The sequence below is a fragment of the Lissotriton helveticus genome, chromosome 6 (genome assembly GCF_964261635.1).
Source record: "Lissotriton helveticus chromosome 6, aLisHel1.1, whole genome shotgun sequence".
Lineage (NCBI taxonomy): Eukaryota > Metazoa > Chordata > Amphibia > Caudata > Salamandridae > Lissotriton > Lissotriton helveticus.
This window is the reverse complement of record NC_136067.1, coordinates 1,512,578,391-1,512,650,479: the sequence shown is the minus strand read 5'-3', so window position 1 is coordinate 1,512,650,479 and position 72,089 is coordinate 1,512,578,391.

Below are 72,089 nucleotides of genomic sequence, written 5' to 3'. Positions count from 1 at the left end.
CAGACGGGCTAGGCTTAGGCGTGGCTTCGGCGCGCATTCGGCGCGCCCGCTGCGCCAGCCCGCTGCGCCGTCTGGCCGGTCTACACATGATGTAGGGAGAAAAGGGGGCGGGAGTATGGCGCGACTAGAGCGCTCTCCCTGCCTCCCTCAAGATGGCGCCCACCGTCGTCGAAAATCGGTAAGGCGGCAGTGCCGACAATGGGCTTTTAAAATGTGTCAGCGGTGTCAGAGTGCCTAGTAAATATTTCCCCTTAACTCTGGTGAGCCCCCCAAGTATAACACAGACAATAAAAACAATTTGCGTAAAAAACGTTCAGGTGCAATTTAAAAGGAGAGAATGCGCTATTTCAGGTTCACAAGTTACAGGAATTCACAGCACAGCTCGCAGCCCCAGTTGCCTCACCGGGGAGAGCTACTGTAGGGCACCGAGCGCGAGGAAAAGCCGGATTAAGTATTCCAAGGGGGCGGGAGTATGGCGCGACTAGAGCGCTCTCCCTGCCTCCCTCAAGATGGCGCCCACCGTCGTCGAAAATCGGCTGGGGGTGGATATGTTCATGTTCCATGCACAAGACAAGACATTCTGCTTTTTACAAATGATTTTCCTCGACTGAGAGAAAAGCCAGTGGAATGGTATCGACAGGTAGACAGATTCATCAAAGTTTCAAAAGTTCTGTGGATTGATCTAGATGGATTCTTTGACATCGTTGTCCCATCAGATCTTTGGACAGAATGTAAAATTGCTGTGAGTTGGCCCTAGTCAGAGCCAGATCGAATCAAGGAGACAGGTGCTCCAGCACCAGTAGTCATGGATCTATATGACAAAGTGATTTATTGGTTAAAAGAGAAAATTCCACCAAAAGACGTTGATTGGGTAAAAATAGACAGAACAAATCAGGAACCAAAGGAATCAGTACATTCATTCTATGAAAGATTACTGTTGGTTTTCAAGCAGTACAGTGGTTATGAGAAATTAAATGAAAAGGACATGAGCCACCTTATTTACAGATTTGTTTATGGTCTTAGACCTGAAATTGGAGAAATGATCAGGAATAATATTGTCGGATGGCAATCAAATTCAGTTGATGATATTTTGAGAAAGGCAAAATACTGCAGTGATGAGCTGGAAGCAAAGCAAAAGAAATTAAAAGAGAAGGCAATGTGGGCACAGGTGAAGGTAGCTGAACATCAAATTGCAAGTCTTGAGAATAAAAATGTAAACTTTGTTCAGAATCAGAATCAGAATCAGGGCCAGGGAAAGTTTAAAAATAATTTCAACAAGCCAAAATTTAAGGTTAACATTGAGGAGTTAAAACAAAAATTACCTTGCTTTAATTGAGGGGAAATTGGACACTGGAAGCGCGAGTGTAAGAACCCGCCCAGAAATTTTAAAAATACATCATTAAATCCACAGATACAGAATGATGTGGATCTGCAGCAACAGCTACAACGACAATTGAATGAATTGAGTCCTCAGCAACAGCTACAGCGACAGTTAGTGCACCAGCAGAGTCAGATTCCACAACCTCCTCTTCCAAATTGTGGGGGTGGTCAGAAATTTAATTCAAACACTGGATTCAGCGGAGGTGATCAGGTAACAAGAGCCCAAAGACCAAATGTGCAAAATGCATCAGGACAATTTTTGATAACAGGAAACCAAGGAAGCGATTCTGACGATTGCTTCTGACGGTGCCCGAGAGAGGAGGAAGAGTGTGTAATTGGAGCCACTCTTGAGGTTGACCAGTCTGGTCCATATGTAAATGGTAAAGTGAATGATGTAGAAATCACTTTTCTTGTGGACACTGGTGCTACCCGTTCTACTGTTAGATCAGTGGAAATTGAAAACCTACCTCTCTCTGGGGATTCCATCCAAGTAGTCGGTGTAAGTAATCAGCAAATTAAAACAGATCTGACAGAACCTGTGAAGGTGGAAATTGGCAATTTTAAAGACAAACACAGGTTTGTAGTTTGCAATAGCAGTCCTGTAAACTTATTGGGGAGGGATATATTGTGCAAGATGAATTGCAGAATATATTGCTCACCAGAAGGAATTGAGTTGCAAACCATGGAAGAAGATGGGCTGTACAGGTTAACAATGTTAATGGTTGAAGCAGAAGAAGCAGAACTATTTCCTGTATTTGTTAAGGAAAATTTGCCTGAAGAATTAAAAGAAACAGTTAAGGCTGAAATTTGGGATTTAACTGGGAATGAGATGGGTCTGATGAAACATGTTGATCCAGTCAAAATTACAGTGAAACAGGGAATAGAATTTCCAAACATTCCTCAGTATAAAATGAAAGCTGAAACAATTGAGGGTGTCATTCCTGTGATTGAACAATTCATTAAGCAAGGCGTTTTAAAAGAAATTGAGAGCAGTCCTTGTAATTCACCGATTATGGGGATCAAAAAGCCAAACGGAACGTTTAGGCTTGTTCAGGATTTAAGAAAAATTAACCAAATAGTTGTTCCTTGTTGTCCAGTTGTACCAAATCCAGCACTCATTCTTTACCAAATTCCGCATGATGCAGAATGATATACTGTCATTGATCTTTGCAATGCGTTCTTTACTGTTCCATTGCATCCAGAAAGCCAGGAAATCTTTGCGTTCAGGTCCAGAGTAGGACCCTAGCATGGTGTAGAATTCCTCAAGGGTATACAGAGAGTCCTTCTATCTTTAATGAGCTGTTAAAGAAATCTTTGGAAGATCTAGATTTACCAGGTCGATCAACTTTGGTTCAATATATTGACGACCTTTTAGTGGCAGCAAAAACAAGAGAAAACTGTGTTACTGATACAATTACTCTTTTGAATCATTTGGCAGATGAGGGACATAAAGTGTCTCCTGCAAAATTGCAGTTTTGTAAACAAGAAGTAAAATATCTTGGTCATAGAATTGCAAAAGGAATCAGACAGGTGACAGTTGAGAGAATTAAAATAATTCAAGGAATGCAACCTCCAAAAACGCAAAGACAGGTCAGAATGTTTCTAGGAATGATTGGTTATTGTCGTTAATGGATTAGTGGATTTTCAGTAATTGCGAAACCACTGCAGCGATTGACAAAATCAGACATAAAAGATCCAATTGTCCTTACTGAAACTGAATTAGAGGCCTTTAAAAAGTTAAAAAGAAGTTTGTGTGAAGCTCCAGCTCTGGGCATGCCAGACTATGAGAAACATTTTGAGCTGTATTGCAGTGAAAGAGAGGGATGTGCATTGTCTGTGTTTATTCAGAGACATGGAAATTTAAGAAAACCTATTGCATATTTCTCAGCAGTCCTTGAGCCAGTTGCAAAAGCATTACCAGGTTGCTTAAAAGCAGTTGCAGCAACTAGTGTGAGTCTTGAACAAAGTGAGGGAATTATAATGGGATTTCCTATGAAAGTCTATGTTCCCCATTCAGTTGAGATTCTCCTTACAAGGAGCAAAACGCAACATTTAACAAGTAATAGACTCACGAAATATGAGAAAATTATTCTGGGATCAGATAATGTTTCAATACTAAGATGTGTGAATTTAAATCCATCCACGTTGTTACCTGATGGTACTGTAACTGAAATTGGAGATGAAAATTATGCGGATCATGAATGTTTGGATGTCTTGGAATACTGTACCAAGCCAAGGCAGGACATTAAAGATGTACCTTTGCCTATCTCAGATCATGTCTATTTTGTAGATGGTTCCTGTCTGAGATCGGAAGGAAGTGTTTTAAGAGCAGCTTTCTCAGTCTGCACAGTTGCAGATGTTGTGGAAGCATCATGTCTTGAAGGAATTCGTTCAGCACAAGTAGCTGAATTGATTGCTTTAATTCGTGCATGTGAAATAGCAAAAGGCTTGAGAATAACGATAATAACTGATAGCCAATATGGGTATGGAGTTGTGCATGATTATGGACAGCTCTGGTCTCAGAGAGGCTATATGACATCAGCAGGTTCACCAATCAGAAATGCAAAATTTATCAAAAGATTGATTGATGGCATACAGTTGCCAGAGGAAAGTGCAGTAGTAAAATGTGCTGCTCATCAGAAAGGTGAAGATTTTATCACCAAAGGAAATGCCTATGCAGATGAAATTGCAAAATATTGTGCAAGAAACAATTTTGCACTTAATCGGGAAAAGGTCAATGAACATGCTTCAATTCCATTAATGCTAACATCAGAGTTGAGACATGGCAGGAAGTCAAAGATTTACAAGATGAAGCTGATGATGAGGAGAAAGACACATGGTTGAAAGCAGAATGTAGGCAGCGAGATGAGGATGGAATTTGGACTTACAAAGATGGCAGAGTAGTTTTACCAAATTGCATGATTGCTGACATGGCCAGAATGTATCATGGCCCAGGACATATTGGAAGAGATTCAATGATTAGGCTTTTTAAAGAAACTTGGTTTAATACCAAATTCAGAACAATTGCAGAATCTTTTTGTCAAAGGTGTTTGATCTGTCAACAAATAACCCCAAACAGAAAGACGGTTGTGGGAACGGGAACCATAGGACGGGAGGGTGGTCCTTTCACCGGGTTGCAGATGGATTTCATTGATATGCCCAAACACAACAAGCTCCAATATGTTTTGGTAATTATCTGTTTGTTTTCAAGATGGGTAGAAGCATTCCCCACACGTCACAGTGATGCAATTACTGTAGCAAAGTTGCTTTTAGGAGAGATTATACCAAGATACGGTTTCCCTGTGACTTTGGAGAGTGATAAAGGAGGACATTTTGACAACAGACTGTTGAAATTAATTTGTGAAGCACTACACATTGAGCAGAAGTTGCATTGTGCATACAGACCAGAGGCATCTGGAGTTGTAGAGCAAATAAATGGAACGATTAAGAGCAGAATAGGGAAAATGTGTTTAGCTACAGGGATAAAGTGGACAGATGCTCTTCCACTTGTTTTGATGACCTTAAGAAGTACACCAGATAAAAAGACAGGTTTAAGTCCACATGATATCCCTATGGGCAGAGTCGTGAGACAAGCATTTGTACCAGTAGGAAAACTGTTGAGTATAAATGACAGTGCAATTTTGGAATATTGCAAGAAGCTGTCTGATGTCGTGAATTCTGTGTCTAATCAGGTGGGAACTGAAGTACAGTCAAAAGAGAAAATACAAACACATGATCTGTCGCCTGGAGATTGGGTGAGGACAAAAGTTCATCGAAGAAAGAACTGTCTGGTGACGAGGTGGCAGAAGCCAAGAAAGGTGATACTTGTGACGACAAATGCAATAAAGTGCAGAGGTATAAAACGGTGGATACATCCAAGTCATACTATCCCTATACCTACACCTGAAAATTCTGATGAAGAGAGTGATACAACTGCTGATTCAGATTCTGAAGACGAAGCTGAAGTAAATCCAGATTCTGAAGATCGACAGGAAGGTCGACATCTGGATAATTCATCTGAGAATGGAGATCAAAATGAAAAGGATTTGAACATCATTGTGATAGACTCTGAAAATGATGAAGATCTGCGAGAAAAAGAAGCAGAAGCTGCAGAAGAGTGTGATCAGGTTCAGAAACAAAATCAGGAGAGTATCGAAAGGCAGAAAAGAAGCTCTGACAGCAGGAACAGCTGGGAAGTTAAAGGTAATTGAAGAAGAAGACGAATTGCCGAGTACCAGTGGTGGAAATAATGTTCCTAACGGAGTGAAGCTGCCGAGTAAAAAAATACCTGAGTCTAGAATTGAAGTTTCTGACAGTGATTCTGGAGAAAGTGATGAAGATTTTCAAATAGGCAGATTGAGAAAGAGATCTTGGAGAACAGAATCGAATGTGACTGAGCCGAAGAAGAAAATATTTAGAAAAGTTGATATTTGGCCAAGTGAAAATGGAGGGCTGAAATACAGGTTGATAAAAAGATCAAAGGAACAATTGAATGAGATAACTAGTCAGAAAGATCCTGAAAAGAAAGCTGCGACAGGGAGGAAGATAGAAGTTATCACTAGAAAGACAAAGAGAATTTTAAAGCCAAATCAAAAATATAAGTCTCCTGAATGGGCTTACATTAATATTCCACCTGTAGTTGAAATAAATAGTAGCAGTCAGGAGGAAGTTGAGGACAATAGTGACAATGATTGAAGTACTGATTTGTTAGAATATAGTTTCTGTTTTTGGCAAAAGGCTGAAGAAATTGTGTTAGGTGACACAAGGTCGAAGAAATTGTGTTTAGCTGGAAAATAACTTGTGACGCAAGGTTGAAGAAAAGTTGTTAGAGGGTTAAAAAAAAATTAAAAAAAATTAAAAAGGGGGGTGTTTAAAATTTTAGGATTTACATTTAGACATATTTTACATTTTTGTTTTCCTTTTCTGTGATAAGGCTAGTGAAAATGCCTTTTGTTCTGAAACGTAGTTCTTTGAAATGTTCCATTTTTAAAAATTGTTGTAAGATGACTCTGATATGTATGCTCATATTAATTCTGCTCTGGTTAGTTTTAGCTGTCATTTTTCCTTTCGGGATCGATAAGGAGATGTACAAGGTCAATATGACAAGCAAAGCTTCAGTTAGACAAGACAAACATAGTGCAACAGGCAAAGCTAACAAGGTTATTGATCACAAACCAGAGGCTCATCAAGACAAATCTGTTGGTGATTTTTCTAGTAATACTTTTTCAAGACTTTTGGGTGAATATGTTAAGATTATGGGTGTCAAAGATTGTTACATTTGTGTAAAGTTGCCTGCTTCTGTTTCACAGGGACTGACATACAATATGCTTCCTCTCACTTATGGCATGACCTGCAGTGTGATAGCTAGTTTATTTTATCAAACTGGTCGTTTAGAGTATTATTATTCTAACTATGACGAGATTTTTGCTAATCTGAAAATTGAAAAAGCTTTAAAAAAACACAAGCAAGCTAAACAGATGAGGGAATTCTTTTTAGTGACTAATGAACTCACCTATGAATATGCTTACAGAAATAATCTAACTTGCAAATTGAGAGCTGAGGAAAAGTCTTTCCTGAATCTTGTTGAGGAGAGAAGGGCAATTTATAAAAGAAATGAGATGGTCAAACAGACCAAATCCAAATTCTGGCAGAAGGAAGATGAAAAATTAAATGGCAAAAATGTTGATAATATTGCAATTCACATAGACAAACCAGTTAGTGGCAAGCTTTGCATTAGAAGAGATAACACACTTTTTGATAATTATTTTATGGGAGCTAGCAATTGTGAAGACACATATGAGATTATGGGGGGTTGGGGATTTAAAGGTGGTAAAGACCCAATTTTTCCTGGAATTTATTTTGTCTGTGGGGACAAAGCCTATTATAACCTCCCGGACCATTGGTATGGGACGTGTTTTGTTGGTCTTGTGTTTCCAAAGATTTTTCACGTTGACAGAAATGCGGAAGGCTCATTTGAAATCAGTAATCATGTAAACAGGTACAAAAGAGAAAGTTTCTCAGAGATTTTGGGAGACATTTTTGAGGCAGTGATACCTTTAGTAGGTATAACCCTGAATGCAGGAAGAATCAGAAAACTGTCTACAATTGTTGATAGATTGTCAACTGATACAGCTGGTGGTTTCCAACTAGTGGATACCGAGGTTATTGCAATCAGATCGATGGTGATGCAGAATCGCCTTGCCTTGGACATACTCCTAGCAAAAGAGGGAGGAGTCTGTGGCATTTTACATGTTCAGCATTGCTGTACATATATCCCAGATGAAAGCAGAAATATTGAAATGTACATTAAGAACATTACAGAGATGCATTCAGAAATAGTCCCATTAGAAGAAGATGATTTTTCAGAACGTCTTTCCAAAAGATTTCAGGCTATCAAAACGTGGTTTCAAGAGATTGGTGGTTCAGTTCTTGGCAAGATCCTAACACCTTTATTTGTAATAATTTTTGTGATAATTTTGATTAAGATCAGTTGCATGTTAGACAAAAGAAAGAAGTACATGAAAGAAAAGAGAAGAATTTACAAAATCAGAAAGGAACAGGAGAGAGAAATAGAACTGGAGGAGTTTCGTAAAGCTCAATATGATAGTTGCAAACAAACAGCTGAGACAAGTCTTAAAGAAATACTAACACAGTGGAATTGAATCATGTTCATATTAGATAAAATGTACTTAATTTTGGGTGTGGTGTGGTGATTTTAAAATCACCAGATGAGGAAGTTGATGGAGCAGATAATTGAACAAAATTTAGTTCAGTCTTGTGAAATTAAACTTCCATAATGTTTAATAAAACTAATATGTTTTGCATGTATGTTATTAAATCAACCTAGAATAAAATTGCATTCACGAACATATGGGTTTAACATATTGTGCTCTATGTTGCAGCAAGTACGTTTTAAAAATAATTAGCTAACCTTGTCTGTTTGTCTATCGTCTTATTAATTGCGGCTGTTTAATTTATGGCATGTGCTTATTTTATGTATGTTTTGTCTATGTGGTGTCTTTTATTTTATACAGGTATGCAGAGAATCCTGTTGGACTAAATGAAGAATGGTAGATATAAATGCTGCTTTATTTGTTCGCTTTTGCTAGATAATATAGACTAATGGGTTAATTATTAGCAATGGTGGGTGGGTAACAGAACGAATTTCATTTCTTATATTAATTATTCTTTTATGTTTGTTTATACACTAGTTAACGTAAAGGCGTATTGAGGCCTAGTGTTTTCGCGGTTGGCAAAAAGTTCTGCTCGGAGAAAAGCAAGAGTCCTGTGAGGAAAAAATGATTTCTCTGCCAAAAACTATTCGTGTGGAATGAAATAAATAAACGTGATGAGCTGACTGTTCTTTAGTCAGCGGGGCCAAGGCCAGGAACTGGCAGAGGAGTATGACAAGCTGAGGAAGTTATGAACCTCGTTATTAAAATGTTGCAAACTGGAGGAAGCCTCACAATTCGAAAGCGAAGGACAATGGACTCTAAGAAAGAGACGGAACTAAAGTTTTGAGAATGCAATGACATTATGGCCTGTCACTTGACAGCCAATGAAATCCCAGACCGAGCAGAAAGAATACAATTTTTCTTAGATTAGTTTAGTTAGAAAAGGTATATAAACTCTTCCTCTAGGGAAGAGCTGCGGCTGCTTGCTGACCATTAGATGGGTGTGTCGTGCTGACGGACTTCTTTGGAGCACGTAAGAACCTTGGGCTTAAAGACTTTTATCCTTTAATTTTTATAGAGCAAGTGTAGCTAGGGACTTAGAATTTAGATAATGCCAAACTGCTATTTTCCATTTGAAATTAATGCTTTGAATTTTACTTGAAACTGATATTACCTATTGCAAATACTTTAATAAATAATGCTTTAATAAAAGATTCTAATGCACTTTCTAAATATTAGTTAATAAAACATTCTTTAAAAAAACAAGCTGGCCTTGTTATTTCATGAGTTTAGGTTACTAATAGCAGATCTTTTCGCCACAGTGGTTTAAATAATAGTAGGGTTTGATAAAGAGTGATGAAATTGTTTTACTGCAGTTGTATATAAATGTATATATTTGTGAATAGGTTAATTAGGTCACATGATTCAGTCGGTCAAAATATGTCATGTTAGTTTATGGGCCTTATGAATAATTTGTGGTAGATGGTAGGTATTGTGGAGTTGGGTAGCGTTGTTTATGGCATATTTCCTATAGGCCGCTGGATCAGGCGTAGCTAGGGGCGGCGAGGGGGGGCGGTCCGCCCCAGGCGGCACAATTTTAGGGGCGGTGGCATTTACAAGGTGAACTTGCTCTTTACACGTGGGCCGCGCGGCACTGGCGGCGGCATTTATCATTTATTTGGGGACACTTACATTCTATAAAAAATTAATTATAAATGCCGCCAGTGCCGCGTGGCCCCCGTGTGAAGAGCGCACCTTGTAAATGCGCAGCCTGCAGTGCAGCATGCGCGTCCGGTCTTACCCCGTTTGTGTTATTAAAAAATCTGATCTGATCCCGTCCCAGGGCTGTCTGCAATGAATGACGGCGGCGGCCCTGGGAATTATGATTTACGGTATCAGCCAAAGCCTGCCAGCTTGTGCAGAGCCACTGGGTCCCACGATATCAGTTCTCGTCACACAGTCTCGCGCGAGGAGCTTTCCAGCGTTTTGCGTCATCCCCAGGACAGCAGAGGGGGACAAAAGCTGTTGTACGTTTGAAAGGGGAGGCTTCTTAGGTGCAACGAGCCCTATATCACACACCTTCTGTTGACCTACCGCTTCCATTGCCCCTCCAGGGCGTCTCGGGAAGTTACCAGCCAAGCGCCCTGCCACCCTTTTCCAGCCGCTTTTCACAGGGTGAATACGTTTTCCGAGTTGGCAAGTCTGCTTATCATCAGGGAACCGGCTTTCCTGCAATTTCGTAATACACGAGGCGCAGCACAGTTTGTGAAAACACCACAGCTACAGGACGGAATGGGGTTTTGGGGGGGGCAGCTGTTTATCAGATCCGGCTGTGGCACAGAGTTTGAACAGAGGTAAGGGAATGAGTGGCTATTGTTCAGATAAACTGTATTTTATGTGGATATGGATAGCTCAGTGGGTTACTTGTAGTACAGAAGTTACAATCCTAAAACAGGATAGTGACCTAAACACTGACATCAAAGAGCTGCATATAAACCTGAATGGTATACTTAGAACTTTTTTGGGTGTTGCAATATAGTTAAAATTTCCCTGCTCTTTCCTTACTCTAATGTTGCTATAAAGAGTTTGTTTTGATATATATACATTTTAATCAGTAAAGACAACCCCGCAAACACTGGAGTATACTTGTATACTTTCAATCCTGTGTTTGTGCTTCTCCAGACCAAACCTTCTTAAAAGATATTGCCCACCAGTATGGATGACATGTGATTTCTACACCTTGTAATCTTCATTGGCTAATGGGACATTCCCTTTAGGATAATTTACATACTTTTACGATTCATTGTCTCTGCTTAATGTGTGCATGATGTAAAGTACTGTGACACCCTAAACTATGAGTAGCGCTACACAACAAATGAAATCAAATATAAGAGAGGGGCTATGTTGAGATGAATGACACTGTTGGAGGGTGAAATTAGGGAATCCGAGGAGGAGGTCCTGAGGTAGTGAGGCTGTGGAGAGATGAAGGGCTGTGTTGGAGGGTGACAGTGAGGGACTCCGAGGAGGAGGTCATGGGGGGATGGTGGTAGATACAGAGAGATGAGGGGCACTGGTGGAGGGTGGTAGTGAGGAAGTTTGAGGAGAAGGTCATGAGGGGAAGGGGCTACGAAGAGATGAAGTTGCACTGTTGGAGGGTTGTAGTAAAGGTATCTACAGAGAAAGAGGTCAGTGGTAGGGCGCCAATAAATAACTCTCCACATGTTCTGTATACACACAGAAGCAAACCTTGTATCATAGTGACTGTTGGCAAGTAGATATGATGCACATGACGCATTCAGAGTAGTAGTGGCAAGAGCATCACCAGAGCCTGCCCTGATGAACTGGCATAAATATCTCTAGATCTCTAGTGCGACTGACAAGTTACACACCAAGTGTAAATACACCAGACGACACTTCAAACAGGACATTTTGTTTTCTGCCCTTGGCTCAGAAGCAGCTTGGTCTACAGTCGGGCATTCAGTCCATCCGGTATTGCTGTTTAAAGCCTACAGCACAGCAAGTGTCGCAAGACCCCTAAATCACCACCCCACCTTCAGATCCAGGGGAGTGCCAAAGTAGTCTGTCTCGAGTGACAGTCACGACGCACGCTGATGAGAGCACCGGTCTGTGAACATGTGGCATTGCAGCTGTTTGGAGAGAGCTCAAATAATACACCAGGAGAGAAGAATCACTAAAATCCATGCTGCTCACTCTTTCCCACATGGGACCTGGGCCCAGACTATAACAGGGTGTGAGGGCCCCTAACACAGATCTCAATTGCCTCAGGCCTGTACCATAAATTCATAGTGTGAGCTGACTTAAGGACTCCGGCCGCCATAGTGAGCATGTGCATAATCGCATGATTGCTAGGTAAGCCTCGGGAGAGCCTGTGCGACACACAGTCCGGCAGGTTGACAAATATTTTAAAGTATTAAAAAAAAAATCACACCAGTATAATTAAGCGAGTGGCCCCGGGGTGCTGTGCTCAGCCCTCTACAACTGCGAGTTCAGATAGTTAACACTTACTTGCACTAGTTAATAGACCAATGTAAAACTAGCATTCAAATGATACATGTGAGAAATATTTGGGCCCGAAATATGACAGGGAGGTGAGATTCAAAATTTGAGTCCGAGACACAAGCTCACACAATCACAGGGCTGCGGATGCCAGGGGCTGCAACCTGAGGGATAGCCCCGGGCGCCACAAGCTCTAGCTACGCCATTGGGGTTCATTACAAAATGCACTATTCTAGGTAGCCTAATATTTCTTCGGGCACATGTAGCAAAGAAAAACAACAAAGGAGCAATGAAATCTGCTGCGAGAACCCCCCAAGCCCCATTCTTTTCAGACGAACAGGTGACATTTCCCAAGGCTAAGTAGAAGGCAGGAAGTTTCCTGGAACTCATTCAAGGCAAAAAAAGGATCAACCTAAAATCTTGAACTTGTGGAACAAATGCTACACCAACAGATTATAACCCAACTACTCGCTAAGGTTTTTGATGGACAGGTCCTAGGAGAAACACAAATTGCTCCAAAATTGGTTTTTAGGCTTGTCTCGAGCTGAAATAGAAGCCTACCCCCACTCAACAAAATTCTGCCTGCTGGAGGTATTTCATTTACAACGCCCTCATCAGACTGGATATGATGCATAGACGTATGACCTACATCCTTACTTGCTACTCAGGGTGGAAAAATTCCTTTTTTTATTTTTTTAATCTGTGGTAAACGAAAGCAAACGTTTTGACAATTCCACTGGTTTCCGCTGATTTTGTGTCCACTTGCCCTCAGTTGAAAAATAAAGTAGAATACAGGTAGAATGATGCCCTATGGCATATGAATTCTTAATTTCGTAAAGTAAGGAATGCACAGAATGAGAAATTCGTGACCGTCCAGCCCTGTCACGGGCACGACGATGCATTTACCATAGTGTTAATTGCATTAAGTTAATAACACTGTACAGCCTCTGTCATTACATGAAGGCAAATTCCCTGGTAGGAAAAATTGCCTACAACACCTTCCTGCTAGAGTTCCAGCAGGACCCTGAAGGCAGGTGCTGAACACTGGGTACCTTGGTGGAGAAGTTGATTTCAAGAGCAATTCCAGAGCTATCTATTTACCTTATTGCAATTATTTTTAAGGAATATACATTGTCCGAGCACTCAAAGTGCTCCTAAAAACAACAGATTTCAGTCGTCCCCCCCCCCACTGAACAGTGGAGAAACCCTCATTCTGGTGGTGGAAAAAGACAAATTATACATGTTCTGAAATTCACCCACATATCTCGCTCACCCCCACAGACAGTGCCTGCCCATCTGACATACTATCTGCAATAGTATGGGTAATATATGATGCTAATGTAAATATTTCGGTACCACAATACATAGGGGCTTATTTACAAAACAAATGTCAGAGCGCAAAGCTGCACCAAAATGAGCAGTGCCGCGCTCCGACATTTTTTTTTAAATGCAGGGATGCACCCTTGTGTTTCCCCTGGTTCTGTCTAAAAAAAAGCTGCCTAGCAACAGCACAGGCACCCTGCTGCCATGTGGCATAGGTGCCTGTGCTGCAGGAGTTATTGTTATGCACTGGAAAGGACACCTTCCTGCACATAAACAATCATTCATGGCAATTTGCTCTTTCTATGCACACTGCAGGATGCAGCACACACGGAAAGAGCAAAAAATTTGGAGAAATCAATGATTTCTTCTCGTATCGCCATTCTGAGGCCTGGTAAACTATTGGCGTTAGATTGGGACTGTTTTTGGTACTGCCACAGCTTGGTAAATCTGGGGCAGCATCAAAAAGCAATGGGTGTTGCGATGGAACACCCACAGCAACTTCCATTGCATGCCCCTTTGCTGCAGAGGACTGCGGCAGAAAGGGGCATATTTACAAGGTGGTGTTAAGTCACATTAAGTGGCTTACTAACACCTTGTAAATATTGGAAATTACTTTATGCCACCGGAGCGTCAAAAAAAGTGATGCTCTGGTAGGAGCTCTATGACCACAATGGCACCTTTTCCGCTATAACTGACCAACATTTCTGTGTATCCACAATTTACAAACACTTACAGGAGATTCCTTGCCTCATTTTTTCAAAGGAAGGGCAATAGAAGCATGGAAAAAGCCCGAGCCCCGCGTGCTATCAAACAGGGCAATCACATGTTGTTTGATTGCACAAATGTTTGTCTGATCGTGCAATATTTGGACATGGCAGACTGTAAACATTTTGATTGGCAAACCACAGATGCAAAATTATAATAATAAATAATAATATTAGTAGTATATACACTGGGCACATTTATCTTTATTAAAATAAGGCATTTATTATCATGGAATGAACTATAATACTGCAACTGCTTTTTGCATACGTATCACCCCTACCTTCACAATTAATTCTAACTAGTTTTAAAGGATACTACCAAGATTGGATGCATAACCAGACTATAAACAAGAAATACATCATTGGTATTTGGGTATGACGTTAATGTTGCTGTTGCTCAATTTGCCCTTTGCATCCTTACCTGCCTATGGTTTCCTGAATTTTTCTTACAGTTTTTTTTGCACTCTGAGGGGGATATTTACAAGGAAGTGGCAGAGAGAGGCGCTAGCCTTCCTGGCTTTTCGCCTCTCTCCTCCACTTCTGAAACGCAAGACTGCACCATATTTACAATGATATGGTGCAGCCTTGCGTTTCCCCCTGCGATGGCGCTATACTTAGCAGTGTAGTGCCAGCGCAGGCAACCTTGCACCAAAGCGCAAGGATGTCTGCATTCAGGGGAGGATTGTTTATGTGTTGGAAGGTGTCCCTTCCTGCACATACACAATCCTGAAATGCCATTTTGTCACTTTCATGTGTGCTGCTTAATGCAGCACACATCAAAGTCACATTATGGCATTTTTTTAAAAGATTGTTTATGTACAGGAATAGGGACCTTCCTGTTCATAAACAATCCATGGCATTTTGCTCCTATGTACGCCACCCTTGTACATAGCGAGCAGCATCTAAAACAATGGGTGTTGCCGTGGAACGTCCACCACAAAACCCACTGCATGCCTCTTTCACGCTAAACATAGCGTGAAAGGGGGCTTTATTTACAAGGCAGCCACGTTCAGTGGCTTAACGCTGCATTGTAAATAAGGCTACGCACGTATCGCCACCACAACGTCTGCAAAAGTGACGTTGTGGTGGTGAAAGGGGCTTGTACATATGCCCCTTAGTTGGCTCCTAGAGGAAGGTATAGTCAGGTCGGGTCATAGGACTTTGACCATGTCCAATGAGTGTGCTTCATTTCTCCTTTTCTAAAGTCCAGTGGTCTTGTCATGTGATTAAGTGGCGGTGTTTTGGGGTCACAGGCACACTCTCCTTCATTGGTGATATCGCGGCCAATATATAATCTGTGATGCAGTTACACTTTTTCTCAGGCTTTCTTTACTTAAACTTTGGATTCAAAGCATATTGTTGGGATCACTTGAGGGGGTTCTCAAACACCAGCCACTCCTTCTGCCTACGCCCCTCTGTGGCTTATCGTGTTGAATTATTCTCGTGCTTAAATGTTGCTTTCTTTGGACTACTTCAGTTGCACCATCTTGCGATTAAAACGGCACGAAGTCTCCTCTTTGTCACTTCTTGCACGGAGGTGAACTAGTTTGTTCAAAAGTTGCTCTATTGCCTTTCTCCACAGGTTCTTCAGAACCGAGGAATCGGTGCGTGGAACTATGTACAGTATATTGTTCCTTTTTCATCAGGCATAAATCCCTCTCGTCCTGCGAGTTGAGGATTCCACCAAGGTACTTCTGGCAGTAAGTTGATGCTGCATTGCAAGCTGCCCCAACAGCATATGCTTTCATTTTCCAGTCTGCATTCTTCCATTATTTCCTTTCCGGACCTTCCAGGAGCTCCTTGTTTCCATGCAACGGTCAGTGTTTTATCTCACTGAGCCACTTTTCTGGTAAAGGATTCAGGAAAATAAGTATATGGTAGTCTTTCCCCCCTAAAATTCGTGAGCTGACAAGGAATAGTCATATCATGCAAGTTAAGAAATTGTGTCAAATAGACCAACGGGTGTAAATCATAGCTTTAGGTGAAAACCTGCCTGAAATGCGCAATTATTTTCGAGTATATGTTGATTTTCTTGGGGAAAACGCATTCTTTGGCACACGCAATGATGATCAAAGTGTATTATTTAAACGATAGAGAACAGAGCATGCTTAGCCATAGATCAAAATATATTTTTGCCAAATATTTGCAATTGAGAACTACTTTATCTAGACAGATAATTGTGTTGAGTACAGGAAAAGAAAACATTAGTATTGTTTACTTTATGTTTTCTACCCAGAAATAAATCATTGCTGCTCCTGCGTCATTCTAAAATTAGATGGTATGTTCTTGTATAAGTATGCATATAATTAAGAAGCAAACAGCACCTAGAAAATTGAGGGGAAAAAAATAATTGCTTCGCTAGGATATTCTTTGTTAATTACTCCTTGAAAGCGAAAACAGGTGACACTTTTTTTTTTTAATTCAACAATATTATCAAGGGAATTGATCCTCACTATTTAAAACATCATGTGTAGGTTTCGATAGTTAAAAACAAAATTAAGGCAGTGCAGACACTTTTAAATAAATAAGTGAGCTATGTAAATCAATTTCAAAAGAGATATGTTTGTTGTGATGTATTTAATTTGCTACATTGGGCCTAATTAGTTGATTGAAAAAGGAGCAGCTCCAATAGGGATAAACTGTAATCTACAGCTGTACTGTTGCTAAACTCTATTTTTGTTTTTTAAAGACTGTTTGTAACAAACAGTAAAAGCTACAAGAGTGGCAAAAGAGAAAAGCATGGGGAGGGAATGCCTAGGCCCATTTTTACTTCTGAATGACGTGTGGCGAATTACAGAAAATAGTATAGTTGCTGCTGTTTAAGAAGCTAAGTAGGACAGACAAGATATTGTGCTTTTCCCCAGCCATATCTCAATACACTGCCCATACACCTAGCGAAAGAAAGGCAGTGCATAGGTGTGAATGTGATATATTAAGCAAAGAGCAGTGTTATGTCACTCTCAGTTCGAAAGTTACGTAAATGTATGCATGTGACTGGCAGCCGGTAAGAGCATCTAGATACAAATTGTGCTAAAAACTCACCGTGTGTGAACCACAGCTCTCATCCTACTGGTCGCCGCCCCTTGCTCGAATGAACTCGGCTAGCCGAGTCACCTTGACAAATTATGGTGTCAAGGCATGACGTCATGAAAGTGATGATGCAGCAACTTTGTGGATGGGTTTAGTTCTACCACAAGCAGGACCAGTGACGCTGTAGTCACAGGAAGGTGTTAAGTAAAGAAGTCCACAAGCAATGAATATTTGTAGAATTTATTCATGAATTCAGTCCAACGACGGAGCTGCCTTTCTCCAGTCCTTCTCTCCGAACAGCTGCATCAAGGAATGCAGACTGTCCGGTGAAAACAACCGAAGCTTGGAATGCTCCCTCAAATAATAACATAACATATGACAAAAACAATTCTCGTGCTAATGCACGTGAAAAACATATCTTAAAGGAACAAAACACAACACATCTTCCTCCTAATTCAGAAAAAAAACCATATTAATTAGACAGTTCATCACAAACAAAATCTTTTAACCAGATAGGTTTAGTGCGGGTACGCACTGGACGATTAATAAAAGTACCATCACTTTGAGAAATGTTGGTACCCAAAAAAAGACTAGGATTAATAATGGTACAAGGTGCTGCAACGTCTGAAAATCTAGTGTCAGAAGTTCTTAAATCTACAACTTCATATGTTCCAGCGCAAACACTCATATTACCCATCTTGCTCTTCATGGAAGAAAAATTATCAATTTGATCTGACTCAGAATTAACATTTGAGGTACAACTTTCATCATGAGAACCTGAACACCTTGGAGAAAGCGCCCTTGTGTTATTGATTTTGATAAGTGAACATAACAGTGATCCTTAACACATTTAGTAGCAGCAATTCAATGAAATATAGTCAACAATGTGAGCTATTAGGCAAAAAGTGTCCAGCCGGACACGATATTTAATTATTGAATGGTATAAAGGTATTTTCAGGGTGAAAGGAGTACAGTGGGATACACTCCTGTATCCAAAACATAAGAAACAAAAAACAATACAACAAAAAGGAAATATTCAGGCAGAACAAAAATGGATGCTAATAATTAGGACTAAGGCATATCAAAGCTATCCATACATAGTAAGCATACAGGTAAAACACATTGGAAAGCATGTGTCTAACTATTTAACTGGTCAAAGGCGTTTCGATCCCTAAACAACAAATAAAGGGATAAATTTGAATATTAACCCCACCAAGGGATAACAAGCATAAAGGTTTCTTTTTGTTGTTCTTTTTGTCAACAATATTAAGTCTGAGTGGCTTTTTCCTGTTGCTATCATTAGAGGTTTCATCATCTAAAACAGTGTGAAAAGATTTTTTTTTAATGGAATTATCATCATCATCAGAGTCAGTTTCATTCTTATCATCTACACATTTCACTTTTACAGATTTCTTCCTATAACACACTTTAGCAAAATGTCCAATCAAATTACAATTCGAACATTATTGCTTTAGGCCTGGACAAAGTTTGTTATTTGCTAGATGTGAACTACTCCCACAATGAAAGCCTTTTAAATTCTCATTCTTCTTTGATGAGTCATACTTTGAAGATTTAACATTGTTTTTTCTATTCTTTTCCACAGATTTGTCCTTGATGTTATTGACAGTAGTTTCCTTTTTTTCATCAACTTTAATATCCTTTTTTAATGCTTTGGCACTGCGACTAGAGAGCTCTTACTAGCACTAAAATGTCTTTTAATTCAGAATCGCCATTAATCCATAAGCGGTCTTGAATAGATGAGTCACTGGCGTGCATGACAACTTGATTCCTTATAAATTGATCTTCCAAGTGATCAAATTTACAATCCTCAGCAATAAGTCACAAAGCTGAAACATACTCATCAATAGTTTCATTGGTTTCCTGCTCTATGAAAGAATTCATATTGTGTGATTCCGATGCACACTTTGGGTGCAAAATGATTATCAAAATCTTTTAACACAGCAAGGAATTCATCAGCATCTCCACTAATAGTACTCTTTTGCATACGTTCATAAGCCTTTAGACCAGCAGGGCCAAGTGAATATAATAAAAGAGTTTTCTTTCTTTCTGCTGGCATCTTTTTATCTAAATCAATTGCCTTGATGAAGTTTAAAAAATATTTTTTCCATTCTAACCACTTTTATGAAGGCTCTGAACCATAAGACCAGAAAGGTTGTGGAGGCTGAATTGTAAAATTTTGTTGTTCAGATGCCATGTTGTAAATCAAAAAGAGCAAGTATCAAGAAACAGCTTTAAAATCACATAAAACAAATAAAATAAATAAATAAACTGTAACTGTACCTTTGCATGAAATGTTAGAAGCTGAAGAAAGGCTTATCAAAATTGCTTTTTCGTGTTTGAACGAGATAAAACTGATCGGTAGGTAATTCAAACATCCAGCGTTAAAACAATCTTTTTTTCAGTCGCCAAGATGGTGGCACGTAATTTAACCTGTTCGTGACCTCTCAGCTACCGTACTACGTGACTACGAGCACGCGTCAGCTGTGATGAATCAGCTAGCGTATTTAGAACGCGTCAGCTGAATGTCCGCTCGAGGAGTCCAACGCTCGTGCAGATCTTCAAAGGATGCAATAAGGTAAAGTTTACTTAATTAATTCTTTTAAGAAAATAAGTTTAATGTTAAACCTTACCGAATCAGTGAGTTGAAGGTCGTTTATGAATGACGAGGAGCTGTCCTTTTCAAAAAGAGAAATCACTTTGAAATGAAAAAAATATATATAATATTCCAAATCGTTTAAAATTATCTGTGGGTTTGCTCGGTCGATGAAGAATATTGTCGCCAATTTTGTTAAGTAATTAAGTCCACAAGAAATAAATATTTGTAGAATTTATTCATGAATTCAGTCCAACGATGGAGCTGCCTTTCTCCAGTCCTTCTCTCCGAACAGCTGCATCAAGGAATGCAGACTGTCCGGTAAAAACAACCAAAGCTTGGAATGCTCCCTCAAATAATAACATAACATATGACAAGAACAATTCTCGTGCTAACGCACATAAAAAACATATCTTAAAGGAACAAAACACAACAGAAGGACAAGTCAAAGTCACGGCTACAGAGGTTCACCTGAAAATCTGCTTACAGTATACCATTGTTATGTTCAGTGTTCACATATGTTCCAGATGATGTGTGACTATTTCGTGATGTGCTTTTGCGTGGCCTTGCAATGTATAGCTCAGTACAACATTCTGCAACTTAAGTAGTGTGTCAATGAAAAAAATTCTTGATCATGAGCGCCTGTTCGGGTGCCAGAACATGCTGTAGAAAAGGAGCGGCCGTCCTACAAATCAATTCAATTTCAATTCAAATAACTTTATTCGGCTGGAGCCATAAAAGCAAAGGTTCAACATTAAAAATACAGAAGATAAACATTTCAGCAGATATGTACATTTAACTTAATCAAGGATAGAATGACATTCTTAATGCATATGAATCACAGAGAGTTAAAAAGTTCATGTCAAGTGCTTGAGAACAATTCAAAGTGCAAAAGTGTCGCAAAATTATTTAAAAAACATATAATTTCCTTATATTAATACCACACTTATAAAATTGTAAATCGCGTAACAGATGTCTGGTGTAGTGGTGATGTAATGCTTTGTAATGCTTCATTGTGGAATGTGGGCTTGTAGAATGTTATTCATGTGATGTAATGTATTGCTTTGATTGATGGAGAGTGTTCTTGTGCCCGCGGTTCGTTCAGTGACTTTAGTTGCTGAACGGACTCCGGACTACCAGGACACTCTTAATTGTGGGTGAATTACTTAATGAATAAATCTTCAATTCTTCCATATGTAATGTCTCCTGACTTATTACATATTGGCGACGATTCAGGATTTTAGTTCACCCACTGACCCACGCAAAGTTTTTAATATCTCTGGGTTTGAACATATTTTCACTAAAAATTCGAAAAGGGAGTCAACTGAAGATTTTTGACCACGGTATCCCCTACGACGGTATTGACTACGTTTCAAAGGACCGAACTGTTTGAGACTCGTCGTGTTACGGTAGGATTGGTTCGGTGGTGGCGATGGATGCAGTTTGACCTCTAATTAGTGAATTTATGTAAATGAACAAAGTTTTGTGATGGAATGAATTGCCGGCTTTTTGAAAAGTACACTTCAGGATGGAAGATGATCAGTGATCGAGTTGGTGTCGGTGATCACAAGAATTATTTTTATTTCTTATTGTCAACGGTTGTCTGTGGAGTGAATCTTCTTTTGAAAGAAAACAAAGTGCGCTTACTGGTGTTCCAAGGTGCGTGCTCTTAACTCAGGCATTCCTGAACTCGTGACATCGACAGCAGCTTGACGGTGTCATTCTACGCTGTTCAATGATGTACAGCATTTCAGCAGCATTCTTCATCACCTATACGTGCCGAGAGCCATCCGGCGGTGTGTAAGTAACAAACCGCCATTTTGTATTTGTGTAAACACGATGCATTCAGTATTGGAACAACTTTATTGAGGATCACAACGAAAAGGAGTTGAATGCTCAGTAAGTCTCATTCTTTATTTCCAAAAATGTATTGAACTTCGAACATTTATTGGGTACTTTTGAATACTTTTTATCGTCCAAGAAATACATAGTGAAAGGTTTTGAGAAGATTTTAATTTATTTCCTCGGTGATCAGCGCTTCTTTCAAGTGACATTTTCAAAAGAACTGGCTTCTTTTTGCTTGAAAGTGCAATTAACTTCAGTAAATCGTCTTCAGAACACAGGATTTATATTGGATTTCAAGGTGTGGAGTTTAAGAATACAGTATTTGCAGTATTTAGTTTTATTTTTTTAGGTTTTCTTATAGCAGAACATGTCTTCAGCCAAAGACATCACTCAATTCCACCATTTTTGGACAAACCGGGTAAACCTGCTATGCTATGGTCAGAATGGTTTGGTTTGTTTCAAAATCATCTTGTAGCTATTGATGCTACTGAGTTCTCCTCCTCGTAAGTTTGCCTTATTATTTGGCAGTTTAGGGTTAGCTGCACAATGTATTTTTTAATAGCTTGACACCAATTCCTCCTCCTTCTGGTCAGTCAGGCGAAAATTGCAAATTCGCGCTCCGCGATTTCGTGCGAAATTGCAAAAAAAGTCTGCGAGTTTGCGAATTTTCCTGCAAACTCGCGGATTTTTGTGCCATTTGCACAAATATGTGACCACGTGTGCCTGTAACTTTGGCAGCGCCCCAAAAGGTGCTGAGGTCCCTTGAGTGAGCTGGCCATTATATGGGGAAGATGTTTCATACCGCTAGTGTGTGGTGGATGGGGCCAAACGGGCGGGGTTTCAATGCGAGTTCGTCACAGGACCGCAGAATCCTTTAGATGTCCAAGAAAGATGTCCAAGATAGCTCTGCTGCGCGTGTTGGTACAAAGCCATTCTGATCCTGCTCAGTGGGTTCAGGCACATGCTGCTGCTGGACAATGTCCCATCTCATACTAAACTGCCCCATACAGGCATATGCTGGCACTGGGCAGTAGGGTGCAGTGGCATGCGGGTGCTCAATGCCTGGTACATGCGCATACCGGTGCCAGGGAGGACACGTGTTTATTGGTGCTGTGTAGCAGGTTATGACTTTACATTTTGACTGCACCAGATGGTGGTACCACCTACACGGATCAGGAGCATCCAGGCACCAGACTTCATGGTGCAAGAGCATAATGGTGCTGTGCGGTACGGGTATATATATACTGGGGGTAGGGGGGCACTTAGCACAATGTGTGCTCACACCCAGAGGGCTCCCAGGCAATTGAGCACGAATGATTTTCACACTGAGAGGGCTCCGGGGCAGTTCAGCAGCACGGGGGCTCACACCCACTGGGCCCGGGGCTGTTCAGTAGCGCGTGGCTCACAACCCCTGGGAAGCTCAGCAGCGCAGGGACTCACACCCACAGGGCTCCCGGGCAGTTTAGCAGCACCACCCTCTGGTTCATCACTGCCACCCTCTGGTTCATCACTGCCACCCTCTGTTTCACCACTGCCATCCTCTGGTTCACCACTGTCACCCTCAGGTTCATCACTGTCACCCTCTGGTTCATCACTGCTACCCTCTGGTTCATCACATCACCCTCTGGTTCATCACTGTCGCCCTCTGGTTCATCACTGCCACCCTCTGGTTAACCACTGCCACCCTCTGGTTCATCACTGCCACCCTCTGGTTCACCACTGCCACCCTCTGGTTTATCACCTCCACCCTCTGGTTCATCACTGCCACCCTCTAGTTCATCACTGCCACCCTCTGGTTCACCACTGCCACACTCTGGATCATCACTGTCACCCTCTGGTTCATCACTGCCACCCTCTGGTTCACCACTGCCACCCTCTGGTTCATCACTGCCACCCTCTGGTACATCACAGCTCCCTGTGGTTCACCACTGCCACCCTCTGGTTCATCACTCTGGTTCATCACAGCACCCTCTGGTTCACCACTGCCACCCTCTGGTTCATCACTGCCACTCTCTAGTTCATCACTGCCACCCTCTGGTTTACCACTGCCACCCTCTGGATCATCACTGTCACCCTCTGGTCCATCACTGCCACCCTCTGGTTCACCAATGCCACCCTCTGGTTCATCACTGCCACCCTCTGGTTCATCACTGCCACCCTCTGGTTCACCACTGCCACCCTCTGGTTCACCACTGCCACCCTCTGGTTCATCACAGCACCTTCTGGTTCACCACTGCCACTGTCTGGTTCACCACTGACACCCTCTGGTTCACCCCTGCCACCATCTGGTTCATCACAGCACCCTCTGGTTCACCACTGTCACCCTCTGGTTCACCACTGTCACCCTCTGGTTCATCACTGCCACCCTCTGGTTCATCACTGCCACCCTCTAGTTCACCACTGCCACCCGCTGGTTAACCCCTGCCACCCTCTGGTTCATCACTGCCACCCTCTGTTTCATAATTGCCACCCTCTGGTTCATCACTGCCACCCTCTGGTTCAACACTGCCACACTCTGGTTCACCACTGCCACCCTCTGGTTCACCACTGCCACCCTCTGGTTCACCCCTGCCACCATCTGGTTCATCACTGCCACCCTCTGGTTAACCACTGCCACCCTCTGGTTCATCACTGCCACCCTCTGGTTCACCACTGCCACCCTCTGGTTTATCACCTCCACCCTCTGGTTCATTACTGCCACCCTCTAGTTCATCACTGCCACCCTCTGGTTCACCACTGCCACACTCTGGATCATCACTGTCACCCTCTGGTTCATCACTGCCACCCTCTGGTTCACCACTGCCACTCTCTGGTTCATCACTGCCACCCTCTGGTACATCACAGCTCCCTGTGGTTCACCACTGCCACCCTCGGGTTCATCACTCTGGTTCATCACAGCACCCTCTGGTTCACCACTGCCACCCTCTGGTTCATCACTGCCACTCTCTAGTTCATCACTGCCACCCTCTGGTTCACCACTGCCACCCTCTGGATCATCACTGTCACCCTCTGGTCCATCACTGCCACCCTCTGGTTCACCAATGCCACCCTCTGGTTCATCACTGCCACCCTCTGGTTCATCACTGCCACCCTCTGGGTCACCACTGACACCCTCTGGTTCACCACTGCCACCCTCTGGTTCATCACAGCACCCTCTGGTTCACCACTGCCACCGTCTGGTTCACCACTGACACCCTCTGGTTCACCCCTGCCACCATCTGGTTCATCACAGCACCCTCTGGTTCACCACTGTCACCCTCTGGTTCACCACTGTCACCCTCTGGTTCATCACTGCCACCCTCTGGTTCATCACTGCCACCCTCTGGTTCACCACTGCCACCCGCTGGTTCACCCCTGCCACCCTCTGGTTCATCACTGCCACCCTCTGTTTCATAATTGCCACCCTCTGGTTCATCACTGCCACCCTCTGGTTCAACACTGCCACACTCTGGTTTACCACTGCCACCCTCTGGTTCACCACTGCCACCCTCTGGTTCACCCCTGCCACCATCTGGTTCATCACTGCCACCCTCTGGTTTACCACTGCCACCCTCTGGTTCATCACTGCCACCCTCTGGTTCACCACTGCCACCCTTTGGTTCATCACTGTCACCATCTGGTTCACCACTGCCACCCTCTGGTTCATCACTGCCACCCTCTGGTTCACCACTGCCACCCTCTGGTTCATCAATGTCACCCTCAGGTTCATCACTGCCACCCTCTGGTTCATCACAGCCCCCTCTGGTTCACCGCTGCCACCCTCTGGTTCACCACTGCCACCCTCTGGTTCACCACTGCCACCCTCTGGTTCATCAATGCCACCCTCTGGATCACCACTGCCACCCTCTGGTTCATCACTGTCACCCTCTGGTTCTTCACTGCCACCCTCTCGTTCACCACTGACACCCTCTGGTTCACCACTGCCACCCTCTGGTTCATCAATGCCACCCTCTGGATCACCACTGTCACCCTCTGGTTCATCACAGCACCCTCTGGTTCATCACAGCACCCTCTGATTCACAACTGCACCTTCTGGTTCATCACAGCACCCTCTGGTTCACCACTGTAGATTATGGGGAGAAAGCACACCTGCCCAGCCTCAAACGGGGGCTGGTTAATGGGTTACTGAATTTGAGCTTCAAGTCCGGCACCTGCTTCCTTATCTGTAAGTGCTTCTTGTTGTGGTTTAATTTTTGTGACAACCTGGAGCATTGTGCCATACTTGTAACTATTCTCTGACCCTGCTTCGAGGGTCAGAGCAGGATCAGAGAATAGTTGCAAGTAGGCAACAACTCTAGAGGCGCCGCTCAGGAAGCACTTACAGGGTTACAGCAGGTGCCCAAGTTGAAGTTAATATCTTTGTAACCATTTTGTAACTGGTTACAAAGTAATTAGCTTCAACTTGGGCAACTGCTGTAACCCTGTAAGTGCTTCAAGTACTTCAGTTTTCGAAAATCCGTCCCAAACGCGATTTCGCAGATTATTCTGCAATTTCGCGAGATTTGAGGACCGCGAAATTGCAGAAAATCCACAAATTCCGCGAACGGAACGGATTTTACGCCCATGCTTAAAGACAGGCAATGGAATGGTTTTTCTGAGGCCATGGCTAGATTAAAGAAACAATTTGAGGAATCTCCTAATAATATGTTAGAAAGATATAATTTTTATAAACGTAAACAGAAGGAAGATGAGAAGGTGGAGGAATACATTGCAGCTTTTAGAGTGTTGGCAATTTCATACGATTTTAGTCCCCTTTTGGATAATATTATTAGAGACCAACTCATATTTAATTGTGCTTCACCAAAGAGTAAAGAATGAATTATTAATTGTAACCTTACACTGTCTGAAGTTATTGATTTAGCTTTAAGCATTGAGAGTTCTGTTATTTTAACCAAGGCAATGATGGCAGATGTATTCACAAAGGTTAACTTAGTCACAGAAGAGTATGATGAAGAGGGATTGTATGCTGTTAGTTCTAAAGATAAAGCAACAAAACCTACTCAACAAAAAGGTCAAAGTTTCTGTTATAGATGTGGTTCAAAACTCCATATTGGTAATTTTAGAAGGTGTCCACCTTTGAATAAGCGTTGTTCCTTATGTAAAAAGATTGGTCACCTTCAAAAAGTCTGCAGGTTTTAGAAAAAAACTGTAAAGGTTAACAACGTAGATCTGGAAGATTGCTCTGAATCTATGGACAATTTGTTGTTAACTTTGGATACAGGTGAGGAGGAAATTAAACGTCCTTTATGTACATCAACCATCAATGGAGTCCAGTTACAATTTATGGCGGACTCTGGCTCGCCTATCACCATTCTTCGTGATTCTACCTTTTATGAGAAGTGGGGAAAAGAAACTGTTCTTTTAGAAACTGATGTAAACCCGAAAGTATTTGGGGAGGAGGACATTGACATGCTGGGATTTTTCATGGGCAATTTACAGATGTTAGAAAGGTCCATTTGTACTAAAATATAAGCTTTCAATCAAAGGGAAAAACATTGTGGGTTGGAAAGATCTGGCGAGAATGGATTTATATTTGGTACCGGGGGATTACAATTCTATAAGAGCCAGAGAGTTACCTGTTTTTTGTATTGAGGATGCAAAAATTGATCGTATAGATCTTTTAAAGGAATTTAAAAATGTTTTAGTGACAAAGTTGGTCTGGTAAAAGGTGTAGAGCATAGGATTAAGCTACTACCAGACGCTTCTCCGGTGGCACATAAGGTGCGAGCTGTACCATTGAGTGTGAGAGGAGAGTTAAAGAAAATGCTGGATGATTTGTGTTCCCAAGGGATTATTCAACCTACAGAGCCTTCACAATGGGTCCCCTCATTGTGGTCGCTCGTAAAAGAAATAATGAGATTAGGTTGTGTGCTGACCTCAGAGGTTTGAATAAAAACATTATGGTCGACTGTCATCCACTGGCCAAAATACAGGAATTATTAGCGAATTTGGGAGGGGCCAAATGGTTTTCCTTGATAGATTTGAGATACGCCTATCACCAGGTCCCTTTGTCCATAGAATCACAAGAGCTGACAACCTTTATCACTCCGTTTGGGGCTTTCAAGTTTTTGAGGCTTCCTTTTGGGTTAGTATTGCCGGCCAGTGTCTTCCAGAGGCTTATAGATACCTTATTTAAAGATCTAAAGGGTGTACAGGCGTATTTGGATAAAATCCTTATTTTTGCAAACAGTCTGGATGAACACAATATTTTGTTGAGGAAGGTGCTTTCTTTACTAGGGGCACGTGGTATGACAGTAAGAGAGTACAAATGTAAGTTCAGAGTAAATGAGTTAGAATACCTAGGTCACACAATATCAGGTTCTGGCATTAGACCGAAATTTTCGGTGGTCAGGGCTTTAAAAGATGCAAAGGCTCCTACTGATAAGGACTCTCTACGTTCATTCTTAGGGCTAGCTGAGTATTATGCTAGATTTGTGGTCAACTATGCACAGATTGTTGAACCACTTCGGCATTGCTTAAGAAAGGTCAAAAATGTTTATGGTCTGAGGAACTGGAGGTAACTTTTACTAAAGTGAAGGAACTAATTGTTTCAGCCCAACCTCTCCATGCTTTTCGTGATGACTGCATGTCCACTATTTCCGTGGGTGCGAGCATGAATGGTTTAGGGGCAGTTCTGACTCAAGAAGTTAATGGTAAGGAGCAAACTGCTGCTTTTGCTTCCAGGTCTAAAGCATTTTGAAAAGCACTATAGTACTATAGAACGGGAAGCTTTGGCCTGTGTTTGGGCTCCACAGAAATTTAAGATGTATATTTGGGGTCGAAGATTCATAATTCTGTCTGATCACAAACTTCTTTCTTTTATTTTCAGTAAGGTGTCTGGAAATAATAATCTATCTCCAAGATTGACTAGGCTGGTGTCCAAACTTCAAGAATACAATTTTGACTTGAGACACATCCCGGGAGGGAACATTTTTCAAGCAGATTGTTTATCCAGAATGGGATTGGAAAGAGATGATGATGAGGAAACTTGAGGATGATGTCGAATGTGTGGCGTTGGTGGATAGCATTGAGGAATGGAAGCTGTCTATTTCAGAGGAGGATTGGAAGGAGGCTGGGGTAAAAGATCCCATTTTGTCGAAAGCTATTGAATTTTCTTAGAAGAAGTGGCCGGAAATTAGGAATCTGTCAGGTGAGTTGAGGAATTTGGCGCAAGTGGCTGAAGAGTTGTCAGTAAAAGATAGCATTTTGTTACTTGGGCATCAATTTGTTCCCCCTGCTGAGCTTAGAAAGGCTATTATAAGGATTGCACATAAAGGTCATTTGGGGGTGACAAAGGCTTGTATGAGGATTAAGCTTCATTATTGGTGGCCCAGTTTGGATGCGCAGGTTAAGTCTGTAGTGGATAATTGTGTAGAGTGTTTGCTTTCAGACAAACACTGGAAAACTTCTAGTTCTCCTTTACATCCAACAACTTTTCCTAATTCAGCTTGGGAGAAAGTTGGCTTGGATTTCTCAGGTCCATATAATGTTTTTTCTGAGGGAATTAGATATTTGATTCTAGCTGTGGATTACGGTTCCAAGTGGTTGTATTATAGGTTTGTGAACTCTCCTAATTCGGAAAATACCATTTCATTTTTGAAAAGATTACTCTTGTTGGAAGGGGCTCCGCAGTTTCTGGTTACAGACAATGGAACTCACTTTGTGTCAGACAAAATGTGTCCGTTTTTATCTTCTTAGGATGTCAAACAACTTAAAGTAGCTCTTTACTCTCCTTCCTTGAATGGGTTGGTGGAAAGAGGTAACAAAGTTATGAAGTAGGGGATTCAGACTGCTATTGCGTCAGGTCTGGATGTAGGAAAATGTATTGAAGAAAAAGTTTGGAACTATAATATATCCCCGCATCGTACAACAGAGGTTACCCCTATTGAACTTTTGAGAGGAAGAAAGGTGCATTCGGCTTTGTTCCAAGCTTGGTTAAATAGGAGAAGTTCAGAAAGAGGGAAGGTGTGCAATAGTGGGAATTTAACAGAGGTAGTTAAGAGTAAACAAGATTTAATGAAAAAAAAATTGATGAAAAAAGGGTTGAAAAATGTGGTAATTTCGGTAGGGGATTGGGTTATGATTAAAAAACCTGTTAGAGTTTCTAAAGGAAATTCAGTTTTTTCCAACCCAATACAAGTGGTCAAGATAAGTAAAGGGGTTGCTTTTTTAGGGGAGAAGGGTTGGTGGAATTTAAGACAACTGGTGAGAATGACTGAGGATCAGGCCAAGTTAGTTAACAGAGTTAAAAACAAGACAAACACAGAAAGTTGTGGTTGGACTCACTGGTTACAACCTGAAGTGAATGAGAATGTCTCTAGTCAGAGAAATGAAAATTGTGGCTCTGTCAATAATCCATCTGGTTCTTTTAGTCATTGTGGCAGATTATGAAAAGTACCTGCAAGGTTCAATGAATATGTTAAATATTAATTTGAAGGAGTTTTCTAATTTTGTTAATAAGGGGAGAGGTGATGTAGTGGTGATGTAATGTTTTGTAATGCTTCATTGTGGAATGTGGGCTTCTAGAATGTTATTCATGTGATGTAATGTATTGCTTTGATTGATGGAGAGTGTTCTTGTGCCCGAGGTTCGTTCAATAACTTCAGTTGCTGAACGGACTCCGGACTGCCAGGACGGTCTTAATTGTGGGTGAATTACTTAATGAAAACATCTTCAATTATTCCATATGTAATGTCTCCTGACTTATTACATCTGGTCATCCTAAACTTTGCAAGAAGGCAAGTCCGTCCTTATAATGTCTCAAATTCGTCTTTCCCAGAAGTGAGACCAGAAAGGAGAGCCTCAGAGATGAATATAAATTGCAAAACAAGATAAAGTAGCTAGTGCTTTGCTAAAAAACGTTATCGCAACAGCATGGGGGTAAATCATGTTGCCATATCCCTGACAGAGGAAAATCAAATTTAAAATGCAATAAACAAAGTCTTAGGAGTTTAAGATAACGGAGCTGGGTAGGATTTGTGATCCAGCCTAGGTAGGGCTCTATGCTTCTTGTTGTTGACACTGATCAATTTTTGACTATCTTTTCTATAGCCTGGGCCTTCTCTAAACATGAATTCATACATTGATCCAAGTAACATTGCTTGACCTGTTCTGTATGCTCTAGCCCAATTTTAAGAGGATTATTGAATACATCTTGAAAGCCTATGGGCTTGAAAGATACCTCAAATATGAAAGCCAGGCTATTTAATCTGCCCATTTAAGTGACGGGCAATCAGTGATGCAGGTTCTAACCAGGCCTGCCTCGGGGGTATCCCAAAGTTTTATCCACAGTAACAGTGGGGTAAGCTCAATCAGATCCTCCAGATATGAAATCCCCATATGAGCGTAGAGGTGCTCCCAGAAACTGTCAATATTCTGCGGGTAAAATGATTTTCAGCTCATTGGAGGATCCCTGCATTTCAATAGCCCCATAACCTAGCACCATATACTGCTGCAGAGGTACTTTTGCTTTTACATAAACATTTCTGCAATTGGTTCATTGTTCAACTTATGTGCAAATCTGAATAAGGACTTAATGTTCCTATTAGGATGCTGCGTTCTCGAGGTTAAAAGAGCAGTGCAACTAAAGAAGGTGCTCAAAAGAATCCCTAAATAATTTAAAGTTTTTCCCTTAGTTAAGTGAAAATTCCCCATAACAAAGTGCTTCGACTTCATGCTTGGACAACCACAGGTCATTATATAAAACTTTGAAAAATGTGCTTAGAGGTCCAAGTCATTGATATAGGCTAAAAACAGGTCTGAAAGACTCTGGAGGCCATTTGCCGTGCGGGCGACAAGCACTGCATCATTGGTGTATAACAGAATGGCTAAACTTTTATTTCCCATGTGTGGCATGTACTTTCCATTTTCTATTAAATGTTTGTTTATGTCATTTATATAAAGCAGAATGAGGGAAGGGGCCAAAATGCACCCTAGCCTGACACCCCGAGTGAAGCTAATATGGGGTGAACATTCACTAGTGGGACCATTACGCACACTTACTGTGAGATCTTAATGTAGGTGTCTGATAGGGTGAGAATATCTTTCTTGACACCTATCATTCCCATCAAATCCCATAATTTGGAGTGGTTCACTAGATCAAAGGCACGCAATAAACCAATAAAGACCAAATGAGCGACCCCGATTTAGCCTTAACATACTTTGCCCCTACAGGATAAAGATTTAAACACTGGTTGACAGTGCCAATGCCAGGCCTGAATCCAAATTGGACGTCTGTCAAAACATTATTTTCCACGGCCATTTCTTCTAGGTTGGCACAGTAATACTTAGCCTAGGACCCAGGAGTGACACAGGAGTCCAGAAAGGAAATCGGCCTAATTGGCAGAGTTCTATCCCCCTTTTCAAAAATTGGGTTGACTATGGCCATCCTCCAAGAGTCATGGATAGGGACTGACACAGCAGATCTAAAAGCATTTGTCAGTAAATTATTCTTATTCTTATTATTAGGTTTTGCTAAGTGCACATATCACCCAGAAGGATCTCATGGCGCTGTTGCGGGTTCACTAGAGGGAAGTCATTCACGGGTTTAAGAAAGAAAAACGATTAAAAGAACCAGGTTTTAAGCTTCTTTCTGAACAGTCTATGGTCAGTAATGGCTTGAAGTTGCGTTGGTAGGTCAGTCCAGAAAAGAGGAGCTCAGTGGGAAAAGGAACTTCCACCATTTCTGACGGTTCAGACCCTAAGAGGGGTTAGTATATGTTTTGTTCCTGACCTGATGTTCAAATTTGGTACCAACCAATTACGTTTCTTGGCCAGATATCTAGGCTCAACTCCATACATAGCCTTATGTGTTAGGCAGATGAGCTTGAAACGAACACGTTTCCTGATAGGGAGCCAATGTAGATTTTAAGCTAGGAGCATAAGGGGAAAGGGATGGAAGAGTCAGCACCAGTCTTGCAGCGGTGTTCTGCAACACCTGGAGTCTAGTTAATAGTTCCTCATTGATAAAGGCCATCAACGCATTTCCATAGTCAAGATGACTGGTTATTAAACCCTAAACAAGTGATTTCCTGGGTTCCAAAGGAATCCATTGGAAGATTTTGCATAGGGTTCGCATGGACAGTTTGTCATCTATTTTTACACTGAGGTTTCATACCATGGGCTTTAGGGATGGACAGAGGTCCAGGCTAGTAGGCCAACAGTCACTTGACCAGAGATCATGAGCTTTTCAAAATAGTTTTACCTTGGTCTTACTTTCGTTGAGCTGAAGATGGTTAGTTTGCATCTAGGTCTTTATTTGAATCAGGCAGCTTTTAAATCTGGTTCTGGTGTCTGTTGGACTAGGTCCAAGGGAAATTAGCAACTGCATACCAAACTACGTCAAAACCGTATAATCTGATTACCCCTGCCAAAGGTGCAATATAAATGGTAAACAGCATTGTGCTGAGTACAGATCCCTTGGGGACTCCCTTATTTACCATCAAACTGCTGGAGACTAATGAACCTAGTTGCATAGTGGTGGTGCTCGCTATAACATTTACTCGTGGGAGAACAGACAGTCTGTAGAAGTAACCCAGAAGAAACACTTTTATAGTTCCCCGGGGTTGTGGTTGTGTACCAAAAAAGTTTAAAAGAGATTTAATCAACATTGGGGATCTGAAGCTGATAATCACTTAGTCTCCATGTGTCTCCTTTTTGCCCAGACCTGTCCAAGGGGTTCATCTAACTATTATGAATGTTGACCTCAAATAACAGTTTTGGGAACCTGCCAGCCTTACTTTTTAGCACATAAATTGTTTTATTCTTCATGCCAGACTAATCTTCATGTGTTGATAGGGAACGAGTCAGGACATCTGTCAGCATCAGAACATAAGGTGTGAATTCAGGGGGGGGAGTTAGGGAAATGACAGATTTGCCCCAGTTACTTTGATGACTTCCCCATTTGCACAGCCCCTCTCCATCTCCTTTTGACCCTTCTTTGTTAATGAATCAGTTCTTGTTTAGTCACCCTTGTGCGCCATTGGGTAAATGGCCAGACAGTTTATTGGAGGTGATGCTGGAGGACCCCTTGGTGCCATACTCGAGAAGCTCGATGCCAAGGGTAGAGGCTTTCTGTTCCTCATGTCAGAATGTGAGGCATCTAGAGGCAGCCCAGGCGGTTAATGAGCAGCAGAGAGGAAGTTCAATGTTCTTAGTTGGGCTTCAACAGCTCACAGGTCAGCATAGAAGGATTCAAGCTTACTCAGTATAGAGACCTTTAGGTCCCTACAGAGCTTTTTCATTTTTATCAAGGAGAGAGTCCTTTACTATTGTTCACTTGCCATGCTTTGGAGCAAGATTTGAAGTGCATGCCTCTTTGACTTAGTACTTGCTTTGGCTCTCTTCCTTTTTCCTGCCTGCCCTCTAGTGATGGTGCCATTTGTTTGAGGCTATGGTGCCTTCCCCAATGCCAGAACCATTGAGGAGGCACTAGCTGTTACTAAAACGGTAGCCCCGGATGTTGAACTTGGCCCTTTTTGCAGGGTCATCCCTGAACTTTTTGCCTTCCTCCTAGTCTTTTTTCTGACCTGGTGTTGGTGGTTTTAGGACTCTGGGAACTTTAGCACTGCTGTCCAGTGTAAAGTGCATGTGCCATAGCAAGATTGGTCTACACCTGTTTGGCGTATTTAATTTACCTGTCAGTCCCTTGCAAAGTGTTATCTAAGGCACCCGGGGCCAATTAATATAAATGCTACTGGTGGTCTTGCAGCGCTGCTTGTACCACCCACCAAAGTAGCCTTTCAAACCTGTCCCAGGCCTCTGCCATTACAGGGCCTGTGCGTGCAGTTTACTGCCGCTGTGACATGGCACTTAAAGTGTGTGACACGTCTGTGACCCCCCTTTTACTGCCTGTCAGTCACCCCTAAGGTAGGCCCTAGCTAGCCCTATGGGCAGGGTGCATTGTAGGTAGAAGGTGGGACATGTACCTTAAGTTAATGGCATGTCCTGGTAGTGAAAACAGCCATTTTGGTTTCTAACTGCTGTGAGGCTGCCCTCTCATAGAATTGCATTGGAGATTCCCTGGTAAATGTTTCAGTGGTAATTCCTGTTATGAAAGGAGCAGTGTGGTCAAGTTTGGTATGTTTAGAATAGTGATAATAAATACTGTGTAATGGTGTGTGCAGAGTTATAATCACTATTTTAGAAATGTCGCTTTTAGAAGGTGGCATTTCTGTGTGCTATGTGTCTTTGCCTGCCTAATGTGTATTGCATGTCTGGCTCAGGACTAATCGGGGCTGGTGAGGTGTGTGGCTCCAGAGGGGCTGGGTCAGTCAGCACTAGGCTGAATGGGCAGACCTGCATTTGGAGTAGTGGGAGGAGTACCCCTGACCCTGAACAGGTCTGTGTCTGCCTTGTTCAATGCTGGCTCCGACCCCCTGTAATGTGTCTGAGGACACACCGCAACCTGACAAAGGAGGGTGTGAGCACTGTAAACAATGTGCTTCAGAACCCCCCAAAACGAGTTGGGACTGGTTCCCCAAGCCCTATGCCAGGGCAGAACAAAGACAGAACATAGTCTAAATATTAGGGCTGTGACACCATGTAAGGTGTGCTTTTTGGTGTTGCTTGTGGCTGACTTGTACCTGCTGGGCCCCAGGAGGAAACGCCACTAAGGATTGCCCCTCTGCTGAGGGCTCTGTGAGCTGGCCTGCCTGGGTCCAGCTTTACCTTGTGGGACTTTGGGGCTGGAGGAGAGGACTGCTCCTCTGTTTTAGCACCCCTTTGTGCCCAGCACTGCCCTGTGCAAGTGGATCACAAGCGCTGCATCTTTTAGTAAGCCTTGGAACCTGAGAAGGGGGCTCCTGCTTTCTAGCACAAAAGGACCGCTGCCTCAGGCCTACCCTGCGGTCCAATAGGTCACACATGTGGAACTGTGTCTTGGGTAAGATGTGGATGAGTCCACACCTTTGGACACACCTCATCGAAGGCGGCATCCCCTAACAGCACTGGTGCTACTAACTCTGTGTGCAATGAGTTATGGGCACTATCTGGTTAGACCTTGGTGGCGTCTGAGTTTCTGGTGGTTTCTTGCATCTTCATCTGGCTGAACGAGACTTGGTGTCCGACATGTGTCTTTTCCATTCATCTCCACCATAGTTACTGTTTCAGCGTGGTCCTGCCCTCTGCATCATGCCCTGGAGGTACACCTCCCACTGTCCACCGAGTCACCCCATGACACGCTCCTTTTACATCTACAGAAACCTGCTCTGCACTTGTGACCCTGCCCTAGTGCCCCGCAAGTCAGCGCCCCGTGGTGGTAGGCCTGTGCAGATGGCTGTGCATCCGGGGCCACTAAATCTGTGCAGCACAAGTCATGGGGCCTTTATGGTTGAATGGTTGTGTCCTTTGCAATGTACACTGTTGTCAACTTCTGAGTGCACCAGGTAGCCCTTGCCAGCTGGTGTGCACACACCCCACACACATCCAACCCAGGTGTCACTCAGTATGTGTGTCTGCTAATAAATGTGGCCGTGCGCACATGCCCATAGCCATTCACTCAATCTAAGCAAGTATGTCCGTGTGGTCATTGTGTCCGCATGATTGGCACAGGCTCTGCAACATCACAGTGTGCTGTCTTCAGTGGACGTTACCATGTCACCTCAGCGTTGGCAGTGACCCTGGACATGTAGCTTAGTACGTACCCCCCCTGCATGCACAAGTGGCGTGTGCTGGTCTGGCGTACATCAGGTCAGCGCAGGGGTGCGCTGATTCGGCAGGGGGAGCAGGGTGTGGCCTTGGGCAGGAAGTGCGGTAAGTGTGTCTCTGTGTTGGGGTGTAGGCACATGCATGCCAAGTGTTATGTGTACCAGCCCTGCGGATACATTAGTCAGTTTTCTGGCCTCATTTACAGCACGATCACAGCCAGCCATGGTCTCTGTGTTGTGGTGTAGTCACCACCAGGGCCACAGTAGTCGATATTGCAATGTGGCATGCACCAGGAGGGGGGCCCACACATACGGGGACATGTAAGAGCGCAAAACCGCAAGGGGTCTTGGCACATGCATGCCAAGTGTCATGTGTATCAGCCCTGCGGATGCATGAGTCAGTTGCCTGGCCTCATTTGCAGTGCGATCACAGCCAGCCATGGGCAGTACACCTGTGTCCGCCCTGTCCGGTCCATTGGCCTGCACTCACATGGCCACACACCTTCAAAGGCCAGCGTCACAGTGTCCCCAGGGTCGCAGACATCCCACTACACCCACTCCAGGCTCTGTGTATCTCCTGTATGCATGCAGATGGTGAAGGTACTGTAGGGACGAAAGGCCCTTTGTGTGAACTATCAGGCAGTAGCACATCTGCAGCTCAGAGCAGGAACCGGCATGTGGCCAGCACCCCCTGACAGATACCATAGCATTTGCTTGCAACTCACACATTACGCACTGCCCGAAGTGAGACCAACGTGTACACATCCCACACACAGTATTCCTTGGTAATAGTTGGCGTGCGTGAAATGGCCTTCACACGTACACCCACCCCACTCCAGGCCTGTACTCGTCACACACAGACACTGCTCATTGCACTGAGCTGTGCCATTTCTTCCACAGGACTGGAGCAGGGCAAGCCGAGCCACTGACGCAATGGCAGATCATCCCGGACATATGCTCGGATCCAGTCACGTGGACCTGTACAGTGCATGTCTGCTGCATGTACTGGGGGTACAGCCATTGGCCATCTTGCAGATCAGTTACCGGCTGAGCTTCTGCCTTGCGGATGTCACCTGCGTTCAGCCTGTGTTGCATTGTCGCTCATGCATATTCGAGTGGTCCATGGATGTCTGCCTCTCCAACGTAACGGTAGCTAACCTGGATTACGATGTGTGTGTGCGCCCCCTGTTGGCCCACGACCAGTAGTGTCACCATGATGCCCGTTTATGGCATGCATGGATGTTTGGCATGCAGGCTGGAAACTGGACCTGGGAGATTGCATGAGTCCTTGTGTGCAGTTAGAACATTGAGCCACTCCCCGATTGGGCTTTGGTGCACATTGGGGTCAGTGGTTTGGAGTCAGCACATCTGTCCCGGTCAGCTGATGCATTACGTCGATGACATGTCAGATGAGGTGGACGACAATCGCTCATTGGAGATGTTCGCCTACGCAGTTGCACTCGCGTTCATCGACGATTGGCAAAGTACCTGCAGCCACAACTGGATGTGACCCATTGCACGTGTCCCGACGCCTGGTTGCATGTTGTGAATCTGGTCACATGTCCCAAGATGACAGTGAACATGGCTGCATTGGCCTGGACTCATGATCCATGCAGGGACAACTGACGCAGGTTGACACTTACTTGTGTTCGTGATGGACTCCCCTAAGGTGGCAATGGGCGCTTTCCTACGTTCCTCATTCAGACATGCTTCTGCATTGGTCTGAATATCATGACACTACTCTTGGCCGTACTGACCCGCACTTGTTGATAAAGTTTCCGCTCTTTCACTTGTCTCCGACTGTGTTGTGTCTTGATTTGTATGCCAATGTGTGTGTCACGGACTCTCTGGCTCACTGACATATGTGCATTGCTACCCCATCAGGACTGTGGGTTTGTACTTGTGCATTGTCATGTCCCTGTTTTGTGCTTAGCCAGATGCATATGGCTGTGTTCAGGCATCAGGCGGGTGCACTTGTGTCCTGTGTTCGGTTGTGCAAATGTTGGTGTTTGTGCCACATTGTGTTCGAGGTTGGGGTGCTCTGCTTCCCATGCGTGTGTGCTGCATTGTGTCTGAGATGTCCCTTCAGCTCTGATTTGGCTCACCCTTCTCCCTTTCAGGCAGTGTGGTTTTCACTTCTGTGCTTGTTCAGTGGTGTGATGTTGCCGGGTTGTGTGACTTATGCTCTTAGTTGGTGTTGTTATTCTTGGGCATGGTTTGTCTGCAGTTGTGCTGTGCTTAATTGTGCATGTGTGCCATTGTGCCCCTCTCCCCCTGCACCCCCAGTCCCTGCTGGTTCCTCTCCCTGTTGCTGTTGGGTCTGTTTTGGGCAGTTTCCAGTCCTCGAGTCCTGCCACAGTCTACAGACTGATTTGGTGGACACTATTTCCACCATGTCATCCAGCTCCTTGTGTGGCGCTGGCCTCCCACCTCCGGTGTGCATTGCTGCCTTCTTGTTGTCGGCGTGTTTCTTATTGTTTGTTCGTTTCGCATCCTTCCGGATGTTCTGGTTTTCTTCCATTGTCCACCTCTGCTCTCACGCTGTTTTCACCTTGTCCAAGATGGCCTACCATGTTCAATGTTTTGTTGTCAATGGGGCTTGTGGGGTTGTATGCTGGCTCGGGTTGCCTCCATTGTGCTTGGTTGTGGTTTTCTGTTTGGATTGTCTCTTTTTTTAAAGCATTTGTTGTGCTTATTCCTGCCTGCTGTGTGTGACTCGGGCCTGGCGGTGCTTTTCCCTGCTTTTCTCATCGCAAATGGGCTCTTCGCACATTTTTTTGTGTTGTGGTTTGTGTTTTTATCTCTGTCGAGGCGGATGTATCGCGGACATTCTCCGTGGTTTAGGCAGACTATCGCATGCTACCGCCTTTTTGTGAATTCCACGTTAACATGGGGTTATTTCCCCATGATCGGCTGCAATGTGTATAGGTGCGTTGGCATATTTTGGTGATGTTTAGCACAAGTTCTTGTGAATATACCCCATAGTGTTCACACTGCTGGAGATCAGATCCCTTTAAATTTCCTTCAGAGCACGTTCAGAACCTTTTCAGACCTCTTGGGAGCACTTTTACAAGGAGTTTGAGCGGTTTAGACCTCTATGCTTATTTTCTTTAATTCTTGCTAAGTGTGGACAACACTGCCACTAACCTCCCTGACCCAAGAAGACTCATGCCTGAGCTTCTGCAATGAGGACACCTTCCTTTACCTTCTATATTTTGCTTTTCTCACTTCCTATACTTTTTTTTTTTTTAATTTGTTTATTGGTGGTTTTGTAACAACAGAAAAAACACAGAACATACATTACGACATTACAGTGGCTAGGGTGCAAGGTCCGTGGACTAGCATCTAATAGAAGTAGCAGTTATAGCATAGCGAAGTACAATGGTTCGTACAGAGCATAAACAGTGCGAAACAAGGCGGGGTCCTTACAATGATCAGAGATATTGCAGTGGCATCGGTACATAGGAAGTAAACTAGAGGGCAAGAGACATCACAATAAGGGGCAAACGTACACATGTAACATGAATGGGCAGAGTATCAGTGAGCAATAGTGAACCACTGGGGAAAGATATGGATACAGACAGTCGAAGTGCAATTCAATAGCAACAATAGCGTAAGCAGTACAGGTTCATTAGAGGACTTGAGCACATTATATCTGAGCATCATTACCATCCCGACTGGTGTCCCTCTCCGGACTGTCATCTCGGGTCATCTGGGCCTGAAGATAGGTAATCAGCGGTCCCAAAATGTCTCTCGGCCTGTTAGACAGTGGGAGCAGATCAGCAAAAGTCGTATGTTGGTCCTGACTATATGTCATATCAGCAAGCCATTCTTTGAATTTCGGGGCCCTGCCACGACCCCATCTACATGCTACGCGCCTTTTCGCCAGAAGGAGTGCAATATCTACAAATTTTCTGCACTGTGAGGGGATGTGTGGTGTGTGCCCTAACAGCATTAGTAGTGGGTCTGGTGGTATGGGTGACCCAATCATGGATTCCAGGGTGGTGTGTACTTGCTGCCAGTAGGTCTGTATAGAGGGGCAATCCCAGGCAAGGTGCAGGAAATCGGCGTGCTCTGCGCGGCAACGGTCGCAACGATCTGTATCAGACAAGTGAAACCTATATTTTCTCATGGGGGTATAGTACAAGCGCTGCAGGTATTTGTAATGAATTATTTTGAGCCTGCAGCTAGCCGATATACGAGCCGTAAGAGTACAGCAGTACAACCATTGGCCATCGGTGATGTCAATAGCCAGTTCGGCAGACCATCGCGACCTCGCTGAGGCCTCCGGCGACGGGCTACACGCTCTCATTTGGCGATACATTCCCGAGACCAAATGAGAGCCATCCTGCGAGCTTAGCAGGAATTGAAGCGGGGGCGTAATGTCAGGCTCTGTAGGGAGTCAGGAAGTATAGCGCGCATGCCTTGGCGGAGTCGCAAATAGTAAAAGACCTCAAGTGGAGTGCGAGCATGCGTCTTGAAGAACGCGTCCGCAGTTTTAAAGCGTCCCGCAGAGAAGAGGTCGCCCCAGCAAGTGATCTTCAGTGCCACACAGAGTGTTTGAAATCCGTTCTCTTGTAAAAGTTCGAGCTCAGGATGATATGTCAATGGCAGCAGGGGGGAATATAATAGTCTGCAGTCCAGCCTTTTAGCCAGTCGGCGCCATGCATCAATAGTACATGTGACAGATGTATGAGGTGTCGTTATGGCCGAGGGTTGACAGTGAAGAAGGCCATTCAAAGGCAGAGGATTAGCAATCCAGTCCTCTACCGCCAACTGAGGCATAAAGGGAGTAGGGAGAAGCCAATGATATGCATAGTGCGCCTGCGCGCACAGATAATAGACTTCGAAATCTGGGAGGTCAAAACCCCCCTTATCATATGGTTGTATCAGCATGGACCATTTAAGGCGCGGACCTTTGCCGCCCCAGAAAAGGTGGCAGAGCTCCGACTTCAGCGTTTTGAAGAAATAGGCGCCCGGGTGACTCATTTCCTATACTTCCTTAGATTTTTCCTGTTTTTCTGCAGTTCCCTGAATTGTGAGATCCCTAAGGTTCCAAAACCATCCTCTTAGCTAGGACACTAAGGGTCCGATTATGATGGCGGACGGACCTGAGTCCGTCCGCCACCATAGAGTAGGAGGGAACCTCCGCATTGCCTGCGGAGTTCCCTCCTGTGCAATTAGGATGTGACCGCCACCCTGGCGGTCACATCCTCAATCTTTAACATTGCGGCGGGTGGAGCTTCAAGCTGCACCCGCCGCAATGTTAAAAATGCATGCACAGCATTTGCGTGCACAAAGCAGCAGGCACCGCGCGGTGCCTGCCGCTTTGTCCATGCAAATGCAGGGGGGTACCATAGGTACCCCCCATGTGCACCCCCCACCACCCCTTCACCCAGGGGGCCCGCAATGGGCCCCTGAAGTGAAGCTCTGTATGCTTTTCCACGGCGGAAAAGCTGCCGTGGAAAAGCATACTTTGTACTCCATCCTAATATGGATGGCGGTGTCTGATAGACACCGCCAGCCATGTTAATGCTTTTCCGCCGCGGTCGGAAGGCGACCGCGGCGGAAAAGCGGAGGACAGATTGTAAGACCCACCAGCCATCCTAATTTGGCGGTTGGTCTTTCAAGCCTCCGCGGCGGATTTCCCGCATCTTCCGGGCCGGCGGTGGCTTCCGCCGGCCCGTAGGATGCGGGAAATCCGCCATCGTAATAGGCCCCTAATTTAGGTGATTATAGATTTATCTATGTATAGACAAGAAAATCTGAGACTCTTCTCTGAGCATCAGATACTATTGTTAATCTTTTGTATTGCTGTGACAAACTTCTTGTTTGTTTAATTCTGGCACACCTAAACTTCTTTGGGAGGTTGGGTTTCCCAGTTTTTATTCTTTATCTTAATAGCATGGTGCTGAGAGTCATGAACCTTAACTTGATCGTTTACTTGTAATAAACCTTCTTAACTATAGTTACTGAATCCTGGTCCACTGCTAATTGAAATTTGATTGATTTAATGTTAACTCCCATCACCTCTCAGTAGGAAAGAAGGATCCATAGGAGGACCAATGTTAAGTTGTTTGGGCCAAATGCTGCATCACAAATATATCAACAACTTTTCTAGAAATGTTAGCTGAAGGTAAACTTATGAGTATTTCCTAAAGCATGAGAGAAGATACAGCAGGACCCTGTGATGAAAACTCTTCAACTGCCCACGAGCAGTCCTTTATCTCCACATTCCACCCAGAGAACTTTCCTTATAGCATTGCAAAAGAAAAAAAGCAATATGAATAGAATCAAAATACAACACATCCCATTCCTTTAAAAAACAATAAATAAATAAAAACCTTGTATTGAGAATACTTGGACAAATACACATGTATAATAAAAATCGTAAAACACTGTACTAACAATACTTAAACAAATACCTATGTGCACTAATAGTCTACTTAAGATAGTCCTACATCCAAATAGGACTCCTCCTTTTTTCCACTAGTTAACTACACCCCCCATGATTCCACCACTAGGGCGACAGTGCAAAACAATACTGCATGCCTACAATTGTAGCCTTTCTGTGGAGTTCTGGAGTTGCAAATTTGACCAGTCAAAATAACCACTTTTGACAGGCCTAAACCCGTCTTTTATGAACAAATACATCACCACTAAGTAGGCCTTAAATGTCAGTAAGACAGGGTGCTTGATATTTAAAATTAGGACGAATAAATATTTAAGGTTCAAAATGTCCTAATTAGCAAGTCTAGCAGCATTAGGATACAACTGTAAAGTTCATTCTTGAACTTCCTAAAAATGATTGCAAGCCCAATTCATTAGCAAAATCAGATTTGCAATAAATATCTTGTAAAGGGTACTTTTAAAAAGTCACATTTTACCCGTCTAAAGCCTTCAGACTCCCATTTGCAAGAGCCTCCAACTGACACATAGGAGTTCCTTTAGTGAGGTGTGAACTTGCTCTCAGAGCTTGAGTAAGGGGAGGTGCCCTGTTCCTCTCATAGGGTGCCCATTTGGGCAGTCTCTATGAACTTATATAGCTAACATCTGTTGCACCCCCTCCTTTGTCTCTTTAGTTAGCCAGGCACTAATCCCAGTGGGAGAGCACCTGCCCCCTGAATTGAATTTGAGCGAAAAGAGGAGGGTGCACACAGGAGCTATACACTGGGGAAGAAAGGCTCTTCCGTGATGGATTTGGGTATAGAGTGGCTCTGTGGGATTATTTTCAGTAGGCTACACAGGACCTTCATAAAAAGTAGGGCAGGGTTACTGCTGGGAACTTTTCCCCTATTTTTAAGGGAGGGACTAGGAGTCACCCCCACCCACAGGCCGGTGAAGGCATAAATGTGGCACCCCGGACACAGTCTTCAGAACACTGCTGGATCTATGAAAGACAGAAGACGTACTGTGCTTGCTGTTAAGGTCTATGAGGAGACCTGAATGGATGGACCTGCTCCCATGTGTACCAAGGACAAAGAGTTGGATTCCATGGGTCAGTTGCCTGACTTTCATTTATGCTACAGGGACACAAAAAGGTGGTAGGAACTCTACTCCTGAAGAGCCCGGCTTACCAGCTCCAACTGGACCTGCTGTGGACCTTGCTGGTCGTTTCTGCTGGAGTGAGTGGAGACCCCTAAGTGCTGTTTCTGAGGCCATCGGACCCTTGACTCTGTCTCTGTGTACTTCTCTTAATTTCCTGAAAAACCTGGGACTTAGAAACATTTTGGTTTTGAAGATCTTCGCAGGACAGGGACAAGCCTGCCAAGTCAATCTGATGAAGGAACGTTGCCAGTGGGCCAAAGATTCAGGTTGCTTTTGCACAGCAGCAAATCAGTTTTATTGGGATGTTGCAGAGAGGTTATCCAGCCTCATGGAGTCTTGTGTGGCTATTGCCTTCAGCGTTGCACCACTGGAGGAATCCAAGCTCCAAAAGGGTGACTACATTTATGGTTTAAATGTCTTTATTGTTATTATTCTATCACAGCGTAAAACAGCAGAGCAGTGGCCTGTGGACCACAGGATACCTTGCATATGAATGTTTAATTACCCCCAAACTCCCCCCTCCCTCCTCAACCTCTTTGATGTGTAGGAATGTGCTCCGTGCCCCAGTGCAATAGTATATTCTGCAGGGTCACTGTTAGTGCTAACCCAATCTGTCTGCCTCTGCGGGAGTTTAATGGGAAGGTACGTGAACTAGGAAGGCCTAGGAGAATGTAAGCAGGGAATCTAGGGAGTTCTGTTTCAAGATGTGTGTCTATGTCACTAAGGACCTATGCCCAATATGGTGCTAACTTCTGGCATTCCCTTAAGATGTGTTGAAGTGTGCTGGGAGCACCACACTGGCACCAGCACTCTGGGGATCTGGATGATTTATATTTGTGCAATCTAGTGGGGGCGAGGTACCAGTATTTTATGATCTCTGTTGCTGTTTCGATTCCGGGAACGTTGTGGGCGGTATGTCGATCACAGTAATGTATGTCCTCCGATTCTTTTGAGGTCAGTTCCTGCCCTATCTCCGACTCCCAGTGTTTTTGGCCTGGGGATTCGGATGGTGTGACCGTAGGGCTTATGAGTCGGTACAGGTGTGTGAAGAAGCATGTTTTTCCGAAGTTTCAGAGCCGCCAGTGCTCAAATGGGGTGAGGTGATGTTGTGCTCCTGGGCCAACCGAGGTATGTGTCACCCAGTAGCGTATCTGGGTATAATGCCAGAGTTCGCATTCAGGCAGTATGTGCTCTGTGTGGAGGGTCAAAAAGGGGATTGGGTCCTCTGTATCAAGGAGGTGTACCACGGATCTGCAACAGGCTTGGTTCTAACGGTGAAATACTGTGCCGGCCAAGCTCGGTGTGAAGTAAGGTTTCCTCACTATAGGAGTCAAAGGGGACGGAAAGGAGGTAAGGCATATCAGAGTCCCCAATGTGCCCCATCCTGCTAAGGCAGGTTCGGAGATTGAGGAGAGGTATAGGTTTTGGGGGCCGGGCACTTTTGGGCAGAAAGGGAATTTTCCACAGAGCTGGTCTCGTTAGAGCTTTGCCCGTGAAAAGCGAGTGCTTTTCAGACTCAGAGTGGGATCACTCCACAAAGGTTCATAGTTGAGCAGCTTGACAATATTGGGATAGATCTAGAATTCCCAGGCCACCTTCGAGAAGGGGCCAGTATGTCAGGTCTCTGCGGAGATGAGGTCTTTTGTCTGCCCAGACAAATCGATTAAGGGTATGAAGTGATCCTGGGGGGCTTCAGCTGGGAGGAACATGGAAACGATACAAAATCCTAGGTAGGATCGCCATTTTTACTGTCGCTATATTCTCGAGGCAAGAGAGAGAGTATGACCTCTAGCGACTGAGGTCAGACCTTACCTGACGAGTCAGGGTGTGATAATTGAGAGCTACTGTTGCGGGGATCGTAGGGCAATTTGGAGTCCTATATAGGGACAGATGTCGGGCCCATTGAAAAGGAATGGTTTGCTGGAGGATGTCTAGCGTGTGTTGTTGTAAGGTCAGATTGAGGACCTGCAATTTATGGATGTTCATTTTAAATCTGACTGCCTTGCCGAATGCCATCGGCTCATCGAGAAAACGCTGGTAAGGACATTGATGGAGTCTCTAGGGTTGCCAGGATATCATCTGCTTGTAAGCTGATTGTGTGATGATCACCGGAAAACTTGATCCCTTTTATCACAGGGTTGGACCAGACTCTGTCTGTAGTCCAGGGGCTCCATGTATAAGGCAAAGATCAGGGGCGACAAGGGACACCCCTGCCTGGTGCCCCTGCTTATTTGGAATGGGTTGGAAGAATGGCCGTTGACCTGTATTACTGCAGTGGAGCAATCATAGGTGCTAAAGATCCTTCCCCGTAATCGTTCTACCAGGCCAAAGTATTTTAAGGCGGCCTCGAGGTAGGGCCAGTGGACTTTGTTGAACGCCTTCTCGGCATCCACATCCAGGAGCATCCATTCCTGGTCGTGTCTCGGGGCCTTGTCTATGAGATGTAGAACACTCCTTGTGTTGTTGCTGCATTCTCACTGTGGGACGAATCCCGCGTGATCCGGGTCTATGAAGCCTGGGAGCAGGGGGTTGAGACGAGCTGCTAGAGTACCTGTGAAGATTTTAAAGTTGATATTTGGGGGATAATCGGGCTGTACGAGGAGCATTGTGTTTTATCCCTCCCTGGTTTGGGGATCTCCACGATGGATGCCATTGTCCTAGAGAGAGGTAAAGCGGAGAAGTTCCCCAGTGCATTGAAGAGTCTAGTGAGAAAGGGTGCCAGGATCTAGTATAAAGTCTTATAGCAGATGGCAAGGAAGCCATTTGGGCCAGGATATTTGCATGGCTTCTGGCGGTCTATAAGGGAGATGACCTCCTCGAGTATGGTGGTCTAAGTCAGACGTTTACTCGGGGTTAGAGTGCAGGTGTGCACCTCCCGTAGATACGCCAATGTAGCCTCTGACAGAAGGTTCTGTGCTGTATATATGTCCTGATATTATTTCCAAAACGCCTCCGCAATTAGTGGGTCCTCTTTTCTTCCTATACCCATAGAATCTAGTAGCTCTTTGACCTGTTGTTCCTGCTGCTGGATTCTTAGTCTGTTAGCGAGAAGGCACCCGCACCTGTCCCACCAACATAGTATCAGTGTCCCGGAGGCAGAGAACTGCGTATTCCGCCCTGTTCACATCAATACCAGTCAATTGAGGCCTGGCAGTTTCTAACTGTCTCCAGACCCTAGGGACTCAAGTCTTTTTGTGAATTCATTAGAGTTCTGTGACTTGAAGTGAGAGACGGTCCCTTTTGTACCAGCGGAGTTTGTTTTTGGAAGCTGGTATGGTGATCAACTCCCCCCTGACCACTGCCTTTAGGGCGTCCCACAGGTTGAAATGGCAGTATCAAGGTTGTTTTTGATGGAGAAATAATCGGTAATGACTATGGAGATTTGGTCTACGTTTACAGGGCGTTGCAGGGGACTTCCTGGTAGGCACCAGGTTCTAGAGAACGGGCCACTTCATGTGGCTCACATTGTAACCACCATGGTGGTGTGGTCCGACAGAGACCATCATTCATCCCTGTACTAGGGAAGTGAGGTAAAGTAAGCCCAAGAAGTGGTCCAGAATGACATAGGTTGTGTGTGCCAATGAATAATATGTGTACTCTCAGGACTGTGTGGTAGGTTCTCCAGATCTCAGTTAGGCCAATGTCTTTCTGCCACTTCGCACCCCCAGTGGAATGGGCTCCATCTGGCCATGTCTTTGTGCCAATCTGTCTAATGAATTTCTGAATACGAGGTTTAAGTCCCCCACACTAAGGCCCGTCAGTTCTGAGTCCCTAGAATCTCTGTCACCACCTTCCGAAGGAAGGGTACCTGCCACTCGTTAGGTGAGTAAGGAGGTGCTTTGATAATTGAGCTTGAACCTAGTTGTAGTGAGTAACCTAGCACCCTACCCTTTACTTCGGCCTCTTAAGGTCCCACCTTACCCCGGAAATCTCAATAAACTAGAATGGCACCTCCTGCTGTTTTATTTGGAAGGGATGAAAAATAAGGGTGAGGGAAGGTTTTGGAGCAGAGTCTGTGTTCGTCTCTGGGGAGGAGTAATGTTTCTTGTAATAGACAGATGGGTGCCCCCGAAAGTTCAAGGTATGAAAGGGAAGAGCTTCTTTTCAAAGAGTGGTTGAGACGCTTAACATTCAGGGTGAGTAGCAGTAACTGATCTGACTTTGGGTAGTGTCATGTAGTCCACTGTAAGGGCCTCCCCCGGGTCACTGAGCAGGTGAGTGAGCGAACAAGGATAGGTATTCTGTGATTAAGGGTGACAGCATCAAAAGCTCATTTAAGTAGTCTCCAGGTCCAACAAAAGAAAACAGTAATCACCCAAACAATTAGCGGAAAAAAAGCAATAACACAAAACTAATGACGTGTCAGAGTCCATGTCCCACAGTTCCATGGTGTATTCGCGAGGTGGGGTATCCGTGATTGCGGTCTCTCCCCTCCCCACCCTGATCTACCCCAGCCCAGAGCAGAAGAGCAGCATGAGAAGAGGGAGGTGAGGTGGAGAAGGGAATAAGCACAGAAAAGAAGGGGCGGAAGCTGCCAAAAGGGAGCTGGTCTGTGTAGATTTAAGGTGTTGCCTGGCTGGAGGGTTCTCCGGTTAGTGATTCTATGATGGCCTGCCTTTCCTTGGCCATGGTTTCTGGGTCTGTGCAGAATTTGATCGGAGTAGATCTTGTGCCTTTCCGGCCCCCAGCTCTCCGTCTGCGCGGTCCTGGTCTTGCTTGGGCTCGGATGAGCTCTCTTCCAGATCCAGAATGTGATGTGGCTCCTCTAGAAATGAGATTTAATATAGTTTCCCCTCCTGGTAGAATATTAGGTGAAAGGGGTGACCCCATGATTCCTGCACCCCTGCTTCTTGAAGGTGGGTGGTGATTGGGTGAAAAGCTTTACGTTTCTGGAGGGTTATGGCTGTGAGGTCTTGATAAAGGACCAGATGATGTCCTTGATATTGTAGTGGATGTTTGTCTCTCGCCAACTGGAGGAAGTGTTCTGTCAGGGGAAAGTCATGTACACACGTTAGAATGTCAGGCAGCTGACGAACTCTTGGGGCCCACTCTGTGCATTCAGTCTAACTTAATGTACGTTTCTGGGGGGGTTTCCAGTATTGATCTAAAGAATTCCATAATGAAAAAGGAGATTAACAAGCCCTCTGCCCCAGGTGGGATGCCTCTTATACGAATGTTATTCCGGTGTGGTCTGTTCTCTAAATCTTCGCTAAGAGCTTGAAGGTCCAGGTGTTGATCTCTGAGTCGAAGTATTTCTTGTTGAATTTTTCTATTTCCTCCTCTCTGATGCTCCTCCAGAGTAGAGATTCTATCCCTGTCCATGTCACATCAGATGTCTTTTAGTACTAGTGTGAGCTCTTTCTTGAAGAATTGAAGATCTTGGCTTAAGGAGGTGAACAGGGACTCCAGGTATGGGTGAGTAGTCAGTTCTCCTGGGGAGTTGGCACTGGGGGACCCATCCAAGGGTGCAGCCGGCATTGCATCACCTGCCTGATCTCCCCTGGGGTTTTAGGAGTGTGTCCTTGAGATTACGGTCTTTCTTCCCCTCCCAGCAGCCATGTTTATAGGTAGTTAAAGCACCTGAGGAGTGGGCCAGATAGGAGGGTGTTGGAAGGTAGAGTGGGCTCTCTCCTGACATGTTACCCCACAGTGTCCAGATTTGTTCTTTATAGCTAGGCCTGGCCTTCTTGATCCCCAGCATTGGAGTGGAGTTGCTTACCCAGGCAGCCCCTGTCCAGGTTCAATGGGTCGATGGGCCTGATCAGCAGCCTGCAGAAAGAGCCAGTGTGTGCTAAGCCAGTGTGGCCCTCTCTTGCTTGAGTTCTGCAGTGCACTTTGTTAGCTTTGAGTATGGCCAGGGCCTCCCAAGGAATGTGGCCATCCATGCGCACAGTTATGGACCTAAGGTGGTACCCGAGAGTCGGGGTGCTGCCATCAAGTCCAGTTATGTTCTGGCAGGGGGGGTGAACACACAGTTGCCCCATTCCTGGGCCCCAGGGGTTGGGTAGGTGGAGGTGACTGTGTCCCCCTCCACCAGGGGTACCCTGTGTATGTCACTCGGGCAAGCTCCTGCTTTGAAGGTGCAACTACCTGCTGCTGTCAGGACGGGCCCCTCCTGCACTGGGTGTCAGGACACTGCCCCGGGCCCCAAAGACTAAGAGGCCAGGGATAACCTCAGGCTCCCCCCTGGATTGTGCCTACCTCCTCACTGGTGGTCCACCTCCTCTCAGGGGTGCTTTCTCCTCCGTTCTGGTGGTTACTGCTTGGTCCCAGGTCTGCCGTGTTGTCTCCGGCCTCCGTCTCCAGCCTCAGCTCACATGGGTGCTCAGCCCTCATCCAGTCAGGGTTCAGGCTATTCCACAGTTGCAATGCTGCTATGGCCTTCTGCACACGTCAACGAAGGTCGGCCTGGACCTGGCAGATGGCATTGTTGCCGGTCTTCTTGGACTGACGCACTCAGGGAGCAGGGTGCACACCCTCCCTGGCTCTATCGGCATGAAGTCTGCATCGCTCGTTGCCCGGCTCTGTCGCACACGGAGGTCAGGAACAGAACACTGAGGCTGCCATATTCACCCACAGTGCTCTCCAGCAGCACAGCAAAGCGGCAGTGTGCTTCTGTAGGCTCTCTCCCTCTGTAGCGTTATTCTAGCCGGATGGACCCGGCGGTGAGGAGCAGAGAAACCGAAAGACTTGTCTCATCCATCCACCATCTTGGCCACACCCCCCAGAGTGATTACATTTAGAGATAGAAATCTTCAACAGGTGGCAAAAGTATCCAAACAGCGATGGACCTTCCTTCGGCAACAATTTAGAATTTCTTCCATTAGGAGTTTTCCAGCCAAAACGCAAAATCTTCACCATGACCTAATCTGACAGCATAATGCTTTTTGGCATTATATTTAAATCGAAACCGTAAAAAGTTACACAATTCAAATCTCCAGTTCCCTGTATTGGAATATTATGGTTTTGGTGTCATTTTATCCATTCAATAATTCTCTATTTTTATAAATTATAGTGGTATTTTTGTGTTGTGTTTTTAGCTTTTTAACTGTTTTGGTACTCCTAAATACTTTAAATATTTAGTTAATCTTTTTTGATCCCAGCCATACCTATCAGGGGTGGAGCTCAGGTTTAAGTTAATGAAACCTTTACTAGACCTAACAAGAATAGTGGCATTATTACTTGCGGAGGACGACCATCAACCCCAATTAATAATACACTTTCTCACAACAAGCATATTTAAAATACCCCAGAAGGAGAATGTTATTTAAACCAATCTGCAGCCAAGTTCTCATGATGCAGGACTGTGTGCTCTCACCCCCCTTCTTCAACAATAATAGTAGTGATATTATTAGGGAGGAATTTTAATCTAAAGGATTTACATCAAAATAGGTAGTACACGCAACAAGTTAATGTATTCCTGGGCAAAAAAGGAGAGCTGAGTGTTTGATGCAGCATACACGCAGGGAATGAGGAGGAGCCAAGGCAAGCCACAGAGCCACGGAGAAGCACCTCACCCGGCCACTTGTGTTTGGTGTTGACTGGGGCGGGCCTTCAGTGAGATCGGCCGCATGTTCCATCAAGTCGTTAAGGCAAAGGGTGAGGCAAAGAGTTGTGGCCATGGCCCCAGGGCTGTTAGATCTCATGCCTGCTCCCCATGCCCCCTGCTGACAGCAGTCCCATCCTACACCACACAAAACAGAGCGCCATGGAGGAGGCAGAGAACAGTGAGCAGTGTGCAGAGGCCAAGTAAGAAACACTAGGGGGCTTGTGGGTGAGGCAGGCTGTGGTTTAAGGTCCTACTGCTCTTTGGTAGAGCCCCCGGCTCGTAGAAGCAGCCAGACCAGGTTTGGGTGTGGCTTCTGGACCCAGTGTGCTCCACTGTCCCCCAGTCACTCGAGCCTCTGACGGTCTCTAGGGGGATAAATTGAGTCCCCAAAATTTTAAGGAACCAGCGGGTAGCGCTTCTTTCCTTGGTTGCCAGCCACTGCAAGTGAGTTATTTGCCCATCAGTCACTGCAAGTGATTCACATACTCCAATTCTCCAATATCAATGTTTGAACCATCGCTAGCCATTGACTGTCTTGACATTTAACTATCACCCATGTTCAGCACTCCTATTGCCCACCCATCTATTCATCTGCCACTGATTGCCGGCCTGCCTGTCTGCCTGCTAATATTTTCTTCAGGCTCGTGAACTTGGCGGCGGTCATCTTCTCTCCATTTTGATACAAAATGGCAAATCCCGGCTTACTAGGATAGTGAAGGAGTGGAAGACGCGGTGGGGGCCTTTTAGCCTCCAGGTTTTTTGTCCAGACTTCAATTTTTGTTTATTGCAGGCAAGGTAATGTGCTGTGTTGTACCTTAGCTAAAAGGGCTGTGAAGGTGAGTGCAGTGGTTGTGCCTGACCACCACTGTAAAGTGACCCGGACCCCACGGAAGCAGCCCAGCTAGGTCTGGGTGTGGTTTGTGGTTTGGTCTGGTGTGCTCCTGCTCTGTCCTCCTCTACCTAGATGTTATGTGTCTTGCTCTGTGTCCAGCCTTTTAGCCAGGAGTTTCAGATCCATTATAGTGGGCATAGTGGGCACAATTGATGCAGAGATTTTTTACAGCAGCACAGTTTGAAAGTTCTGCGCCTGGTAACCAGTGTATAATCAGTGCATGTGAGGAATCTTCTGGCTAGCAACAGCAATTTTAGAAGATCTTGGATGTTGGTTCAAGGGGTTTTGAGGGGTATTTGAGAAACAATGACACTGAAGAAACTATGCACTGGGCATGTCCTTTCTTCAACTCTGAATCAAAAACCGAAAATAAAGAAATCCTCCTGCTGTAACAGAAACTCGAAAAATGCTTATGTTTGTTTCTCAGGATATGGTAGAAGATTCTGGTTCTTGCCTTCCAGTACCTCAATTTTTGGTTATGTCTTCCTCACCCCCTTTTTACATATGCTTAAATAGGGTTAGTGTTGAATCTGAGTCTTCGATGGTCAGTGGAGTACTAGAGGGCTTGGACAATTTGCTCCCTATATTGCCCTTTAAGGAACCATCTGCAGTTGACCCTCTAGCTCTTAATCAAGTTTCAGGTTCTTCTAACCCACTCAATAAGGATATCGAACAGTGTATTCTAGGTCTGCCCCAGCAGGACCAATGTGGGGAGTCATGTGTAACTCTAGAAGATTCACAGGGAAGTGAAACTTACGTTAAAGGTGTCACAGCTGGCAACAAGGAGAATATGTTTTGTGAAGAGTTTGCCCTGCCTGACATTGATTTACAAATAGAGGGAGGGGCAGGTTCATCCATCTGCGGCCCCCCCTTAAAAGCACCGAACGAAGGGTTCCCATCTAACATAAATCCCTCCTTTCCATTGTTGCATTCATCTCTGCAACCACTGTATTGCAGTTTATCTTTCCTGGGGGGAGGGGGAGGTCCCTTTCTGAATTAGATAATGGTGTTCTTCTCCCCAGTACACAATGGAATACAGACAATGGAAAAGGCAGGGTTTTATCAGATATTTTATTCTGTATTGAAAATCTTTTATTACCTAACTCCATACCCCCACTGAATACGAGTGAGTGTGGTGTGATGATTTGACAGTCCTGAGGCGGAAGCCGGGACTTTAGTTTTTAAACTTTGCTGCTTAATTGAAAAGCCTACTATCGTTTTTAAACCTGCACAGAAAGCCTTAACTACTGCTAAACTGCACATTTAAAAAAACAAAAGCATCGGCACTTACGATTGAAAACTGCTGCTGAGTCAGAGCGGATCTTGCTCCCCCCCCTTGAGGACTTGACAGAGCCTCCGGCTCACTTTGCCGCATTTGCACTTCCGGACCCGCCATCTTGGGTGAGGAGCAGGAGCAAGCAGACTAGTGCTTGGCCCCTCCCGCCCTCACGCCCTCGCCACTACATAATGGTTCCCTTCTCCAGGAGGCGCAGCGGACGGGCACAGCGGCGGCGCCGGCGGGGCGCCAAAGGCAAGCCCGTCTGTGACGGGCCGGGACCAGGGGCCACGACCACTGGCCAAATAAATACCATTTCCTACAGCTCCAGCACCTTATTCTAACTGCGAGGCCCCACCAACGACCATTGCCTCGCATCCTGGGATCCCTCCACAAAACTTTTTATCTGTCAACGCTGCACGTTTCAAAGCTGCCCACCAATACCTTCCCCCTCATATCATATGCTCCTTGTGAACTGTAGATCTCTCCCTAAACATTCCTCTGAGATTTCATTGTTGCTCGCTGATAAAGAACCTGATGCCATATTTCTTACGGAAACATGGTTACACACAGACTCCGACCCCGATATCATTCAAGCACTCCGGGCAGGATACCAAATACTTCGGGCTGGCCGTCCATCAGGAAAAGGCGGCGGCATAGCTGTCATATATAAAAACTGATATACCTGCCGCAGCTCTCCTACTAACCTACCAAGCTGCGAATACCTCACATTTTCGCTTGACTTCTCCCCCACATGTACCTTTTCAGGGACTCTTGTATACCGGCCTCCCGTTAACCCTAGCAACTTTATCAACCACCTAGCACCTGCAATAGCTAGTGGAGTCTGTAACCTACCGAACTACACCCTGTTGGGTGACCTCAATGTCCACTTAGATGATCCCCAGGACTTGGCAGCTGCTGAATTAAGTCACAATCTTGAGGCATTAGAACTCTCCCAGCGAGTGCTGGGACCCACCCACTACAAGGGACACTTACTGGATCCAATCTTTAGCAACTGCACCCACCTCACAGTTAGCGCACCCATTCCTCTCCCATGGACCGACCACTCTCTGATCCCATTTACCTGGTCACCATCAGGCTCACGCCCCACACACCCCCGTTCCCAGGAGAGACCGTAAATGGTCACAACTTAATCCCAACCAGTGAGCAACCACTTTGGAAACCTCCGTACCAGAAAACAACTTCAACCCGGCTGTCAGTAACGACTAAGCATGAGCGTAAAATCCGTTACGCTCGCGGATTTTGCGAATTTTCGGTAAATTCGCGATCCGCGAACTCCCGCGAATTTACCGCGAATTCGCAAATCCGCGAGCGGCGGATTCCGGGGGCAAAAGTTCAAGCCTTGCTGGCCTGTTGTAACTAATTTACGATGGCGCCGGCAAGCTGCCAGCGCCATCCTAAGATAGTTACTAAATTAGCTTCAACAGGAAGCTCTAATAGATAAGATAAAGCAGGTCATCGAGCGTCTGCTTTATTTTATCTATTCGAGCTTCCTGTTGAAGCTAATTTAGTAACTATTTTAGGATGGCGCTGGCAGCTTGCCGGCGCCATCGTAAATGAGTTACAACAGGCACAAAACGGTGGCGTCTTCTTGAATAAATATGAAGGGCAGGGTTCATTCTGGCACGACGGTCCTGGCACAAAAATTAAACCTCAACCGCAAGCACTTACAGATATCGATTAAGCATGTGCCCTAGTTGAAGCTTAAATTCAGTGACTCATTCAACGGCCCAAAAACAATCGTGAGCGTTGTCAAGGCTGGGCAGATGTGCCTTCTTCCCTAATATACCATCGAAAATCAGCTGTGATGCTGGACAGAGGCCTTTGCATCCTTGACTTTCACGAGCGCAATCCTCGTGCTGTTCCTGTGGCCAGGAGCTTCTGTATCTTCATCTGTTGCTCTGATCGGTCTCTGACCTTTAATGCACACAAGAGGCATGTGCACTCGCATGGAAGCCCCGTCCGTTTGGCCCCACCCACACACTCGCGGTGTGCACCGTCTTCCCGCCATTTACCCACTATGATGGACAGCTCACTCAAGGGACCCCTGCGCCCTTCGGCGCCATTGCATAGTAACACACACCTGGTCGCTGTAGACAACTCTCTGGCACTTTAGGCGTTAAGTGTGAGCGGTGTATTTATTGAAGTTCAGCATGTACATCTTCGAGGATACATCAGGGCCCAAGGGAACCCATCAATTGACTTTACATTCAAATACAAGCACACAAATTCCACAGTACAACGAACACACAACCAATCATATGACTGGAACCTATACATAATAGAGGTGCATCATGCATGCACAGAAAGTAAAGACCAAGAGAGCCTGCAGGATGACAACATGCAGAATGCCACAATCCGTTTGATAGCAAAATTCATGCGCTTCCGTTTAGCTCCTGATGTTTTATTTTAGAATTATATGCCAAAGATAGGTCTCCTCGTGTGCAATTTTTTACCGCAATCGAACAAAGTGCATAATTGTATCAGATCTGCATAGACCGAATTCACACTTATCAGTTCTGTTTACCTGCTTGTTCCAAACTGTGATAAATGAAAGAACTTGGAGAGTTCCTAGTCTGAATTTTATGTACATGTATCTTTTAATTTTTCAAGGGACGCCTTTTATGAGAGAAATTGTTTTATTAATCTGAACTGTCTGAGCTGGACCCTCCTTTCATTGAGTCGCGCCTTCTCATGAATGCCCGGCATTGGGTCTTTATTACCGTCCTATTTCCAGATGTTAAGCTCTCAGGGTGGGTCCATATCTCCTGGCAGTATATGTATTTTAGCAACATCTGAACAAATGAACAGATTCATAGGCGTATTCCTGGGTAAATCATGCAAAGCTTTCAAATAGACTGAAAAGGCTGGTTTCGATCAAAGGCGTGGCCAACGAGGTAGCACTTACTGATTATCTAGTAGAAAGTACTCCAGTTGAGTAGAGGTATGGCACAAAACGGTGGCGTCTTCTTGAATAAATATGAAGGGCAGGGTTCAATCTGGCACGATGATCCTGGCATGGAAGCCCCGCCCCAAATCCGCCGATCCGCAAAATCCGCGGATTTTGCGGATCCACGATCCGTGAATACGCAAATCCGCGAATCGTGGATCCGCAAAATCCGCCCATGCTTAGTAACGACAACTTCAATAAATGGATCACCACTTCTTTAGACTACATCATCCCAATCAAAGACATTAAACCTAAACAGAGACCAAGAAATGCACCATGGTATTCCCAGGACCTACGCAGTCTTAAGAAGGAATGCAAACAACTAGAAAGAAAATGGCTTATTGACTACTCACAAACCAGCAAAGAGGCATATCGGACTGCCATAAAACTCTACAAAAATGGCATAAAAAATGCCCAAGCCATTTTTTTCGAAAACAAAATAAACGAAGCAGCGTCTAAACCTAGGGAGATATACCAAATAGCAAAAACCCTGCTCAAACTTCCGGACAATTTACCAGATCCTCTGAATGCCCAGACTCGCTGCAATGAGCAGGCCGAATACTTCCACAACAAAATTGCCATGCTCTACTCTTTTTTCCCCCTATCCTCTCACATCCAAACAGGGCACAAGGAAACTAGGCTGCCTACTTCTACCACCCTGGAAACCTTCCCACCACTGGAGCCTACCACCCTGGAAACTATAATACGCCAGGTAAAATCTGGATCTCCCAGCGACCCAGCACCAGCTCAGTCCCTCAGGACAATTATTCCCATCATTCTGCCCACCATCCTAAACTTGATCAACAACTCTCTATCCTCAGGTATCGTACCACCAAAGTGGAAACAGGCGACAGTCAGGGCCCTTCTGAAAAAGGCCAATCTAGATCAGAAGAACCCAGGGAACTACCGTCCGATCTCCCTATTGCCATGGATAAGCGAAATTGCGGAAAAACATGTAAACTACTCTCTCACAGAATTTCTGGAAGTGAACAATTTACTGGACACATCACAAACCGGGTTCCGTCCCATGCACGGAACTGAAACCGCGCTTCTAGCTGTGATGGAAGGAGCCAGAATGATTGTGGATCAGGGCGGCACTGCGGCCATCATTTTATTGGACCTCAGTGCCGCCTTCGACACCGTGAATCATGACATCTTGCTGCATAGAATTTCTGATTTAGGAATCACCTCTAAAGCAGCGGCCTGGCTACAATCATCCCTAGCAGAGCGCTCATTCCGGGTTTGTGAGGGCAATGTCACCTCGCCCAGTAAACCACTCAGTTGTGGGGTTCCTCAGGGCTCCTCCCTGAGCCCCACACTGTTTAACATATACATGCGTCCCCTTGCTGAAATAGTCCACCCTTTTGGCGTTCAAATCGTGTCCAACGCTGATGACACTCAGCTGGTGGTAACCCCGAATCACCCCTCCTCTCATCCAAGTGATCTAAGGGGCTGTATGGAAGCAGTAAGCACCTGGATGACTCAGTCTTACCTGAAACTGAACGGAGATAAGACAGAGCTAATGGTACTGGGTAACGCCCCACAGAAATCCATTGACTCCCTGTGGACTCCAGCACTGGGCCCGACACCCCTAGTCAAGAACACCATTAAGAGCCTAGGAATTTGGTTAGACAATACACTGACACTCAGCTACCAAGCAACCAAATTATCTGCCACCTGCATGGGCATCCCGAGACTCATCCAGAAGATCCTTCCGCTCCTCCCATTCAAGGCCAGACAGATCATGGTCCAGGGCCTAATCCTCTCCCGGCTGGATTTTGGAAATGCCCTCTATTTAGGAGCCCCCCAATTAACCCTGAAAAAACTCCAGGTGATCCAAAACTGCGCCGCCCGTACTCTTGCTCATCCCCCGCCGCCAATCTGTGAGATCTGAACTAAAAGACCTCCACTGGCTGCCAGTGAGGAAAAGAATCGATTATAAAAGCATGTGTATTGCCCACCGTGCCTATTGGAGGAAAGGAGAAATCCTGAATCACACCCTGATTACCCCCTAGCATCCGAACAGACAGCTTAGGTCAGCCCACACCTTCCAAGTCATCAATCCTAGGACCAAAAGAGAAAGGAGCGGAGGCAGAATGTTTTCAGTAAACGCGGCAAAGCTCTGGAACTCCCTCCCAATCTCTCTCCGATCAGAACCCGACATTCTGTTTTTCCGGAAAAAACTGAAAACCCTTCTCTTCAGCAGATAACTCAGCCCTGCCACACGCACCTGTTTTTTCGTTAAGCGCTAGGATGCCTGCGGGTAGCTATCGCGCTATACAAAAACTGTATCCAATCCAATCCAATCCAATCTATTCTATCTTTATTAGAAAAAATTGTGTTAAGTTTTGATCATGTTTTAAAAATGATGTCTGCAATGTTATTTGAGATGCAAAATATAGATAAGCTGGGATTTTTTAACTCAAGACTCAGTGCGAGTTCTAAGAAGGAAAATATGAAGTGCATGTCAATAAACTTTGCAACTTCTGGAGAAGTAAAGGACGTTTCTGTTCAAGTCGGCATGCCATTGCGACATGTGGTTCCTCAAAAAATAAATGTACACTTGAAAATGAAGAGGTGTGTTTAAGTACCTTGTTTGGGGAATATAATGAAAGCCCTCTCTTGGATGCAGCCAAGATACAAATATTTCCGGTGTTCAAGAAGGGGTTAAAAAAAGCCACTAAGAAACTTGGAAAGGAAAATGGACCAATGCCTCAGTTTGGAGTAGGGTCGGAAGTGGTAGTACATCCGCTGTATTGACTAAATCTGAGTCAGTGCTTGTAAGGTGTCTTTCAGTGTAATGATGGAGTATATGGTTGAACTTGCCCCATTGAGACAGAACGGTGCAAGATAAACAAAAAGATAAGAAGAATCCCTAAACGAAAAAACAAAAATTGCATTTCCCCAATATCTGTGATACAACAAGTTTGTAGGAGGGAATGTCAACAACAGTGCTTTGACTGTTCTCCCTAAACAGATTCTCCCAAATGATTACTTCTCAGGTGTTGAGGTGATAGTGGGGGTAACTTTGGCTGGTTCCATTCTAACTTCTCTGCCATCTTTTGGTGCTTCAATTTTTGCACCAAGAGCCTTGCCTGCTACTTTAGGAGTGGGAAGGGAATTAAGAAGTTCAACTTTTACTTTCTTGACAGTGGCAGAGGGGATAAAGCACTCCCGGGTTGTTAGAAACTAGCTGGGCTTCCATGAGAGGAAAGTTCCTCTTCAGAGGGGCTAATGAGGGGTATCAAGTGTCCTGCCCATTAAGTATGAGAAATGAAAAGCATGGCACCCCATTTGCTCCTGCTAGTAACCCCTGTCAATCACTTAATTATGGGGCAAAACTTTATTCCAAGGGCTAGGGAACCTGTATGGAAACCCCCGTTAGGTCACTCACAAAGTATGTGGGTAGAGCAGAACTTCTTGTCAACCATTTGGATTTCATTTTGATATACGATAACAAGTCTCCCCCGGTGAATAGAAGCTATATTGTAAAATCTTTCTTGGAGACTGAAGCTCTAAAGTTAGTGAAATAAATAAATAAATGTGGCTATTCACTCATTTGCTCTGACTCCTTATTCTACAATTAACATTGGTTCTTTGACTATTGCAAATCTGGTCTTGCAAAACTGTGATTTCTTCCTAAAGAGAGGGATTGATGTTGTCCCTATTGTTGAGCATTTTGAACCCCTGGTTCAACTACCGAATATTTAAGAAGAATCTCAGTCAATAGTGGTTGATGCAGTGGAGCAAGATTATGATTGTATACAGGGGAATTCCAAAGATATGGTGATTTCATTAGAGCAAGGGGGGCGAGTAATTAACATTTTGCAGTATCCTGTAGCTCATCCCCGTGCTGCGGAGTCTAAGGATGATCTTTCGCAGTGGAGTTGGGCGGCGGGTGCTTTGAATATCACCCACACTTCATCCATGAATAATGTGCTCTTGAGGTAGCTCGGGTGGGCTACCTCTGTCATTGATTATGGCTGGGTTGGGTCATAAAGAGACAGAATTAAACTTTCTAGAGTCTATTAATACTATAATTCAATGTTTACGAGAAACCTGGTCATGTACAGAGTTTACCAGTAATGGTTATTTTGTATTGTCTTGTGATGCAAGATTTCTGAAATAGGTAATGCTAGTTTACAGGATGATAATTCTACTTAAGAATACAGTTAACTGGAACTGCGTAGTTTATACACTTCCTTCGAATTTGTGTCTTTGCTTGAAATTGGCTTCTCAAGATGTGAGTGACCATCCTTCTTTTTTACTTATTAGGGATTATGTATTGTATTTTCCACCTGGAAAACCATTAATTTCCTGGTGAGTTCACCTGCTTTTGTTCATGATATTAGTGTTATTAAAGATTGGTCCCTGGTTATTTTCATGGGCTACCTAAATGAAAAGGTATCTAATTCTTCTTCTTCTACTTTTGCCAATGTTGAAAAAGATTTAGTTACATCTATTCCGGAGATTTTGCTCTCCGATAAAATTGGTAGGGATAAGTGGGGGTTTCTGTTACTTGAAACTCTTGAAAAATATGATTTATTATATTAAATGGAATTTCTCCTGGGGCAAAGTTGCCTCATATACTTTTTATTCAACTTTCGCACAGTCTACTTGATTATGCGATCGTTTTTTGTCAGATGTTTGAGGCTTGTGAGAAAATGACTGTATTTCCTACTGATATGAGTTTAATGGTACATTGGTGGCCTTTGATCTTCAGGTATTAGTTCCTGGTAACCCTCGTTGGGGAGATTTGATTTAATAAGTTCAATGGCCACACCTTCTGGACACCCATGAATATTGCAGCCTTAAGTGGTAGGATTACTGGAGTTAGTGCTGGCCCTTAAGGATCCATATGCAATGATCCTCTCTCTCTGTGAGTCCTATATAAATGTGCTCGTAATTTGTACTCTAGACCCGAAGGTCCTTATTCGTGGTAAAGGTGTGTTTCCTCATTAAAGGTATTAATTCAGGAAATTAATTTCCTGAAAAGAAAACAGTTCTTGTGGTTCTTCTTGGTTAGACAGCAGGAAATTGACATCCATGCTACATGTCACTCACGCCCTGGTCACCAGCAGACTCGACTATTGCAACGCACTCTATGCCGGAATAAACAAAAACCTCACCCGCAAGCTACAGAACATCCAGAACACCGCCGCAAGACTGGTCCTCAACCTGCCAAGACACTGCCACATCTCCCAGCACTTGCGCACACTCCACTGCTCCCCATCGAGGCGCGAGTCACCTTCAAGATGCTCACCCAAGCACACAAGGCCCTCCACGACACCGGAACAGCATACCTGAACAGCCGACTCCAATTCCACACACCCCAAAGGACCCTTTGATCAGCCCAGCTCTCCTACGCCATGGTCCCCACCACCAGAAAAACCACATTGTGAGGCGGTTGCTTCTCCTTCCTTATGACCAAAGCCTGGAACGCCCTTCCGCTCCACCTCAGTCAGACACCGCTTATCATCTTTGCAAGAAACCTCAAAACCTGGCTCTTCAACAAACCTAGTCCTTGATGGACTGGAACCTGCACCCCACCCCACCTCCAGAACCTTGTGACATTTACAAATGAGTAGTCGCGCTTAACAAATGCTTTATTGATTGATTGATTGATTGACATGTGCTACTTCAAAACAAAAGCTGTATTTCAGAAATACAGTGTTTGATTGTGTCGCCTTCTCATGTTCCCAAGGCACTTTGGCATTATATACAAGGTCAGATGCTTTAACAGCAACTTCTATGATATGGATTGCGTCGGTGTATATTACACCTAGTGATGATGTCGCACTACCTCATTAGCATGGGTGTGTGGCCCTAGGAAATGAGGAAGCACTTTGACTTTCCACTTGGGCTTTTTTACAGACTCACTAAGGTTTGCAAAAAAAATTATGGATGGAATGCTTGTTTTAATCTCAGCCACTGGTAATTACTTGGGCCCCATCCCAATTCATCATTATTTTGCACATCATGCCACCTCAGTTTGGAACCAGCTAGATGCAAATCAATGTTGACCCTGCTTGAATGGGATCAGTCTCCAGAACTGCCAAGCCAGGTGTCTTCCCTGAACCTAACACAAGCAATCCAGGACCAGTTGTGGTCTAGTTAGGGCTCATCAGTCAGGCATTGCTCGATTCCACTGACATAGTGTGTATGGGACCCACGTCCCCGCATACCCATCCCACTAAGGGTGCCACACTAAATATACAAAAAAAAGTGTTGGAGAGAATGCTTGAACTAATCTCAGCAACTGGCAATTACCTGGGGCTGCATACCAATCCAATTAAATTTTGCACACCATGCCACCTCAGTTTGGACCCAGCCATGCGCAAATTAGTCTCGAACTAGCTCCTCGTGGCAATAGTCAAGCCTGAGCTGCGAAGCCAGGTCCTACCTGAACCAGAACACAAGAAACCCATCGTCGGGTTCACCCTAAATAGTAATTACCAGTGGCTGAGATTAATTCAATCATTCCATCCATCACTTTTGTATACTTTAATACAGACTCAGGCACAGAGCCAAAGAAGTTATCTGGAGGTGTACTGACAGTGTCCCACAAAGAGTTGTTGGTGCACAATCAATGGACTATAGGAGCGCATTCCCAGGTAGGGGACTTTGGGGATCAGAAAAACTTCCAGAGGAGTCCCCGTCTTCAAACAGAATGAAGACAGGTATGTTTTTGTGTAATCTGGTGAACTGCAGCGATTACACAAACTAAGTGCACCTGGCGCATCTAGTTAAGGGTGTGCAGCAGCACAAACATGGGCAGTGCGCCCGATATGTCATTCAGTTCCAGATGATGAAACCATGCCATGCCTCCCTGTCAGCTGGCACCACAAGGGCAGGGCTTTTCTACTGTCATTAGTTGCCAGAATTTGCTAAATTCCATTGGGGCGCTCTTGAATTCACTACGGTGAATTCCTAAATTAGACATATAATTTTTAAATTTTGCTTTTGATTTTGTTTGTTAAATCTTCAAAATATGTACATCTACTGTATTGTATTAAACTGCGACGAATAAAATTGTACATGCAAAGCAATGCATGCTATTTTATCAAATTCACTGCAAAGAGGTGTGATGTGAATTGAAAGTGCGTAGCTGACTGCCTGCTCGGAGGCCTTTGCAAAGCTCCTAAATGTTAACTGTGTAGTAACGTAAGTTATTGCACTCATTAAATTGGGCCACAAACAAGTCAACAATGATTCAGCAGAATGGGTTTGTTTGTATAGTGCATGCAAGCCTGATAGATATCCAGTCAAACATTTATGGCTAAATGGGTGAAGATTTTAACATTACAGCCTAATAAAAACCCCATACTGTGTGATTAAATAAGAGGGGAAGCAGTAAAAAACAGAGAACGCATAATGATAGTAGCATGTAGGTCAGTTACAATTTAATTGTCATTGCACTTCATTGCTAACATATCAATTCTCTGCTGCTTAGCTGAGCAGAAAACAACAGCTTAACATGTACTGTGGGCTGGCTGACTGCTCGTCAAGCCCCCACTTCCATCAACCTGCTTTCTGGTTACTTCCTTAACAGCCGCGTGAAGTCTTCCCACTTTAATGTGATAACACCGCTGAAAGCTCCTGCTGATTGTTTCCTCCCTGTGCTCAATGCCTCAGTGATCAGTAAATTTACCTCCAGCGACTCACATCCTAGACGCTCAACTTAGATTGTTTGCATTTCAACTTTCTACACTGATGCTGCTGCAGCCATTTACAGTGGCCAGGAATTTCAGTAAAAAGGCCGTGCATGGGCAAATAAGAAAATCTTACATTAGTGCAATACAAAGCCTGCTAACTATTTGTGTTTGTCAATGTTAGTGCATTTGCTCTGGTCATAAGACGCATTTTAGCATTATTAATTAAAAAAATGGTGCTGAGTTTGGAAATCGTTATTAACAATTGTGTAACTCAAAGTAAATTTCTGGAGATTTAAATACAAAAATACCATAAGCATATATTAAACATGTAGGACCAGATTTAGCAAGAATTGGCTTCGCCATTTGCAGCACGCAAGAGACTGTAAGGGCAACGCAAAACCTAAGTTAGATTTATCAGGCCCCGCAGGGCCACCTAGCCTGGTCCTGCATGGCTGGATAAATCTAGAGCAAGGCATAGAAGCATAAATCACTCACATGACTTACTCTGCGGCAGGGATGCATTCCATGGGTGAAGCAAGGATGTTCCCAAGCACCCACCCATGGAATTTGGTGCATTACGAGGTTTACCATTAGTGGTAGACCTGGGAATGTGTCAAAATGCTATCCCCAGGTGAGGCGTAACGAGGAAAAATAGCTTTATGTCTCTTAATTTTTCCTCTTTCTACGTGCGATGCAATTTTACAGCACACATAGAAAGAAGAACATTCTTGCAGGATTGTTTTTGTGCAGGAAGGTGTACCTTCCTGCACAAAAAACATCCTGCCTCACACGCAGGCTTCCTTGCACCATGACACTAGGCAGCTGGAAGTGTACCAGCCCTAGTAAAGGATATAATGGTAAATGCGACGCATCCCTACCCTTTCCTTTCACGTAGAGCAGCAAGGTGTCTTGCTGCATTGTGCTGTGTGAAAGAATAATACATCTGGCCTGTAATATATATAAATGTGATTTCTTCAACATACTAAAAAATATTAAACATTTTTATATGAAATCAGCGCTATATGGCAACTCAAATTTTCCTCCCATATTTCATGATGCAGAGGCTAAACTTTGGTATAAACAAGGCTTAAAAACTATGGGTCCGCTTTTTGACATGTCCGGTTCCATACTTTGTTCACCCATCAAACATGTTATGGCCTCCCCCAACACTCATTTTTCAGATACCTACAGATTTTTGATTATGTTTCTCAAAATCAGCTATGGTTAGCTGTCGGGTAGAATTCTGATGTTGTGAAATATTTTTCTACTACAGCTTGCACACTATCAATTAGATCATTCTATACGGTTAAGGGTGCCTATAAGGAAGGTGATTGGCCAACGCTTGCGGTATAGTGGTGCAGCAGCTTAGAAGACACTATTTCAGCAGATAAGTTTTCCAATGCATTCTATTTCATCAATTGCTCTGCTATCTCAGCTAGTCTTAAACTACAACATTTTACAACTCTATACAGGCTCTACTATACACCATATGAAATTAGCAAATCAGCCATGAATCGCACTAATAGTAAGACCAGTTGTCCAAAGACTGGCTTGTATTCTGCGGATATTGCCCGCATATTTAGTGGTTGCGCCTGGCTAAAAGGTTTTTGGTTGGCTATTGAGATGCATCTTGGGTTATGATGCGTGCTTTTCTGCTAAAGATATTATGCTGGCTCATAAACTGGATCTCAATCCGGTAGATTTAGTGGTGATCGCATAGCGATTATTACCGCCCGCTTATGCATCAGCAAAGCTTGAATCTATCCCTCACTCCCCCATCTCTAATTGGTGGTCTATGTTTTGTCCGAAACCCAGAATTTGAAACAGCAATTTTAGGAACCAAAGGTATTAAGAGCCTTTATCGTTTCAAATATATTTGGGCCAGATTTCTTTCTAGCTGATGTAAGACTTGCTATTATTTATTCTCTTTCATGTGTACAATATTTTCTGCTATGTGTTGTGCTATGTTGGTGTATACAATGATTATTAGTAATGTATAACTGGTTGGTTTTAAACTTATCTCTGTGAGTATTTGCAACTCTAATAAAAAAAATATAGATAAAAAAAAGGAATCCGAGTTGAAGATCACTTTGAACCAAACGCTAGTGGGCATCGGGTCTTAATTCAATATGAGCATGTGTGAAGGGTCACCCTTGCTCTTGTTTTTAGGTAGGTGGGTGTTCACAGAGGGCCAATCCCAAGTAATAGTCAATTAATGGCAGGATGTACACTCAAACTCACGCTGTGATTGTCAGTTTAGGGCCAACTTCAATGTCAATTAACGTACCATAGTTTATGTGGAATTTACCATGTCCATTTCTTGCATTGCCAGTCACTCTGTAACTGTGTGCGTGTGTCTCTGCCATTAAAAAAATCTGGATGGCCATAGAAGCAGAACAGAGGTGTGTAGAGTGAAAGCCAGACAAGCCGTATCCCACTAACCACAGCAGAAGTTCACCAAAATCCAGAGATGGAATGTCATAGGATTGTAAGTGACACGTCTGTAAAAACGCTCTTTATTCAATTGGGCTTTAGAGGGTGGGAGAGACTTTCAATAATGTAAGACACAACTTCATAGGTATGTGTTTATATGCATGTGTCTAAATGTGTGTTCATGTGTGTGTGCATATATCTACAAGCAAGCTTGCAAGTGCTTGTGTCTCTTACTACCCCTAATGAGGTTTTGAAGCGTATTCAGTGAGTAGCATGCTACTACGAATCCAAAGGCAGATTAGTGGTGGATTAGCAGAGGGAAGGGCTATCCAGTGAGTAGCACGCTACTCCGAACCCAAAGGAAAATTATTGGTGGATTACCAGAGGGAAATATGAATTGTTATTGGGAGTGGTAGACATGTGAGTCTGGTAGTTGGATGAATCGGATAAAAGATGGATAAAGGAGGGAAGAGTTTAGAAAAGAATATTTCGGAGTTAAAAGTAGTAAAAGAGGTCACTGACGTGCCAGAGATCCTGTTAGCTGGATGAACAGGACAAAGGATCGAGAGAGAAGGAAGAATTTGTAGATGGGTATTTGGATGTTCAGAGTAGTAAGAGGGGTTTGGGATAAGTCAGAGAGTAGAGGAAGGGGATATTTGGAATTTGGAAGAGAAATAGGATGAGTCATAGAGTGGTGGTTTGGTGAGGTTTTCTCTGCAGTCATAGGAATATATATATATATATATATATATATATATTCACTGAAAAAACCATAGGTTTCACACACGTTATAGTTAGCTGGACATTTCTCTCGTACAAAACCATAGAAATTCCCTTGTTATAGTTAGTTCAGCTAACTATAACTCGCGCGCTGCAATGCACTGCTGATGACGTCACATACTACATCACTCATGACATGGTCAGTGACATCACTCATGACATCACTGATGACATCTCAAATGACATCACTGAAGGCATAAAACACAAGTTTGCACCTGCATACAAGACTACATCTATACTCCATATGGATTTTAAGCAATCGATACCCTCAAACTAACTTTGCATATTTTAAATCAATACAAACATTTAAAGAATATATAACTGAATCTATAACTGCTTCACTTTTACTACAATAAATACATTAGTAGATAGTGCTCAAACCTTTATTATTTTTCAACAATAAATGTATTCTTATAACATCTCATAATTTAACAGACATTCCAATACAACTTCATCAGATATGTAATTCAGATCCATTTCCTCGTCAGCAGGTTCTGATTTAATGTGTTCTAAAATTTCAACATAATTTAAAACATCAACGAAATCTGCATCACAGCTTTCGTCTTTAAAATCACAATTGATGTCTGCAGCACTAATTTCCCCTTCTTCACTCTCATTGCCTGTGACAGATACGATTAGTTCTTCAACTATACTCAAAATAATATCCAAAATCTCCTGAGTATGAGGCTGTTCTCTTTCCATTATTTTTCCTTTATGTTCTTGCTCCTTGTATAAAAATATAAACAGTTAATGTTATCACTTTTCGTAATATATAATACAAAACTACAGTTTTCAACTATTTTGGCCATCAAACAATACTATATAAATACAATTATCTAATAACATTCCATTAGTACAGTTGTACTCCTTTGCAAAATTATACAACTATAATTACTTATAAGGATATTCTGTTCTTAGCTTTTCTTAAATTTTGAAAGCAATCACTCCTTTTGACTATAGGAAAAGACTCAGGCTGCTATAGTAAAATACACTACTAAAAATGTAGAATATGTCTATTCACCTTACCTTTTCCAAAATAGTAAATGTGTTTTACTATAATGGAAAAGATAGTATTCATTGTCGTGAACAACACTGTGTATCTGTGTATATTTAGACATCATTATCACACTACTTTTTGAATACTTCATGTGATTACTCTATCTCTATTCCTCATCTATAACTTAGTCTAACCCTATTAATTACCTACCCCTTCCAATTTCGAACTAGCCTCTCCTCTAGTATTTATCTGCAACCTTGTAGCTTACGGTTCTTTATTTTTCTCACTGCTTTTAACATATAATTATGTAACATTCATTAACCTAGGCCTCTCACTTTATTGTCTAATTTTTATATAATAAATTTCCTTGTGTTCTTCTACTAACATTTCTTTATGCAGTTGCTTGTTATCTATTCTGTCAATCCTTCAATATCTTGTGTTTTTCATTAATGTTCCTTCTTAATTCAAAAGTCTTTCTTCTATTCCTAACTCAATGTGTTCTTTTCCCTTAAGACCTTGCTTATCACGAATTTTATCGATTCTTCTTTTAAGTTAGAGAAAATACATCGACTGACTACATTCAATATTGTCTATAATGTCAGGTAGGTTTACTTACTCACTAACTTGTCAAACAACGATCTTTAACTTTCACAGAAATGTTTCCACTTTCTCTTCAGGAATGTCTAAGGAGCAATTGAAAACGTGTGTGAACTCCGGAACGTCCTCGGTGAAGTGCGCACTCGTTAGTGAGCGTGCGCCTCACCAAGGATTCCCCACAACTCTGTGGTAAATGACTAGATCGCTATGGCGTCTTTCACCCGCTGCCCGTGGAGGGAGTTGCGGTGGGACACGTTGGGCGGGTGGGGGAGGGGCAGGGTGGGGGGGATAAATAACGGAATCTGGCTGATTGCAGGTAAATAAACAATTACATTAATAAAACTAATTTCGGGCCACATCATCAACAAAACGCGATATCAACAAAAGACAACATATTATCCCCGCTTTTATCAGCAGGAAAGTGCCGATAAAGCGGAGATAATCCTTATTGTTTTGTTGATAATATGACCCGAAATGCATGCTATTGGCTTCGTGGTGACGATCACGCGTGGTTAGGGGGTCGTACATGCATGGTTAAGCTCTTTTTTTTATTATTGAAAAATCGAAAAATATGTGCAATTACGAGCAGGAGCTGCATGCTGATTTGCTGTCAATACTCCAACCCAGGAAGTGTTGCAAGCCATCTTATTTGTCACGGCAGCCGTGTCACAAGGAAACAGTAAAACAAAGTTGACAAATAAGGAAAGGGAGCACGATAGAAACATTCTCAACCCATAGTGTTGCTCAGGGGGTGGTAGATTTATTGTACGTGTACCAACCAGGTATGGACGACGTACAGCTGTAATGTTGAAAGTCATCACGTATGCGTACATAACCAAGAAAACTAAAAATAATTTTAGATATTTATGAAGTGTATTTGTTTATGGATTGTGTGGCTCTAAAAAGAGCTGTTGTGTTTATTGCGAGATTTTAGTACCTACAAGTAAGTACCAATGCAGAGTCTTAAGTTCATGAGGAACACTCTGTTCCCCTCATCTGTAAAATGTACACCATCTCTCCTATAGATGCATTGCATATTGAAACGCAAATTATTGTTGTAAACGGACCCCATTCGGTAGTCTCGGAGAAAGGCAGAAAAATATTTATTCACATGCTTCCTAGCTTTTTCAAACTGTGGACAATAGTGGTTGGACCGCTTCCATCTCTGCCTTTGGCATATATTAGAACACACAAAGACAGTTTTCGGGAACAGTGTCATCAATTGGACAAAGGTGTCCTTCATGAGCATTTCCAGAGCTACCCCAATCAAGGTGCCTAGGTCATTGCCACCACAGTGCACAATTATGAGGTCAGGGTGTTGGAGATGCATGAAGGATTTCACCAATGGCATCAATTGGTGCAACTTTAATCCTTTTTGTCCAATCCATTTAATGTCTACATTTGGTAAACCTAGGTCCTTGTGAATTCTTTTCTGGTGTGCGTACCTTTGACTCCAGAAAATATAGCTGTGTCCCACAATCCACACTGTAAGCATTTTGAAGAGAGGTCTGGATGCATTCTGATGGCGTCTGTAAATGAAATGCTAGTTTGGTAAGATTTTTCTAAAATGGTGGACAACCTCCAGTTTTGAAAAAAGAAAAGACATGATTGGTTGTTTGACAACATTTTACAGAAAACTAGGTTCCATGTTCCTCTTATTTAAAAGCCATATTTTTATTGGTTAAGAAAAAGTGATAGAAAAGAACGTTTTATAAGATAAGCTGGTATATTCTCCAGTCAAGCACACTTGCTGTTTTAATTTGCAACAATGTATGATGAACTTTTCACCTGTGTGCTGAGTTAGGTGTTCCCTGAAGTATTTCTATGGTAACTGGCAGATTGTGGAACGGGGGAAGGGTTGGAAGTTCTATTAGTTCAAAAGCTTTGGAATGTTAAACCAATCAAAATGTGTGTTTTCTTTTGAATTAATGTGAACACGATTGTAATTGGTTATTTATATGTATGTATACTTAAAATAAGAGGGAAAATGTTCCATTTGACAGTTGTGCTGCAAACACTGAACTCCAGAGATTTTGTAGAAGAATATCCACTGTGTGAGTGGTATTCCTGTTAATCTAGAATTCAATTTGAAAGGTGAGTTGAAAAGTTGTATGGGAGTGCGTCTGTGCGGTGTATCTTTGTACATTAACGAATTATAAGGTATATTATCAAGACTCGGCGATACAATTATCGTCACTTTGTCGGCAGGAAACTGCCAATAAAGTGTTCATAATGTTATCGCCTGCATTGGTAACATGCTCCTATATTCATCCGTTGTTAAACGTTTTATAGTAGTAAACGTGTTTTGCTATAATGCATGCTGTTATGTTTTTTTCTTCAATATCATTTTGTGCCTCTGTACATTAAGGAATTATGGGCCAGATTATCAATAAAGGACGATACATTATCGCCGCTTTTATTGACAGGAAACTGTCGGTAAAGCTGTGATAATGCTCTCGATAATATATCCTTGTGAATTCCCATAGAAACCCAGGTTATGGTGTTAACCTGGGCTTCTATGGAAATTCACAAGGATATACTATCGAGACCATTATTGCCGCTTTAGTGCCAGTTTCCTGCCGATAAAAGCGGCGATAATCTGTCGCCCTTTACTGATAATATGGCACTGACGGGCATATTATTAAGAAACAGTGTTAAAATTATCAACGTTTTATGGACAGTAAACTGACGATAAAACGTCGAAAATGGGCTTGATAATAGCTTCTTGTAAATTGCTATAGAAGCCCAAGTTCTAGTGTTAACCTGGGCTGGTATGAGAATTCTCAAGGGCATATTATCAAGCTCATTATCGTCGCTTTATCGACATTTTCCTGCCGATAAAAACGACAATAATCTATCGCCTTTTGTTGATAATATGTCCCAAAATTAATTTTATTAATTTAATTGTTTACTTACCTGCAATAATCGAGGTGGCATATTACCAAGGGGGGCGATAGGCAATTATCATCGATTTACCGTCTATTTTCGGCCGCTATCGTCCTATTAGCAACCTGTTGCTAACTGATGTTAGCGACAGCTTTTGCGCGATAGCGAGCAGTTTATCGCTAATGACGTGCAAAGTGGGGTACCCAACCAGTT